The sequence below is a fragment of the Nothobranchius furzeri genome, chromosome 6 (assembly GCF_043380555.1).
Source record: "Nothobranchius furzeri strain GRZ-AD chromosome 6, NfurGRZ-RIMD1, whole genome shotgun sequence".
Lineage (NCBI taxonomy): Eukaryota > Metazoa > Chordata > Actinopteri > Cyprinodontiformes > Nothobranchiidae > Nothobranchius > Nothobranchius furzeri.
Genome location: NC_091746.1, coordinates 37,139,139 through 37,211,227, shown reverse-complemented (window position 1 = coordinate 37,211,227; position 72,089 = coordinate 37,139,139).

Sequence of the window (72,089 nt, the reverse complement as noted above, 5' to 3'; positions counted from 1 at the left end):
AGGAAGGAAGAAGCACGCTCGTGAAGATGAGGGACATTTGGGAATGATGGAGAAGCACGCCCATGAAGAGAACACCACGAGGAAAATTTGGGAGAGACACAGATACATGCCCGTGAATCAAGGATGTGGTTGTATGGTGACTATTTCTTAAAGCAGTGGTTCCCAAACTTATTTAGCCGCGCACCCCCTTCTATGTCCCGACCATGTCGACGCCCCCCCCCCCCCCCCAGCCCCCACATCGGGGCATGGCTCTCTCTATATATATATATATATGTATATATATATCAGATGTCAAGCTAAACAGAAAGGGTTAAAAGAATTCCCCATCACTTTCATTTTTTAAATAGTAATTAATAATTATTTTTAATTAATTAATTAATTCGATACCATTACAATTTCCTTTGATTTCATTTTGAATATATATTTAGAGTGCCCAGGTAGCACATAAACAATGCAATTTGACGGTTTTCTTAAAGTAGGAACGTTTAACCTGTGCGGCCAGAGCGCTCTCCTTCCCTCTGCTCTGCGTAAACCTGAGCTGATCACCTACTTGTGCGTAATCAAATGTCAATAGGGGACAAGATATAGCCATGATGTTCACTTTTACCTCAGACCGACTTATTGCTGTTTTATGGTGTGGCTGAATCTGCGATCCGCTGTCATGCGGACTGGAATAACAAATGCTGCAGTGGACTTGTGGTCAGGTTCGGAGTCACTGGCTGGAGCGGACCCGACTCATCCCAGAAGCTAATATCTTAATTTGACCTTGAATGAAAAATAGCCTCTTAAAAGTTTTTATCACGGTGGAGGCAGAGTTCATTTCTGCCTTCAGTCTGACAGCGGGCCGGAGTTAAAGCAGCATGTGCACTTATTGAATCTGTGTGTGTGCGCGCGGCACAGCCGCTCAAGTTACCGCGTCTCGCGCTATTTAAACCAATGTTGTAAAATTCCTTCTGCCCAACCCAGATGTGCTCACTTGTGCACCCGTGAGCCGTGGTTCTGCCGGAACGCGTCTGACCTCTGACAGACGCACTCTGAACTTCAGATCTTCAGCGCGCTGTCAATAGCCTGAATGGGAATCATTTCTTGTTATTTAGTTACATCCACAATGTCCTGTGTGTGAGGTTTACAATGTCAGAACACCTGCATGAGACAGGTGTTAATTACAATCTGCCAGAATGACTCACCACCTTCAGATCCCTCCAACACCGTTAAAAATGATCAAATACGGAACATATCGGCGTGCGCAGGCCAGAGTGCTGAAGCTCGGCGCATTGTTATTATGAAGCTAGGGCACATGCGGAGGATACGCGCGCACGCAAAAATATACTTGTTTTCAATTACATTTATTGTGCCCACTTACTTTTTCTTTGGCCCACCCACAAATGAGTTTCTACGCTAATGGTGACATATGACAGACTTCTCTGAGCTCCGCAGCCATTACACTTCTCACCTCGCGCACCCCCTAGCGGCAGCTCGCGCACCCCCAGGGGTGCGCGCACCACAGTTTGGGAATCCCTGTCTTAAAGAAACCCTTTTTCTAAATGTGATGAAGTGAAATGAAGATGACAAAAAATCATGAAGAAATCTATTCATTGAGATACCCAAACTGTAATGAGATTCCTACCACCAAGGCCACCTTGCTGCAAGGCAACAGTGCTTCTAACTCTGCAGTCCCAGTCATTAACTCATTCACTGCTATTGACGACTAAAGTCGTCATTTTAGATCCAACCGTTCACTGCCAATGACGAGTCGTCATTGGCTTTTTTTTTTACTGTATGAGCATCAGAACGAGCCCCCGCGCTGACAGAACAAACATCTCAGCCCTGAAGCCGATCTTCATCCGTATACGTTACATGTCACGTGATCAGGAAGCAGACCATCCATGTGTTAGGAGATCGTTTTGGGCCGTTCCTGTAAAAAAAAGTGAGGCGCGAACCGGAAAAGCGTCTGCCGATCACAATTCGACAACAGATTATGAAAGAACGGATAACGCTCGAAACACACGGATTCTTCCTGATGTGAGAGGTGAGTCTCCTCTTTGTTTTGGTTGTTTTGGCGTCGACATCATCCTAGCGCGCAACGTTCTGTGACTCTTAAAAAAACAGTAAAAACGGTTAAAAAAAACGCTGGCAGCGAAGGCCGTTAGTGATCAGGAAATGGCTGGCAGTGAATGAGAACAAGTAGTCCACACAAAGTTTTTTGCTGAGTACTATTCATGTTGCAATCTTATGTTTAAGCTGTATACTGTTATACTGTATTACTTACACTGTAGTAATCAATAATAATTGAAGACAAATTTTATATTAAGTACATTTATTTTATAAAGTGGCTGAACGTTTAACCCTGACTTCCTGTTTATTCACATCCAGACTTCTTTATGTGGTTCATGAACCTGAAAGAGGCGGCAGTGGAAACTATTATGGGTTCTTTTTCGTGGTAAAATGTGTTTATTTATTTATTTTTGTGTTTGTTTCTTTGTTTATTGTCAGTAATGCTTTACACTTGAAATATATGTTCTAAATGGAAGAAAGATGAATGAATAGACGTTGTTGTCCCCTGGCAGCCAGAAATATCCCTGCCAATTTAAAGTACACTCCAGTCTCCAGATGGGAAATGGGTATAGGCTGCAGTGTGCTTTACAAGTGCTCTTTATTAGGGGGGCTAGAGCCATTTGCATTGTTTACTCCTCATCAGTGGAAGGCCAAAATTATTAGCAGAGTGGTGGATTAGCTGCAGACACTTTATTTATTACATGCTATATGCACAGTGTGTGTATTCATTATAACTGGCAGATGTATATCAGGGCGAGCTTGGTGCTAAAACACACCACCTGACAAAATTTGCATGACATCCTACTCCAACTGTTGCCAATTATCCTGAAACACAACCTGCTGTGGAGATTCTGCTCCATCTGTTCACTAGTTTGCATCTCACTCGATACATTTGCTCCAAGTACTGAGAGCCTGCTTACTACTCACTTCCCATTTACAAATACTATAAGACCATTTGCTGATGTAATTTTTTCCATCTTCAGTGTTTGGCTTGCAAGGACCCACAAATTGTTCACATATATCATCAAACTGAAATCAAGATCTGCACATTGTATTTGTGAGTCAAGAATTGTAAGTCCAAACAGCACAGTGGGAACAAACATGGCAGTCAAGAAAAACCCAGACACAATAACACAAAATTATCAAACTTTTAAACGATAAATAAATATATTGAATAAAAACAATGAATTAAAATAGTTAATTAAAATATATCATAAAAGGCCAAGACCACAGAAAACATAACTGCCCCCAAAAAACTAGATGAATGCCTGAACAAATAAATGAGTCGAGTTCGCTCTCAAACTTGTCAAAAGAGTCAATGAAACCCAGAGCAGAGGGTAGATCATTCCAGAGTTTAGGAGCTACAGCTTCGAAGGAACGGTCACCTGTAGTGCAAAAGTAAGTGTGAGGAACGTTAATCAAATGAAGATTCATACATCTCAGAACCCACGCAGGTGTGTAGGGTTTGATCAGATCTCTAATGTAAGAGGGAGCCTATCCATGCAGGGCTCTGAAAACCAGAATATTAAACTTAAACCTAAAAGACACAGGCAGCCAATGAAGATCCTTTAGGATGGGGGATATGTGAGACCCCCTATTAGTGTGCATCAGGGTTCTCACTGCCAAGTTCTGCACTAATTTCAGACATTGGTGCTCCTATTTATTTTGTAGGGAGACGTGGCAGCAAGATGGCTATTTTGTACATTTCAATGAAATATGTCCACTAAACTGCTCTGTGTTTACCACACCATGCCCTGCACGTCATGGTGGAGGTCTTGCTGTGGTCTTTAAGGACAAACATGTCTGTAATCTGGTGAAAAATGGCCCTTTTACAACTTTTGAATGTCAGGTCATCAAAGCAGGGTTACAAAATGTATTTCACTGTATTTTAATCTACCGACCTCCCGGTCCAGCTGGCCCTTTTCTTTCTGAATTTGGAGAATTTCTATCATCAATGATCAAACTAGAAAAAGTTTTAATCCTTGGTGATTTTTAACTTACACATTAATTATCCTAATTGTAGCACAGCAGTGGAGTTCATGTCTACTATGGAGTATTTTAACTTTGAGCAGCACGTTTCCGTCCCCACACACAAAATGGGCCACACTCTAGATCTTGTTTTCTCTTTGGGACTAAAAATCAATCATTTACATATTGAAGAGTTTCATGTGAGTGACCACAGCTGCATTTTCTTTAATGTCCTATCTAATGTTGAATCTGTCCCTCACAACCTAAAATCAAAGAGACGTATCATTAATCAGTCAGACTCGGACCAAAGTTTTTGAGTGACCTTCAAGAGACACTGATTGGTCAAAAATAACACACAAATTCCTTTAGTTTGTCTTGATGGCAGAGGATAAATGACCACGTTTTTGACTAATCAGGGGAACCATGCTCTCAGGGGCAATGACCAGACATTCAGTCTTTTCAGAGTTTAACTGAAGGAAGTTATCTTCTAGCCAGCTGGTGATAGCTGAAAGACACTAGTAATTCAGACAGTTTATAGAACTCAGAATCCTTAAAAGAGCAGTACAGCTGAATGTCATCTGCATATAGGTGATGAGAGACATTTTGAAAAGAATCAAGTATCTGTCCAAGAGGGTGTATGTACAGCAGAAACAACAGTGGACCCAAAACAGAGCCTTGGAGTACCCCACAGAACAGATCAGTAGAATCTGACATGATTTGGTTTATACAGACACTGTAACTTCTGTTAGAAAGGCACAATCGAAACCAGTCTAGAACAAGCCCCCACAATATGGGACAGAAATTGAGGCCAATGTGGAAGTGAAATAAATTGCAGTTCCACCCTCATCCGCTGGGGGCTGATGTCAGAAGCGAGCAAATCCTCGTTGACTCCCATGTTAAAAATACCAATTTCACAGCAGAAATAAACATGTTTACAGCCTGGTACCAAAACATGTTTTTGGTTTAAACAATCTAGTTTGCACTCATGACAACTCTGAGGGGGGGGACTTTTTTTCTCACTCTTCTGTTTAAGTGTATTAAAAGCCTAACATTCTGTATAATTAATGAGCATCACACCCACGTGACCACAGAGCTTGCTCCGGGGAAAGGCCTCAGTCTGAGCCTCGTTATCGACTGAAAACTGTTCTGTCATTTTCAGTCTCTCAACTTAGACCATTAGTTGTAGCGTTTGTGCATTCGTTTTTGGATATTATTTGTGCAATTGTTGGACAAAATGACTTGCTGTGGTATTGATTGCACGAATAGAGCATCCAAGGAGTCTCCACTTCATTTTTTTCAGTAAGTAAAATTATATTTATGTATTTTAGGTCACTGCCGGGCTGAGCTTAGATTTTAACATGTACTATTTAACCATGGAATTTAAATGTAATAGGGTAAAACCCAGTGCATTTAACATAATGCTGCACTTTAGAAAATGGGTTGAAATATAACACGTTGGTGGAGCTGGATTCCGACTATCGGCTTGTGGAGACCTCTGTTTTCCACCCGTTTCTCCCCTCCCCACAGCTCGGCGCATCTCTGATCGCCGCGGCTCCTGTCTGCTGCGCAGGCTGCCGGCTTGTGGAGCTCTCGGATGGAAACCGATGTTTTCCACCCGGTTCTCCCCAGCGGCAGCTCTGCGCATCTCAGATCACAGCGGCGCTTGTCTGTTGCACGGCTGCCGGCTTGTGAAGCTCTCGGGAGACTTCTGTGTTCCACCCGGTTTTGCCCAGCGGTCAGCCCGGCATATCTCAGACTCAGAAGCTCTGGTGTTGTGCACAGTTATCTTCGGTTGTAGCTAGGTTGCTACCTCCGTTAGCTTAGCTCCCACCTCCGCGTTAGCTTTGGGTTAGCTTCAGGTTAGCTTGTAGCTAGTTTGACCGGGTATCGTCAGTTGATCCCAGCCTTACAGCTCCACCCTCAGCTCCACCTCTCTTCCCCTTTGTGGAATTGTCTGGGCTTGATGGAACCTGTGACACGGTCAAAATGGTGGTTGTGGCCACCTCCCATTTCCTCTCAAAAATGTGGTATTGGAGCCTATGGAAATGAATTGTCCAGTATATATGTCGATGGTCTAGAACAGTTCCAGAGACACCCACTGAGTCACCAAGTCTGTTAAGGTGCTGTGATCAACAGTGTCAAACCCAGCAGAAAGATCCAACAAATCTAACACTGTGAATTCCCCATTGTCTGCAGCCATCATGATGTCACTGGAAACTTTAAGCAAAGCTTTTTCTGTTGAATGCTTTTTCCAAAAACCAGACTGGAATTCATCAAAACCGTTGTGTAGTTCCAGAAAAGTAATCAGTTGATCTGCAACAACCTTTTCCAGTATTTTATAGATAAAGGGTAATTTAGAAATGGGTCTGTAATTTTTAGGCTGAGATGAGTCCAAACTTGTTTTTTTAAGCATAGGTTCAATAACTGCATGTTTTAATACAGATGGTACAGAGCCAGATTGTAGAGATAAATTAATAAAATCTACAATGGATGGGCCAGTTTGGTCAAACATCCTGATTAATAAGATAGTAGAAATGAAATCAGCAGGGCATGAGGTTGGTTTCATGTGTTTCTGAATGAGGCAAATTTATTGACACCATAGTTTTAATCTTCAGTTGAAAAAAGCAGTTTGTCATTAGCTGCTTACAGTGCTGCACGAATGACATTTCACTGTCGAAGATGACTCCTAAGTTTCTAAGGCTGGACTTCAAAGACTGGCCTAAATCCTCCAGGTACTCTGTAATACCTGGGATAGTATCAACAGGGGAAACAACCAGAGTTTCTGTTTTGTTAACATTTAGCTGCAGGGAATTTCCATTAAGCCATTTCTTTATCTCCTTTATTTAGCAAAATTTTTAACTTGTTCAGCTCAGACTGCTTAAAGGAGCAAGCAAGCAAGCAAGAAGCAAGAAAGCAAGAAAGAAGCAAGAAGCAAGAAGAAAGAAGCAAGGAGCAAGAAGCTAAGAAGAAAGCAAGAAGCAAGAAAGCAAGAAGCAAAAAAGGAGCAAGAAGCAAGCAAGAATCAAGAAAGAAGCAAGAAAGAAGAAAGAAGCAAGCAAGAAGCAAGAAGCAAGCAAGAAGCAAGAAAGCAAGAAGCAAGAAAGAAGCAAGAAGAAAGCAAGAAGCAAGAAAGCAGCAAGAAGCAAGAAAGAAGCAAGAAGCAAGAAAGAAGCAAGAAAGCAAGAAAGCAGCAAGACGCAAGAAAGCAAGGAAGCAGCAAGAAGCAAAAAGCAAGAAGCAAGAAAGAAGCAAGAAGCGAGAAAGCAAGAAGCAAGAAAGCAAGATGCAAGAAGCAAGACAGCAAGAAAGCAAGAAGCAAGAAAGCAAGAAGCAAGAAGCAAGAAAGCAGCAAGAAAGAAGCAAGAAAGAAGCAAGAAAGCAGCAAGAAAGAAGCAAGGAAGCAAGAAGGAAGAAAGCAAGCAAGAAAGGAAACAAGAAGCAAGAATGCAAGAATGCAAGCTATAAGCAAGAAGCAAGAAAGAAGCAAGAAGCAAGAGAGCAGCAAGAAAGCAAAAAAGAAGCCAGAAGCAAGGAAGCAAGAAGGAAGAAAGCAAGCAAGAAAGGAAGCAAGAAGCAAGAAAGCAAGCTATAAGCAAGTAGCAAGAAAGAAGCAAAAACAATAAAGCAAGAAGCTAGAAAGAAACAAGAAGCAAAAAGCAAGAGAGAAGCAAGAAGCAAAAAGAAAGAAGCAAGAAAGCAAGAAAGAAGCAAGAAGAAAGAAAGAAGCAAGAAGCAAGAAAGAAGAGAGAAGCAAGAAACAAAAAGCAAGAACAAAGAAGCAAGAAGCAAAAAGAAAGAATGAAGCAAGAAAGAAGCAAGAAGCAAAAAGCAAGAAAGAAGCAAGAAGCAAGAAGAAAGAAGCAAGAAAGCAAGAAAGAATCAAGAAGAAAGAAGCAAGAAAGAAGCAAGAAGCAAGAAACAAAAAGCAAGAACAAAGAAGCAAGAAGCAAGAAGCAAAAAGCAAGAATGAAGCAAGAAAGAAGAAAGAAGCAAGAAGCAAGAAAGAAGCGACAAGCAAGAAGCAAAAAGCAAGAAGAAAGAAGCAAGAAAGAAGCAAGAAGCATGAAGCAAGAAAGAAGCAATAAGCAAAAAGCAAGAAAGAAGCAAGAAGCAAAAATAAAGAAGCAAGAAAGAATCAAGGAAGAAGCAAGAAAGAAGCGAGAAGCAAGAAACAAAAAGCAAGAACAAAGAAGCAAGAAGCAAAAAGCAAGAATGAAGCAAGAAAGAAGCTAGAAGCAAGACAGAAGAAAGAAGCAAGAAGCAAGAAAGAAGCAAGAAGCAAGGAGCAAGAAAGAAGCGAGAAGAAAGCAAGAAGCAAGAAGAAAGAAAGAAGCAAGAAGTAAGAAAGAAGCAAGAAGCATGAAAGAAGCTAGAAGAAAGAAAGAAGCGAGAAGCAAGAAAGAAGCAAGAAGCAAGGAGCAAGAAAGAAGCGAGAAGAAAGCAAGAAGCAAGAAGAAAGAAAGAAGCAAGAAGTAAGAAAGAAGCAAGAAGCATGAAAGAAGCTAGAAGAAAGAAAGAAGCAAAAAGCAAGAAAGAAGCAAAAAGCAAGAAAGAAGCAAGAAGCAAAAAAGAAGCAAGAAGCAAGAATGAAGCAAGCAAGAAGCAAGAAAGAAGCAAGAAGCAAAAAAGAAGCAAGAAGGAAGCAAGAAAGAAGCAAGAAGCAAGAATGAAGCAAGCAAGAAGCAAGAAGAAAGAAGCAAGAAAGCAAGAAAGAAGTAAGAAAGCAAGAAGAAAGAAGCAAGAAAGAAGCAAGAAAGCAAGGAAGAAGCAAGAAAGAAGCAAGAAGAAAGAAAGAAGCAAGAAAGCAAGAAGCAAGATGCAAGAAAGAAGCAAGAAGCAAGAAAGAAGCAAGAAAGCAAGAAGCAAGAAAGAAGCAAGAAGAAAGAAAGAAACAAGAAGCAAGAAAGAAGCAAGAAACAAGAAAGAAGCAAGAAGCAAGAAAGAAGCAAACCTCCACCTAAACTTTGTGTGTGCTTCAGGTCGATGGGTATTCCACAGAGTTAGCTCTGGTTGAAGCTTGGTAGCTACATCCGTTAGCTTAGCTCCCACCTCCGCGTTAGCTTTGGGTTAGCCAGGGTTAGCTTCAGGTTAGCTTGTAGCTAGTTCGACCGGGTGTCGTCATTTGATCCCGGCCTTACAGCCCCACCCTCAGCTCCTCCTCTCTTCCCTTTTGTGGAATTGTCTGGGCTTGACGGAACCTGTGACACGGTCAAAATAGCGGTGGTGGCCACCTCCCATTTGGCCTCAAAAACGTGTTATTGGAGCCTATGGAAATGAATTGTCCAGTATATATGTCGATGGTCTCACCAGACGCCAATAAACGTGTCGTGTGCCCGGAAGTAACTCAAGACGGGTTTGATCGGAACCGCGGCTTTTCCTACCAGCTCGGTTCCAGAGGGGGTTCACTGGGCCTCGATATTCCTGATCTACAGAGGACTTCCACCGAAGGCAAGGTAGACCAGCATGATGGTGTCTCATATGTTTCTGAAGCTAACAAAAGCTTAATGCGAAAACAACATATTCAATTCCCGTCAGAACAATCGCTTCTTCGGATTTGCTGGTTCTGATTTAACATCACGGGTCATCCATCCACCATCTCATCCATTTTTAGTTACACTGTACATTTAGTTTTATAGTCAGTCTAGTTTAATTTGTTAGTAATCTTTCACCATGAAGTGAGTGGTATCTCAAGTTTTATTCATTTTAGATTTTGCACTTCTGACTTGGAGAACATCTATTGAGCTAAACCTACCACCACTAATGCTCCTTACCTCATGACCATGCTTCAGAAATATCCATCTATGTACCTGTCAGAGTAAACAGAGGTGACTGCTCCTCTGTGGCTCACTCTACTCTAATGCTTTGCATTAATGTGCTGTATTGACCCAGGTTTGATGGCATGCTTTGCATTTACAGATCCTAACATCATGTGTTTTACCAAGTAAGTAGAATGAAAAATTGCTTCTATGTTTGGAAGCAGTGCTCATGAACTGTATAGGTCCGCCTGTGCTTTTCCCATCTCGATAAATAAATTTTCATTGCTTGATTGGTTACCATCACTGTAGCATTTCACCAGAAATAAAAGATTATATTAATATTTATGTACTGGTCTTCCCCAAAGAATTAAACTTGTTAACGTTGTGTCTTAATAACTTATTTCCTTCAATGAGCACCAAACAGAAACAAAAATGGAAGTCACCAGCTGGAGTAAATGATTGACAGTTCAATTTTCACTCCTCACTTTGACCTTCTGCAGCTTTCTGCTCAGCCACTTCTGACTATCCCAGTACTTATCCCATCAATCAGCTGATACACAGTCATTAAGGTGGACAGATTGATTTACTTCCTTAAATGCATTTTGACACAGCTGAAGATGAAGATGGAGGAAGCTTCAGTAACAGAAAAGAGATGAGAGAAAACTTCTGGGAAGATAAGAGAGAAATGATAAGAGCAGGCAAAAGGTTTCTAAAGGAAACAAACGACCAGAGAAAGAAAGAGATTGAAAAAAGCAAAGTGTGAAACAAGAAGAGAGAAGATAAAAAGAAGATAAGAGAAAATAAAATATTTTCTGAATGTTTATTATGTCAAAGTGAAATTTGTGATGAAGGGAGATGAAGATATAAAATAAAATCTAAAAACATCACACAGGAGGGGAAAGTGTCTGAAAAATCAAAAAAGCAAAAGTTATAAATCATATTTACAGCCTCAAAATGTTTTGGTTGTTCCAGACACAATCATATATTCATAACATTTTATTTACTGATATAAGTAAAGTGGTGACAGTTCATCACAACCTTACACTCAGGAATTTTTCCTTTAGGGGTCTACTTTCAATCACCTCCACATTCTGACAGCAACCTGCAGCTACATGCACACTGAGACCAACTCATCATCACCATTACTGAAAAACTGTCACAGCCAATCAATGGCAGCTTTTGGTGTTTTACTAAAAAACCAGAATACTTCACACCCTCACACACAGATTGGCGTGGCATGTCGCCACACTGATGAATGACTCTGTCGCTTCATGTTCCAATAACAAAGCTTTGCTCTTTCCCCGTGCCTCACAGCATGATGGCAAATTGAAAGTCTGAGATTAAAGGCACAAAAGTGGTACAAAAAAGGGCCTTTTTTGATAATGTCAGACAATTTGAAAAGGTCCATATGTGATAATGTCACAGCTGTCACAGGTAAAAGCCCCCAGTGAGAGACAATAATGAGCCTGAGAGTGGGGGACGATGGCAGAGTAACTGCTGTGGTTTAATTGTCTGTTGACCCAAATAGAACACTCTGCAAATGCACCACGCTCTGAAAACTGCCTTTGGATATTCCAAAGGAATTTTAACATTAAACCAAAACTCTGTTTTAGACATTTATTTTTGACTTATCGGCTTTTCAATTAAGAAGTGATGAGCAGGAAATGATTTAATCAAATCTGATCTTTGTTAGACTTGCTCAGAAGAAATTCGCTCTTAGACAAAACCTGTTAACACTTTAAGGTCTGCCTTTCTCCCTTTTAAACCCAGTGTGAGATGAACATTCAATATGACAAAGAAACAAGGTCTGATTTATTTTTTACAAATCAAACAAAGCAGTAATTTGCATTGAAAATGTCATGTCACATAGCTCTTAAAGCATACAAAAGATCTTATTACTTATGATTTAAAAATTAAATGTAACAAATTATTTGTTTATGCTTATGTTTATGTACTTAGCAGACACTTTTGTCCAAAGCAACTTACAGGTGATAATCAAGCCATCAGGTTTCCCTTGAGGCTAACAACAAATTGTTTTAACTTGTAATAAATTTGATCCAGGAAAAGGAACCCACAAATCTGCAAGACGTGAGAGACGTTAGCATTTCACTTTCCTTTATGATGCTATCTCATAGCAGGATTGCAGCCAAGGTTGAATATGAAGCACATGGCCCCTCCACTAGACATGCTCCACTGAACCTCTGCAGCCCTGGCCAGTCTGGTGGCATGCCAGTCACAGCGCTCTGTCAGTTTGGTGGACCATTCATAGCACTCTGTTAGTTTGGTGGGCAGGATGTTACTGCAACAGCGAAATGAAGCTGGCGACAGCTTGTTTGAAACAGCTTGGGCATCAACTTTGGACTATTTATACTTGGGCTTTCCCTTGAGTCAAAAGCAGAGTTTATTTAGAAAAAGGATACTCTTTGACAATGTATGACAGACTTCCCCATTGACTGACATTCTTACGTGGGAATACGTCACGTTATTTGTTATCCGATAGCATGCAGAGACTGTAGACCATATATCCCATCCCACCACTAAGATTCATCAATGGGTCGTGGCCAGGCTTTATATTCACATGTATAGAATGGCTTGCCAGGCTAGCATTTCCACATTTTAGAAACCAATGTAATCCCTAAATAAATAATAATTGTTGGTGCATGACATCTTGCATGCAAAATCACTGAACCATTTTGGTGTAAAGTTGCACCAATATATCACAAAAGGTCTTATATAAATATACTTGAGATTTCCTAAATGTATTTGTATTTATGATACTTGCTCATTCCACAATACTTAAAACTAGCAAGTAAATAAAGGAAGTGAAAAAGAGACTCTTAGGTCGCACCCTGGTGTAAACATTTTGATTAATATCACAAAGCTGTAGTGACCTGCTTTCAGGAAGCACCATTCACTCACCACTCTGTGCCTCTAATGACACCCTCATCTCTCTTGGCAAATGGCAGTGACTCACTCTAAACTTTTAAGAGTGATTCCTTACTCTCAATAAATTGGTCATTTACAAGAGACCAGCAGTGCAGTGTGTCTGAACACAGAGACTCAGAAAACAACTAGAGTCTCAGAGAGCCAATTTCAGAGGGAACTGGACAGTAACACTGAATGTCAAGCATTCAGCCTACAAAAAAGCCTTAAAAAACATCTTTCAGTGGTAGGCACGATTTTCAAGTGTTACGATTAACCTAAACTATTAGTTATTATATAAACATTCAATGTGTGGTTATGACTGTTAATGTCAGTCTGAAAAGAAACATTCCAATAGAAGGTAGATGGTTCAAAGTGGTCATGTAAACAAATGGAAAATTACACAAAAAATAAACAGATGAAAGAAAGAATGGAAAGATTAGGTACCTTATTTAAATAAAGCTTGTGCAAGCTTGGTTTACTTTCTTGTGATGTAGAAGCATCCAATCATTTCTAGTAGCTCCCTGCAGCTACGAGTGCTCCTTTTCTTTTTTATTTTTATTTTTTATTTTTTTGCAAAGTTTGACTTCAATCACTTCTTGCATTAGAAAAATTTTCCATTCTGGCATGCAGCTACTGTATTATTGCTTTGCCTGTGGGTTTCATTACTGGCTGGAATAATAAATGACAGTAAAGTAGATGGAATAGGCAGATAGCAAAGCCAGATATTAAAAATGAAATGAGATATGCAATCTCTACATAAATGTGCAGTAAAACACCACACAGGGCAAAGGTCTGAGCAGAAAAAGCCTGGTCTCAGACATACCTAACCTGATTGAAAGTTGTGGACATCCCAGTGCACACTGGTTCAAACAGTGAAGTGAACCATAAGCTTCTTAATTGTGTTCAAACTCAAGAGGTCAAACTCGTTAAATAAACAGGGGCTTCGTGTTACTTTATAATTTAACAACGGACTTAGAAAATAGGAGATTGTAATTGAATGACCACTTTAGTTTAACTTGGTTTGCACTGGATGAGACCTGGATCTTAATCTGTGTGAGAAGCATTTTAATATTTCATAGTTTTATATCTAGAACAAGCAAACCTTTTTTCTTAATGCCAGTAGAGACTCTGAACTATCAGAGTTTCTCAAAGACTGTGATTTTGAATGACAAAAATTGATAAACATGATGTTAGGTCAGACTGGGACTCAGCAGACAAGACATGCAGTTCAGCTGTATTGTGTAAGCGTGGAGTAACTAGTGTTGGGCGGGACAGACACAAGGTGCATATAGGAATTGTAGTGTGCAACTCAAAAGGAAATGAGAGCGTACCGCAATTCCAGAAAAAGAAAGGGAAAACTGGTTGCTCTGGAAATTCTGGACAAGGTTCTAGTGGAACGATCACTGTTCGGTGAGAGGAAGTAAGGCACTTCCATAGGCTAGAGTGGTCATGTGAGCAGTGATGTCCGGTGAGTGACCTGCTGGGTAATGAAGTCTTAGGGGTTGGTGTGGTGGGAGGTAAGGTGCTGGGGAGAGGGAATTTTGACATTAACCACCCCCTCAGGGGCAGCTCCAGAATGCCCAGGGAGGTGTGACCCGTAGTCGGTGATGAGTGATGGATTCAAGATGGAGCAGGCAGGCTCACTGGAGTGCTCCTCCGAGCCGTACCACACCCAGTCCACCAGGTATTGCCAGCCGGGTGTCCAAGATGCAACAAATTGTGTAAACATCATTGCCATCCATGAAGCAAGGAAGATATTCCAGAGTGGCTGGAGGAGCCAGGGGAGATAAGACTAAAGGCTTGAATTAGGAGACGTCGAATATGGGATGGATTCATATAGCGGCGTGCCGGTGAAGGCAGTAAGCCATTGGATTAGCAATCCTTTATACAGGGTAGGAGCCTAGGAAGGGGGCTTGGTCCTCAAATGCCTTGAATCGGCCCTGGGTGTGGGACTGAGCTTTGAAGATGATCTGAATTGTATCAAATTTATAAATATGACATGCTTATAAATAATTGCTTTAGAAAGTTTAAACGTGTAGTGGGATAAATCGACCGACATTTAAAGGGACTTTACGGAGTTTTGAATTTTTATGCTCGCGATTGCCCCCTCAGGCCAAAAGCGTAACGGCAGCTTCAATGGTAGGCTCGTGCACGAGGAGCGCACGTGCACACTCCTTAACGAAAATACCGTGTGTGTGTGTGTGTGTGTGTGGCCCGGAGGACAGAGGACAGGAGAACGCGCAGCTAATTAATTAAATAATTTGGTTCTGTACCTTTCTCTTCAGTACAGCCGACAAAGGTTTATGATGGGTCAGTCCTCCTGCATGCTCAGATCATGCCCTTCCGTTGCTTGAAAAATTGTTCCAAAATGAAAGTTGAACCCACATCTTTTTTATCTGTGAATTCAATGCCGTTCGGCGAGTCTCAAAAAAAAATTTGCGCATCTTACTGTAAAAAAATACCATTTATGTAAAAAAGAAACTTTAAATAATCTTTGTTCACACCCAGAATCAAACCCAGGTCTCCTGCATGAGAGCCCGACGTTTAACTAGGTGAGCTACAGTACCAATAACTTCTCTGGCATCTGTAATTTTTATATCCTTGATTACAACTAAAACAACGTTCAAAGAAAGGTTCGGAGTGAAAATGGCTATTTTGTTGCTAATTTGCAGTAAATATCTAGAAGAAAGTAGCTAAGGGTCCTCAGAAATGTAGCTAGGTTCATCACTAGGCGTTAGGAACAGCGACAAAGTCGCTGAGTTGGCACTACCTCACTCTCTGCTGCTAAAGCTACTGATAGCAAATACTACGGCGATGCCTGAGCGTGAACGCGCATGAAGCAGCCTGCTCGACCCGAGCAGCTCTCTTTTTCTGTGATTTTACAGAAAAACAGGCAATCACAGTAAAAACGCCAGGGCTCATTCTACAGGACCAGGGCATTGCAGGAGAATGTATGAAGAAGAAATTTATTATGTCTATACATGTTTTGGCTGTCAAATTTCCATAATGCCCCTTTAACGATCATGTGTTAATTTTATATTTTTTGGGGTGGCGACATTTTCAGGTGAGCCGGGCTCCCCTCAGCTCCCCCATAATTTGAACCCTGAATATCTTTCTTTTGCAGCCAAACAACCGTTTAAAATATCCTAATTTGACATGGTTACAGTCAAGCAGCTTTGATAAAATAAATCATCACCCAGGAATCTGAGGGTGGTAATATGTCAGAGATATAACTTGTTGACATTTATTCAATGTGAATAAACAAGGAAAAACACCCTTTTGTTCTTCACAGAACAGCGCCTCTGATTGTGTTTCTTACACCTCCTACATGTTCATACTAAACTGTGAGGAGGGGGTGACTAAGAACAGGCTGAGCCTTAGCTTAAATCATCTTTGTTTCAGCTTTTGTTTCTCACTGCTCCAGAAATTCAAAACAGCATTTGTTTTCAGACTTTAGTTCCACATTCATAAATCCCAAGCAGGAAATGTAAAATCATTATGCATCCTCCTCCATTTCACTTTCAGTATTTTGACCATAAAACTGATTCTTTTGTGCCAACAAACCTAACGGGAATGTGCCAGAAACGGAGTTTCACACAAGAGATGTAGATAGAAATTGTTCCCATCGTCTCCAAGAACAAACATAATGTTAAACTAGGCTGTCTCTAAAACGCAGGTTGGTCTGCTACTGCACATGGTTTCCATAGCAACAGCTCGCTCCACCACAAACATCTCACCCCCGACAGGTCCCAACTTTGATGCAGTGATGATTGAGGCAACCTCATCTCAGCAACTAATGAGCCTTCAGCTGAAGTTTTAAAGTTTTTGTGTGGGGGGTGAGGGGACTGGGTGATGGGGGATGATTGAAGGTGAAATAGAGTAGGGAGGTGCGGATTTACAGCTAGCAACAACGTTTCTCTCTGCTTTTACTCTCAATTGCTCAACCACAGATGGAAAAGGATTTTAAAAAATCATCTGACTGCTGATTAAACGGTATCAACAGAAAAGGTCTCAGGAAAAATGCAATCAGATCAAACCTTACCAGATAGAGGTAGCTTAGAGAGAAGACCTGCAGGTGGCGCTGTTGTCAGGTTATGGCCATTATCCGAGAATGTCATAAACAATGGCAGGGGCAGAACTAGAGCCCTGCACGGGCCTAAAATCTGAGCCCGTGTCCGGCCCGGCCCGAGGGGGTGGAGCCCCAGCCCGACCCGGTCCGAAAAGGTTTCAGGATTCTCTGGCCCGACCCGAGCCCAACTTTTTTTAACCAACTAAATGAAAACAAAGTGCGTCAATCCTGACCAATGTGTTAAAAGACGTGCAGGATCCGATCAATTTGTTTTTCCCTCATTTACCGTCACGGAGATAACGGCGCAGGCTCTGGTGGTAATCAAGTAAAATTTTATCTCTTTCCAACAATTTTCACAAGAAAACAAAACAGTTAAAAGCAGGGCTTGTGTTGACCGATAGTTCCCGTATTTGACCATTTATTTTGACGGAGAAAGAATAGAAAGAATTACCCCGACGCATGCAGACGAACTGACATTTTATTCCACGCACATTGCAGATGTAGCTAAATCACTCAAGAAAAGATTCCCATCTGAACATCTGAGCTGGACACTGCTCAGCGCAGCTCGCTGTCAGCGCATATGTGCACAGCGAGCTGAAGTTGTGGAGAGGGGCTTGGAGCGTGTTGCAGAACCAGAGTGCATGCGGGAAGGTTCCTCCCACTGAAGCGAGAGTTTTCCAAACCCTGCCTCTCAGAGAGACTTGTCACTTAGAAAATGTTCCCTGATTATGAAACTTTGGCTGAATAGTGCTTGTTCCTGTCTCCAATGTGGCAACGCATCCAGGAGCCGTCTGAGGAGAAGCCCAGAATCTCACATCCTCTTCAGCTCAGGAAGTGCCTATGATTTCGCACAAGCGTGACCCGTCAACCCGGTCTCACAGTAAGACTGGGTTGGGCCTGTTCAGGTTTACACAGACAATCTTTTCATAGAATTGACTTACAGATATAAAATTAATTCAGTAAAATATAAAGCTTTTTATTTAAATATCCATTCATTATTTTACAAGCACAGAGAGCCGCATCAGATGGATGGAAGAGCCGCGGGTTGCAGACCCCTGGTATAGCCTATAAAATGACATGTTTTCTCCAGGACCAGAGAGGACGCAAACTCAATACATCTCTTTTATTGTGAGGTAATAATTTCTCCGAGTTTTGCGGTTGCGGCCGGGAGTGTAACACGCACGTTGCGGTGTCGGGCGGTAATGGTCAGAAATTCAGCGGGAGCGGGCAGGAGCGGGATGAAGAAAACAGTCCCGCGCAGGGCTCTACTGCTGCGTTTAAGTGTTTCAATTTTTTTTATGAATTCGATTTTAAAAAAGGCGCCCGGCCCATGTACGAGGTAATTACACAGTCGTTGGCCTGAAGCCCTAGGCCCTCGGGCCGTCGGGCTGCGCCGACCCAAGGGCCTAGGGCTTCAGTGCAGGGCTCTAGGCAGAACGTAAGATTCACACTTCTAACAACACACGTTTAATTGGTTTTCCCTGTTTGCTGTCTTTTGTTGCAGTTATATTATTTTAAGTTGCAGTTAGGTTGTGAAACGTACATGTAGCGATATGAATGGCCTCATTTGTGACCCAAAGGTCACACTTCCTCAGCTGGATCAAGCTGTCCTGGCTGCCCTTCATTTTTCATATAAAGGCACCAGAATGCATTACCTGCACTTCTAATATTTACCTCTCAACGTAGGACTCTTTCAGAAGGGTACAGTACATGCACACCAGTAGTTTTTACGGTTATTCATGGGGCAAAATCTCCAACATTTTTTAATGTGCATCACAGCCGCTAGGCACGCCATCAGCTACGTCAGCCCAGACAAGAGCAGAGCAAATAGAGAAAGAATAGAGGATAATTCTATCTGGATGTGGATGGAAATTACATTTTACAGCAGCCTGATCATCATTTAAATACGTAAACCATCACCTGGCTTCTAGTCCACGCTATCAGCATTACTTTAATGTATGTGCGTGCGTGCGTGCGTGTGTGCGTGTGTGCGTGTGTGTGTGTGTGCGTGTGTGTGTGTGTGTGTGTGTGTTTTCCACTTCAAACACTGGTCTAACCAACCAGGCCAGCGTGTCCAGTAACATATTAATGTTACAATTAAACAGTTTCACCGACCGCTTCTGCTCCACATAAACTTTGTGCATGATCAAATGTCTCTACAGGTGCTTTCTGAGCTGAAGAGGCTATTCTGCCTCAGACTGGATGCGTCAAGCGTCTCCATATTAGAGATGGGAACAAGCATTGTTCAGCCAAAGTTTCATAATCAGCGAACATTTTTCCAGGTGACACATCCCTCAGAGAGACCAGGTTTCCAGACCGTTTCAGTGGGAGGAAATCTTACCGCATCACTGTGGTTCTGCACTGTGGTCCAAACCCCTAAACAGATCTTCAGCTCACTGTCCATCATATGCGCTGCAAGCTGTGCTGAGCACAGTGTCCAGTATAAAGCTCTGATGTTCTGATGGGAATCATTTCTTGATTGATTTAGTTACATCCGCGATGTGCATAATGATTAAAATGTCAGCTCATCCATGCGCAGGCATCAGTGTGCGTCGGGGTAATTCTTTCAAAACAACCAACATCCTTGAGTTTATCTGTCAAAATAAACAGTCAAATGGAAATATCTGTAACCTGCCATTTAACTATTTTGCCTTCTTGTGAAGATTGTTGCAAAGAGAAACAATTAAACTTGATTAACCCCAGAGCCACGCACACTGCACTGTACTGACTGTAAATGAGGGGGAAACAATTTAATCTGATCCTTTTCTCTTCAACATGGTTTCATGTAAAGTTTCATTCAGTACAAACTTTAGTTACACCAATCTAACGAGACAGAGCCTGGATTTGTATTCTGAACAGTTTAAACATATTTTAAACAGAGACATGCATGACGCGTCTAAAATCTGCACCTGCTCCGCCATTATGGAAATTAAACTAACAAGATGAATAACATTAAATTATTTTAGGCACAGACAACATCCCCCACACTTTTGAAAATCTTGCAACGCACCTGCTCCGCTCAACAATATCACAGATGGAGAAACAGTTGGCTGCTGCCACTTCAACTTTAGAACAAATTACCAGAGTGCCAAAAAGAAAAACACCGTTTGAAGTCACTGACAACAAGACATTTAGACGTACAAAACAATGACTGGTGTTAAGCGCTCCCTCGTTTCCTCTCGCATAGCGGGTGTCCAGTTCTGGTGGACGCAGATGCGGGGAAGATACCTGAGGGGAGCGGTGAGTGTTCCTTGACCGCATTGTGTTCAAAACGTAGATTGTTTTATTTTGATTTGTTTAAAGCAAAATTGTCAAAACAACAGAAGGTTGTGTAAAACCCTGATCCTGAATGTAAATCAAAGGCAACACACACATAGGTATACCTCCATCCGTCCATACCCCGCTTATCCGTGCGGGGGTGGGGGTGGGGGTGGGGGGGCCTGTCTTCGGGCAAACAGACAGGGAACGCCCTGCAAAGATTTCCGTCCATCGCAGAGCCACACATGTACCTATGTATTCAAAATGTTTTCTGAATAATGTTTCACATCCCAGAGATCCTTCTTTCAAACTGTGACTCTGAGCTGCAGTGTGAATTTACTTTCTATGATGACACATGACAAGAGAATAAAGCCTCTTTAATTACTTCATTGTATCTGGAGACAATTAATTAGGCAGCTGAAAAACAGCAATGACATTCAACACAAAACAAATTTCTTTGCTTGGTTAGTGACAAAGAAACCAATTAAAGCTTTAAAGTCAAATTTTATCAGTGATTTAAATAGATGAAAGGAGAACAAATAAAGAAAATGTGCAAGAACATTAACAAAATTCTTTCACAGCATAGCTATCACTGAAACTCTACAAGTTTTACTAAAATGTCAAGTTTCTTGCTCTTTTTCTGCTTCTGCCCCCCCCCCCCCCCCCCCCCCCCCAAACCCCCAAGAAAAATTCATTAAATAAGAATTCTAAATGAATAAGTCCTTGCATTTATTTTCTGAACAATTGAGCAGGGTTGCAAGGATCTCTGACCACGGCCACGCAGGTCTGATCGCTTTGGTGCAACTCTGTAGCTGAGCTGGCTTTCTGTGGAGCTGTCTCAGGAGCTTTCTGAAGAAAGCCACAGAAACACGCTGAGATGATTCATGCTTCATGTTAGATAGGGGTGGCGTAAAGGTTGGTTTATGCTCGACGCGTCCGCGAGGTTCGCACGGCTCCGCGCGGCGAAATTGCGTAATTTTAACAACCACACCCCTCCACCGCGTCTCCGCACGGCTCCGCAACGCACACCTCGGAAAATTTCTAACCACACGGACGGACGGACGCGGAAAAACATGGCGGACCGGCAAGAACTAGTATGGCAGAGGTTCGTAAATACAGACATTTCTATGATTCAGTTCTCAGAGATCACCGTGATCAACATGTTGTTAATAATTCTTGGAGAGAAATAGCTCGCACTGTCGGAAAAGACGAGGATGCTGTTAAAAATGCTGAAATGCCATGTTGTAAACAGTAATTTCTACTTCTACTATGGTGTAGTGTTGAGCCCCCTTCAGACAGGCCATGAAAAACGGAAATGTTCCAGACTCTGTCCGTACGACCTTTGTGTCTGAATACAAACATCCGGATAACATGTTCCGGAATTTAACCGGACGAAGCCCCTAGTAACAGGTCCGGACTTGTTACGGACAAGGTGGCTGCTTCAGACTGGTGAGGTAGAGTTCCGGACAAGGGGGAGGGGGAGGAGGAGGGGACCGGGGGAAGCTGTGCGCACCTAGATAGCTCGCTGCTGTAGCATGCGGCGAACCACGGCAGCTCGCCTCCTACGGTACCGCCTAGACACGCGACGGAGCGCTTCACACCGCTTCAGTGATTCCTTTAACCATTGAGCTTCATCATCCAGGTCTCTTATGAGTCTTCGTGTGCGCAGAATTATGCTTAAGCGCCTCGTGATTTTTATCTTGAGAGGCGCTATAGAAATGATATTTTCTTCTTCTTCTTAGCATAAGTCCGATTCTCCCTCCCACCCCCCACCCCCGCCGCCGTCAGACATCTGGAACTTTTCCCTGCTGTGTGAACGCAGCCGAAAGGACAAGTTCAGGTACAAAAGTGGTGTGTCTGAAAACACAGTACCGGTTAAAACCCGGATTGAATTGTCCGCAAATGTTCCAGAATGTCTATCTGAAAAGGGCTTTGGATGCATGCCGTAGAGCTCCATGCTGCCCCGTTCAGTTTGGGAGAATATTGGCTCACCGCAGAGACGAGCCGCACGAACCATAAATGCTGCGAGTTGTGAAGCGCGTTCCAGCCGCGAGCCGCATCACCGCGCGGACAGTGAATGCGTCAAGCATACACCAAGCTTTAGGCCTGGCTACTTGGGCTCAAGCCCCGAATGTTTTATGAAAAGCCCCGGATCTAAAACGTGGTAGTAACATGCAGTACCAAAGTCCAACAGAGAGGGAGCAGCTGGCAGTAGTTTGTATACAGCCTGCCTGAGCCTCCACCACTGAAGAAGAAGCCCTTCAGCAGCCGGCTTCTTCTACACTCTGCCTGAAACGCATGTGTGAAGATGGACATAAGGACGTTTTTTAGACAAAAAGTACGACAGAAACCCAGCTTTGATGAGACTAGGGTTGACTCAGGTTTGTGAGTCTTATTTGAAAATATTTGTTGTGCTGCTGGTTTGCCTAAAGTTAGCTTACTATCAGGTAAAGTTGTTGAAGAGAGAAAGGGAACATTTACTATCATCTCTCACTAAACACTAACAGGAACAGCATTCTGCCCTGAATATCCTTAATATGTAGCTGCAGATTAAAAATTATGTGGTACAAGACAAATATATATGATGTTGACTAGTGCGTGTCACGAGTCACGTGTGCGCGCGCGTGTGTGTGTGTGTGTGTGTGTGTGTGTGTGTGTGTGTGTGTGTGTGTGTGTGTGTGTGTGTGTGTGTGTGTTAAGCCCCGGATCTTCTTCAGTCCTAAATCTGCCCCTGGTGTTAGAGTCGCTTAACCGTGTTTTACTGGCTAAAAGCGCACACAAAGCTCCATCAGCTTTGGTTAGCTCAGTTAGCTTGTATGTACATTGGGTCTGAGTTTAATGGCTGCCTAGATCATGACAGCCCACTCTTAGCTCCAACTCTTTGCCCACTTTTGCATTGTCTGGGAATACCAAGATGGTGGTGCGTTGAACTGTCCATTCGGCTTCAATTGGGCTCTTCTGAGACCCACGGGTGTTGTCACAGAGGGTTTATCCTGGATTTTTGAAAATTATTGGTCATGACCATACTGAAAATTGCCAAGGATCTCATTGTTTTCAAATGAGCTCAATCCACTTCAAGTACAAAAAGTTGTTGTGGAACATGTGGTTCAAAATAAGGCAGTGAGTTCCAAAACATCACTTTGTCTCCAAGCTTTCTCTGGGGGATTTTCAAAGTCAAACAGTGAAGCAGGTTATGAATCATAGTGCTCACAAGTTACATTACTGCTTGCAGACCCCAGCTTGTTTGCAGACCCCAGCTTGTTGGCCTAAATGTCACAAGAGAAACTGTAGAAATTATAGCGTGTTATCACCAGTTGTTGATTTGGTGAAAGGTCTGGGACCAGATGAGCTGCCTACTGTCTTGTTAAAGGTTCTTCACTCCAATTATGGAATGATTCAAGATGTGGTAGAATTGTTTGCTCACTATTTGAGTATTCTTCAAAATCTGTTTATCTTCAAAGGTTGGAACTCACCCTCAGCACCGATGTGAAACAGGGGAGTATCACAGCTGAGGCCATTGATAAACATCTGCTAAAACAGCTGTGTAATGGATGTTGGGATAACCTATGAACAAGCTCCAGCTAAACCAGAGAGAGAATGATCCACCATTCCTTTCCTGACTTACTGCTCCTGCTACAGACAGAAGAAGACAGACAAGTTGCAAAAGAATGACTCATGAAAAGCTGAACAATTAAAAGTTGATGATAAACTATAAGACAGCTCCAACACCTCCAGCAGCAGGTGTTGCAACTGCTGTTCCATAAAGGTTCTGGTTTATCTCAGACACTGCTGTAGACCACTAAACCCAAACTGTCGTGTTATTTTTAACTGAGTGGAAGATGGCCACTTTACTTCTAACTGTACTACCAAAGTGAACCACCGTTTAGTGGAACAAAAATGGAAGAAATTGAAGAAAAAACAGAACGCATGGAAGGATGAACAAAGAAATCAGACATCACCATTAGGCAATTTTTATGTGTGCATGGGTATGTGATTTGTGTTTATACAGTGTGTTTACAGATAAGTTTATTGTCAGGTTCGTTGGCAGATCTGAAGCGTGACTGAGAGGATCTGTTGCCCAGACGCGGAGTGATGGAAATAACCAGCGTGGTTATCTCTTGAAGGTTTAGAGGGCTGGTAAGCCTGGAGACTCGGAACAAAGTCTGGTGAGAACGATGACTGAGCAATGAATGAAACGCCGGCACTTCCTTAAGTAGTGTCGGCATGATGACATCAGCCACCACGTTGGTGGCAGGAATGATTGGAATGAAGTCAGCGGGAGGAGTTCGTGACAGGAGCCCCCCCCCCCTTCCTCTAGGGACGGCTCCCAAAGTCCCAGGACGGCGGGCCCAGAAGTCAGTCAGCAGGGTAGGGTCGACAAACGTGCCCGTGGGCTCCCAAGAGCGTTCCTCAGGGCCGTACCCCTCCAAATCCACGAGGTACTGCCAACCTCGTCCCCGGCGGCGAGCGTCCAGAATCCTGCGGACCGTGTAGGTGCGATCCGCCTCAACCCCGCGGGGCGGAGGCACCCGGGCCGGCGGAGGGTGGAGAGGAAAGGAGATCACCGGCTTAAGCTGGGAGATGTGAAAGACCGGGTGGATCCGGAGAGCAGCCGGGAGGCGCAGACGGTAGGTGACTGGATTGATGATCCTGAGGACAGGGAACGGACCCAGAAAGCGAGGAGTGAGCTTCCGGGAGCCAGCCGGCATCCTCAGGTTAGCGGAGGATAGCCACACCTGGTCGCCAGACCGGAAGACGGGGCCAGACCGGTGGCGGCGGCGATGCTGACGGGCATACTCCGTGTTGGCCCGGGTGATGGCCGCACAGGCCCGGATCCAGGCGAGCCGACAGCGGCGGACCAGCGTCTGGGCAGCAGGGACCTCCACCTCGGGCACCTGATGGTCAAACAGAGGAGGCTGGTACCCGTAACAGGTCTCGAAGGGAGACAGACTCGTGGCAGAGGAGGTCTGGAGGTTGTGTGACAGCTCCGCCCACAGGAGAAAGCGGGGCCAGGTGGTCGGCTGGGACGAAGCGAAGCAGCGCAGGTAGAGTCCAAGCTGCTGGTTAGCTCTCTCTGTCTGACCATTTGTCTGCGGATGATACCCAGAGGACAGACTGGTGGAAGCACCGACCAGGCGACAGAACGCTTTCCAGAAGCGTGAGACGAACTGGGGTCCTCGGTCTGAAACCACGTCCTGAGGGAAACCATGGAGCTGCACCACTTGTTCCAGGAGCAGTTCGGCCGTCCTCTTGGCAGTGGGGAGGCCGGCCAGGGCCACTAAGTGCACGGCCTTGGAGAAACGTTCCGTGATATAGTCATTATAGTGCCCAGGTGGTCGACCGCCGGCAGTCCCGTGACAAAGTCCAGCCCAATGTGTGACCACGGTCGCTTGGGCACAAGGAGAGGCTGTAACTCTCCAGCGTCAGGTCGGTTGGAGGACTTGGAGCGAGCACACACATCACATGCAGCGGTGAACTCGCGGACGTCCTTCCTCATGGACGGCCACCAGAGAGCCCGGCGGAGGAACTGGAGGGTACGGGCTTGTCCTTGATGTCCCGCGAGCCGTGAACAATGCCCCCACGTGAGTGCCTCTTGTCGGCAGGAGGCGGGAACGTAGAGACGGTTCGGTGGAGTCTCCGGCGGCGCAGGATCGCCAGGAAGTGCTGCCCGTATGGACTGCTCCAACGGCCACTGGAGGGAGGCCAGGAAGCGTTGAGTTGGTAGAATGTTCCGAGGCTCCGGGGGGCCGGCATCTGGTGCGAAACGCAGAGAGAGAGCGTCCGCCTTGAGGTTCTTGGAGCCGGGTCGGTAGGCGATATGGAAGTGGTACGGCTCGAAAAAGAGGGCCCACCGAGCCTGACGAGGGTTGAGCTGGCGGGCAGTCTGTAAATGAATGAGATTCTGGTGGTCGGTCCAGATCAGAAAGGGATCAGTGGTCCCCAGGAGCCACTGCCTTCATACCTCCAGAGCCCATTTTATAGCCAGCAGCTCTCTGTCGCTGACCCCGTAGTTCTGCTGTGTGGGGGAAAACTTCCGGGAGAAGTAGGCACATGGGTGGAGCTTAGAGTCTGGGCCCCATTGCGAGAGAACGGCCCCCGCTCCCACATCAGAGGCGTCCACCTCAACGACGAAGGGCCGGGTCAGGTTCGGGTGGAGGAGGATGGGTTCTTTAGTGAAGCGTCCGACCAGCTCATGGAAAGCATGGACAGCCTCTGGAGTAAGGCGAAAAGGGCGAGGCTGATTGGTGGTTTTGGTGAGTGAGGTCAGAGGCACTGCGAGGGAACTGAAGTTGCGTATAAACCTCCGATAAAAGTTCAAGAAACCCAGGAAGCTCTGCAGCTGCTTCAGGGTCGTGGGTAGAGGCCATTGAGCTACTGCCTGAACCTTCTGGGGGTCCATCTTCAGGCCCCGGGAGGAGATGGTAAAACCCTGGAAGGAGGTGGACTCCTGGTGAAACGCACACTTCTCCAGTTTGCAGTACAGTCCATGATCCAGGAGGCGGGACAGAACAGCTCAAACATGCCAGATGTGCTCTTCGGCCGTGCGGGAGTAGATGAGGATGTCATCTAGATAAACAAAGACCCAACGACCCAACCTGTCTCTCAGCACATCTGTAATGAACCGCTGGAAAAGAAAGTACCAAAAGAAGGGCCAAAAACCCTTACCAAACTGAGTTTAAACGAATAACTAAAAATGTCCAGAGGACCAAACCTTGGTTAATTTAAGGGTGGGACTTTCCCCTTTTGCGTTTCATTCCCTTTTTAAATAAAGGAGATTAATTTTAAGAGTGGTTGGTCCTCTGGACATTTTTAGTTATTCGTTTAAACTCAGTTTGGTAAGGGTTTTTGGCCCTTCTTTTGGTACTTTCTTTTTGTAATAAAATCCTTGAAAGGAAACTTTGAGTTTGGTCTTGCTTGGACAAGCCTTTTTTCCCCAACGAGGGTCACTTTTTGTTAGACTGGTCCATCTTATGTTTATTCCCCTCACCTTCCTAGCTGAGCCCATAGAGGGGTGTAACATAAATGTGACTAAGTTGGACCTGTTAAAGGGATATTGGCAGGTACCTTTAACAGAAGAAGCTTCTCTTATGTCAGCTTTTGTTACCCCAGATGCCTTTTTACAGTACACTGTGTTACCCTTTGGCATGAAAAATGCACCTGCCACCTTCCAAAGGTTAATTAACACTGTTACTTCTGGCCTTTCACATTGTAGTGCTTACCTCGACGATATTGTTGTTTATGCAGACACCTGGGAAGAACACCTCAACACTCTCACTCAGTTATTTGATCGTCTGGTGCAGGCCAACCTGACCCTGAACTTGGCCAAATGTGACTTTGTTAAGGTTACCGTCACTTACTTAGGTAAAGAAGTTGGGCAGGGGAAAGTAAAGGTCCTGCATGAAAAGGTGAAGGCTATGATGTCGTTTCCTCCTCCCTCTACTCGCCGAGAACTGAGACGGTTCCTGGGCATGGTTGGATACTATAGGGGGTTTTGTCGAAACTTTTCTGCCGTTGTTCTTCCTCTCACAGATCAGCTAAGTCCCAAAAGGAAGTTTGAATGGACTTCGGAGTGCCAAGCCTCTTTTGAGGCTGCCAAGCTGCTGCTGTGCTCTGCTCCTGTCCTGGCTGCACCCGATCTGGCCAGGCCGTTCAAGCTGGAAGTTGATGCCAGCGCTATAGCCGCTGGAAGTGTGCTGATCCAGGAAGATTCAGCTGGTATTGATCATCCGGATGTATAACCAGAACCAGCGGCTCATGCGGTGGGCGCTCATCCTACAGGAATATGCCATCGAGGTTCGACACAAGAAGGGGACTAACAACATCATTGCTGATGGGTTGTCCAGAAGTTTTGGTAACCTGTAGCGTCCAATAACCACTACATATCACAGATGCATACAATTTGTTTTAACTCCTCCTTCCAGGGCCCCTTGTAGGCACAAGGGCTTCACCCTCTTTAGGGTGTTGCCGTTTGTTGTTTTCTCTAGGGTTGCGGCAAGAGGCTAGTGTTGTCTGTGTCCTGCAGACATCTCGGGAGCACCCCAGGGTGATGGGGGACGGGCTTGCCAATGGGCCACCCCTCGTCGTCGCTGGTTTGTATGTGTACACCCACACATGTGCTTAATCTGCCCGCCTTAACCCGCATGAAGAGCAAGGGTTGAGTTAGAGAAGCTCCCCCATAGGTAGTTAGCGGGATGCCCTGGTTGTGTGTAAATGGAGGATACTGTTGAGTTTTAAATGCATCTTGCGTTTTAAGAAAAAAGATGGTGGTGTCTTAGGTATGGTTTCAGATTCTTTATCTCACCCCCTCCTTTTTTCTTTTAAGGGTGGGGATGTTACGGCCGCAGCCGTTTTGAAGCCCAGAGGTGTGCTCCGCGCCGTTCCCTGTGCAGCAGCGCAGCACCACGGACAGCTACGCTCTGGGACGTTGTCCTTACTCCAGCACCATGGAGAGCGCCGGAGCGGCAGGCACAAGCAGCTGGGACTTTTTATCTCATCAGCCGGCCCTTCAAAAGCGGCCAGCTGGAGCTCATCAGGGGAGAGAAATGTTTGGAGTTGCAGAGGCAACGTTTGTTCTCTCCCCGTTGGTTGTTACCAAAGACTTTGTAGTTAATACCAGGTTGTTGTTGGCTTTTTATAAAGAAGCAGCTTTAGAACCTTTTGTGTTTTGGGATATTTGCAGTTAAGCGGTAATTTTGGTTTTGGTGTGTCTGCTAGACCATCTTGTGGTTTAAATTACCAGGTGGGGATTATTCCCCTTTTGAAGTCTCAGTTTCCTGAGCTATTTTTGTTGTTTGGGTAACCTAAGTTAATTCAGCATTTGGTTTTGTCTGTTAGACAAACCTTGGTTAATTTAAGGGTGGGACTTTCCCCTTTTGCGTTTCATTCCCTTTTTAAATAAAGGAGATTAATTTTAAGAGTGGTTGGTCCTCTGGACATTTTAGTTATTCGTTTAAACTCAGTTTGGTAAGGGTTTTTGGCCCTTATTTTGGTACTTTCTTTTTGTAATAAAATCCTTGAAAGGAAACTTTGAGTTTTGGTCTTGCTTGGACAAGCCTTTTTCTCCCCAACGAGGGTCACTTTTTGTTAGACTGGTCCATCTTATGTTTATTCCCCTCACCTTCCTAGCTGAGCCCATAGAGGGGTGTAACAACCAGATATTCACAGTGGCCGGTGGGTGTGATAAAAGCGGTCTTCCACTCCTCACCTTCCTTAATACGGATGAGGTTGTAAGTGCTGCGCAGGTCCAGTTTCATAAATACAGCAGCTTGTGTGATGGCGTCCAGGGCGGTGCCCATGAGAGGGAGAGGGTGACGGTCCCAGATCGTTATTTTGTTTAACCCTCGATAGTCAATACAGGGCCAGAGATCCCCCTCCTTCTTCTTTACAAATAAAAACCCCGCGGACCCGGGGGATGTTGAGGGACGGATGAATCCCTTCTGGAGGGCATCAGTTATATAATTGTCCATAGCCCGGGTCTCTGCCGGACAGAGGGAGAACAGGCGACCCCGGGGGGGGGGGGGCCTGCCGGGCTGGGGCTTGATCTCCAGGTCGTAGGGTCGATGAGGAGGTAACCTGGTAGTGGGTTCTTTGGAGAAGACCTGAGCGAGGTTGTGGTAATGAGGAGGGACGAGCCTCAGGTCTACGTCTGTGGGAGGGGCTGCTCCAGTCCGAGGTGCAGGGGAGTCCCGGTGGTTATGGCAATCCGTGCCCCAGGCCAGGACCTTACTGGTGGACCAGGAGATGTGAGGCTCATGACGGCAGAACCAGGAATGACCCAGGATGAGTGGCGTAGTCGGAGCCTGGATGACCAGGAAGTGGAGGGTCTCCAGGTGTTGGTCAATAGTCATGTGGAGACCCTGGGTTCGGTGGCTGAGGGGGTACGGCATGATGGGCCGTCGGTCCACAGAGGTCACGGGAATAGGTCGGTCGAGGGTGGTGAGGGGTATCTTGAGCCGAGTAACCAGTCCGTGATCGATAAAACACTCCGCAGCCCCAGTGTCTAAATGTGCCTCCAGTCTGGTCGGGCCTTGGTCCAGTTGGAGGGAGACCGGGAGAGTGGTTCGGTGTGGAGCCAGAAAAGTGGAGACTTCGGGCGGGACAGCCCCTACTCCGACCCGGAGGGACCATTTCCCGGTCGTTTTGGGCACGTGCCATGATGGTGACCCAAATCCCCACAGTAAGCGCATCTTCCCTCCTGATAGCGCTGTGCCCGTTCCTCAGGGGGAAGATGTCCGAGCTGCATCGGCTCCTCCGTCGGTTGGTGAGCCGGCCGGCGGGGTGACGTCCTGGTGTGTACGGGAGCTGACATGGTGCTCGGCTGGTTCAGGATGCAGCGGTCCAGCTGGAGAGCCAGATCTACTGCCAGGTCCAAGGAGGTTGGGGCCTCATGCCTGATCATGCCCTCCCGGATTCTCGGTGACAATCCCTCCAGGTAAACGGCCTTTAGAGCGGCGTCATCCCACCTCAACCGAGCGGCTGTCGTCCGGAAGCGAGAGGTGTAATGAGCCACCGTCTGGGAGCCCTGGCGGAGCTGAAGCAGCCGAGTCTCATCCGAGACCTTGCTGTTGGGGTGCACAAAAGTCTTTCATCTCCTTTACAAAAGTCTCATAGTCATTGCAGGCAGGAGATTTCTGATTGTAGAGAGCCGCCGCCCATTCACCTGCTCGACCTGTCAGCAGTGAGGTCAGCAGGTCGACACGAGAGCAGGATGTGGGGTAGCGAGCCGGCTGGCACTCAAAAGTCATGGCCAGGGTCGCCAGCATGCCCTCCGGGGATCCCCTGGTTCCGTCCCACTTCTCTGGAAGGCTGAGGCGTGGTTCCATCCTGTCGGTGACGGCTGTGGTTTGTCGTTGCAGAGCGGTGGTCAGCTGGAGAACTAGCTCGGTGAGCGACTCAATCTTAGTGGCTTGGCGATCAGCTACGGCACGGAGCTGGTTCATCTCTGCCGTATGCTGATCCAAGGTTGCGCGCTGTTGAGCCACTTCAACACGCAGACGCGCAAACTCCGCTGGGTCAACTAGTGGCTCAGTCATCCTGTCAGGTTCGTTGGCAGATCTGAAGCGTGACTGAGAGGATCTGTTGCCCAGACGCGGAGTGATGGAAATAACCAGCGTGGTTATCTCCTGAAGGTTTAGGTTGAAGGTTTAGAGGGCTGGTAAGCCTGGAGACTCGGAACAAAGTCTGGTGAGAACGATGACTGAACAATGAATGAAACACCGGCACTTCCTTAAGTAGTGTCGGCGTGATGACGTCAGCCGCCACATTGGTGGCAGGAATGATTGGAATGAAGTCAGCGGGAGGAGTTTGTGACATTTATTATGTTCTAATGACTATTTTTGACCTTAAAGTGACAATGGCAACAGGGGGCAGCATATGAAGATAATCATTGCAAGTAAGCGGTATTTTATTGTTCGAGTAAGACCTCAACCTCCAGCAAAATAACAAGCACATCAAATCGCCTTTCATCACTGGCAACGAGTGAAGAGGAAAATGTGTAAAACAACAACTTTTATGATTGGTGAAAGTTTTCTAACAGTTTGTTACATATCAGTAAATGTGTTTTGTCCTTATAGGCTCCTGTAGATGAAAATATGGCATCTAATATGGCGTTGCCCAGAGACTCAGACCCACTCCCATGTATTTTAGACCAGATTTGTATGGTTATATGTTACAAAGCTGCCAATATTTTTCAACACCTCCTTTAATTAATTTTCAACAAGTTTTCAAACAAGATATTTATATAAAAAGATATTTCCAGGGATTAATGGGGAAAACTACACATTGTCTCTTTAAGCTGACTTATAGGATGGCGAGCCACCTGGTAACCACCACTCTGCAGTAAGGAACGCTTTGTTGGCTGGTTGTGTCCGTGGCTCCATGGCCCGTTGGGAGCAAAATGAACTGAATCATGTTTTTGTAGATCAGCTTATATGAAGTGCAGTAGCTGGGTTTTGGTTAGAATGCATCTTTGAGGAGGATTTGGTGTAGAATGTATGAGACTGTTTTTTTTTTACTCAAAACTAAAACTGACTATTTTTTGTACTTAACACATCCCAATGTGCATTCTGTCCCACATTTTGCTGAGCTGGATCTGGTCACCCTAATCTAATTTACACCGAGTACAGAACCGATGCAGTCCGGTTTCTGTATGGCTTCCGCAACGACCCAAACATATTTCGTTCATTAAGAGCATCCACACCAGATGTGGTGTGGTGTGGATCTAGATCTGGAGGGTTCCCCATGGGGTCTATTTTTTTCCAGACGCTGCGTGTGGATTGTCTTGAAGTTAAAGAAAAGACATGAGCCAAACAAGAAATTAGATGTTTGCCATTATGGTGCATCAGGTATATTTAAAAATAAAACCAGTGTTTCTTTTTCTGGTTTGTTTTTATTATTAATGACAGGGATATCAGGTCACAGTGTATGATAGTTCACATTATTTGTACAAGTATATCTCCCACATATTATAATTTGTGGGAGCAAAATTCAGATGTTCAGCACACGATCAGCGGTCCTTACGGAAACCAGACCACATCCGTTCTGTACTCGTTGTAAATGATGCTGAATCCTTTGGATAAACTTCATGCTTGCAGACTTAAACTTTAACTTACTGCTTAGCAGATGGTTCTGTAACACAGCTTTAATGCAAATTAGCTAACAGGTTGTTAGCAGCAGGCTCACTGCTTATTAGCCCAGTGGCAGTTTTACTCTGGAAGATGTGATGATAATTTAGTTCTGACATGGCTCTGCATGATCATTAAAATTGTAACAGTCTCAGTGGATTTCTGCAGGAGATTCTGAGAATAACATGGTGCGGCTATCCATGTGGAACTTCAGCAGGGCCAGATGTCCAAGTGGAGCTGAAACACTTTTGGAAAGTTTTTGAAGCATGATGTGTAGATTTAAAAAAAAAAAGACTTCAGCAGTTATTTCAATGCCAGAGGCACATTTCCCAGTTCCAACCAAGGTCTCACCATGGTGCTTTACAGCTCTCAGAATCCAGCGTGTAATTGAGATTTCCATGGGCGAGATTAGTTTTACAGTTGCAACTGTGTACCACCAAATAGTTATCCAACAGCAAATCTGGATATCAGGTGGTCAAATAAGACAAGGCTTTAACCATCTCAGTGATTTATTGGTTTCACGCTCAACACATGGCCGATTAAATTAGTGCCCTGCTGTAAGGCTGCACCACAAGGTGATGTGTAAATAATGAGCTATTGGAAAAGTGGGATGAAATATGCTTCCTCAGCTCTCCCTCCTCCCTGAAGCCTCAGGATAAGTAGTGGTAATGACTGCAAATCAATTCTCTGAACACTTGTCCTGTTTTATAACAGAATAGTCCGAGAACATTTTGGATGAAAAACAATAAAAACAAGAAGCCATGGGATTTTTATTTACAATTTTATCCCCAAAAACCCCAGATATAATAGGAAAAACTAGATGAAGGGATTAAAAGCACATTGCTTTCTATGTTTCTTTATCTCACTGTTAAATTGCAAATCCTTCTTAGCATGAAAATAATGGCTAACAATGTTTTTAATAGTCTTTGTATTAAGTTTAATTTTTTTTAAGAACAATAACAAACCCAAGGTCAAGATTTTAGACTGTCTGTCTTTGGACAGACGGGGCACCACTTTGAACTGGATGACACTGTGTCTCACAAAATTCAAGGACTTATGAATGTTTTTTTTTATTCTTTATTTAAGCAGGAAAGACCCACAGATTCAAAATCAAATTTCCAAGGGAATCCTGGCCAAGAGACACCAAATTATACAGTCTTAACATTTCTCTGTTATACAGTTATGACCAAAATATAGAAGGCAGTTACAACACAGGGAATCTGTCTCGAGTGTTCCGTAGAACTTTGTGCCAGACCTCCACCGACAATTCAACACGCAGGTCCAGTTCCCGTTTCTGCTTTAAAACATCCACATCCAGAATGTTTCACTGTTGTGAGCTAAGCTATACATCTTATTCAAAACTTTCTTAGCAAATATCTGACAATCAAACATTCAGGAGTTGGATTTGAGAAAGTGTCTCAGTTGTAAGTTACCTAAAGATCTGTGACACGAGATTTGGCCACTAGTTGTTCAAAGGAGGCCAGTGTACCATCAACATATAAGCAATAGCGAGAATGTATGCCATTAGTAGCCCACCCATTAAAGCTTCTTTCCTAAGCATTTCTCTTATCCAATGGCACCATCTAGTGGCTGACAAGCATATCACATAAAACCACTGTTCCTCTGTGTTTTTTTAAGATGGCAACTTCATGTTTCTGTTTATTAATGTGCTTCTGTAGCCGACAAACAGAGCGAAAAAAGTTGTTTTACGAGTATTATTCTCATGGCATGTTGTGTTTCCATATATTTGTATTTTAGAGACTTTCTTGTCTGTGAAAAGTTCATCAGCTCTGCATCAGCCAAGGTATTCCTTAAATGTCTAATGCTATTGGTTTGTTCTGGTCAGCGCTCAGTTTCCTATTGCACGGAGCTCTGCCAGGCAGGGGGCGTGCTTAGCAAAATAAATAAATAATAAAAAAGCCGTATTGCTTATATTATATCACAGTACATGATAAGATAATCACTTTTATGGATTTCTGACAAATCAAACATAATTTCTGAAAGAGGAAAACTCAGGAAAGCAGCTTTAAATGCCTCATCAGACACAGAAGGAATAAACATGTAGTTCTTCGTCACTGGTGCAGCTAATTATAATTTAGTGAAACCAAAAGACTGTCTACAATAATTCCAGATCTTAATTGTCTCAACAAAAATTGGGATTGGCCGAGTATGAAGATATCGAGTGAGAACATAGCGACAAACGAATCTCTATGTTCACCTAACCTTGCACATCAAAAGCCTCCCTCAGTCAAAACAGCAATGCACTGATATCAGAAGCCCAGATAGATCCATAAGATTAGGAAACGCCATACCCCCCACATTGCTACACAGGGTAATTGCAACACCTTTTTACTGGCTCTCGGGTACCATAAAACAAGCCTTCTAAATTTGAAAAAGGGATTTAAATAGAAAAATCGACAAACATTGAAACAAACACAGGAATTTTGGTAGAATAGTCGTTTTAATTGTGTTAATTTTGTCACACCATGTCCTGTCTCCCTGTTTAATTCAGCTCTGTCTCGTTAATTACCCCCACCTGCCTCTTGTTTCCCAATCACCTTAGCTCCCGGTCCTCCTGTATTTAAACCCCGTCTGTTTTGTGTCCTGTGTGGAGTCATTGTTTCATTGTCCAGCGTGCATCCTAATAAACCCGTTAAGTAAATCTTACCTGTCTGCCTGCTTCCTCCCCGGTCTGGATCCTCGCCTTTCCTCGGCTCACTTCACCGGCACGCGTGACAAATTTGTCTACCCAAGGACAAGGATTCCCATGGGGAATTATCTCGTTCAAAGGGATATTCCACCCAAAATGTTTTGTTTGTTTGTTGACATGTTTCCCAGCGTTAGATAAGTGGGAAAAAAAATTAATCAGCCCAGTCATTTTTCTGACCCAGCATAACTCCTTTAGCTTTAGCTTAAAACTCAGTAAGGGAATGGATCCAACTAGCACTGTGAGTAAAGGCGTCCTTAAAATCACTCAGTAGTGATCACAATTCTGCTTGGTGACCTAAATAATCAGACTGACTGCAAGGGAAAATAATAAGTAACATTAAGGAATCAGGTGCCATTTTAGACACTTGGGACTACTTGACGGCAAAGCACAGCTGTAAGCCTCTGCTGAAAGGTGCAAGTAGCTCCAAAATCTTGCATAAAACACACAAACACACACACACACACACACACACACACACACACACACACACCAAAATGACAGTAAAAGAAAAAAATAAGCACATCATATTTGCGGTGGGGAGATTGGTGTGTGTGTGTGTGTGTGTGTGTGTGTGTGTGTGTGTGTGTGTGCGTGCGTGTGTGTGTGTGTGTGTGTGTGTGTGTGTGTGTGCTGCAGGACAGAGATGCGGTATTTTATTTATGCGCAGAATCGGTGTGCTGAGCGACCCGTGAGCAGCATTCTGCACGAATGAGACCTGACTGTGATTGATGATCAATAAAAACAATCTTCCCCTAATACCATGCTCTTCCTGTCTGGTAATCCAAAATTAATTGCTTTGAATGACCCGCTTTCCCTCCTGCAGTCATGAACGAAGGAAATCATTCCATCTGCAGCTGACGGACGGGAGGACAGCAGGAATTTGGCTTAAATGTGTTCAGATTTTTAAAAAGTTGGGAAACTCTTCACACAGCTCTGCAGAGGGCATATAACATGTTACTCTTGAATTATTATGAGATGGAAAAAAACACGGACGGGCTCCGCTGCTCGGCGAGCGTGTGCTCATGTGAGTGTTATGCTGGATCGGTAACAACGTGTGCCTCTGTGTTCTGTGTTTACAAAAGCAGACTTTAGAGATGCCTTGAACCATTCAGCAGAGGCTTGCAGCCATGCATTGTCATAAAGTAGTCTCTAGTCTCGATGATTGACTTTGTTGTTGTTTCATTTTATTTGCGGCTGCATGTCTTGGACACTCGAAAGAAGGGCATTGTCATGACTCCCAGGCTTACACCCTCCTCTGCCTCTGCTGCCTCCTCAAATCAAGCCCTCAGCCACGTAATTGCCTTCACCTGCACCTTGTCATCAGTTCATTACACACACCTGCTCCCCCTGCTATATATTCACCAGCCAGCCACCAGTTCCCTGCCAGATTATTGAACGCTCTTTGTCAGTAGATCTTCCAACCTTTCACCTTGCCTGATCACAGCCTCCGGACCTCGTTTTCACGCCTGACCCCTGCCTAGGACTCTGCCTACCATTCCGACCCTCGCCTGTCTTTGACCTCTTCTCTAGCCTGCTCCATTTACCCGCTTCACCTCGTTCTGGTTTTTGACCCACGCCTCCTCTCCAACTCTATCTCCAGCCTCGCCTTCCTTGGGTAACGCCACTTCTAATAAAGACTTTTAAAGGAGCTTCACTGTGTTTGGCATCATCACGGGTCCTTCTAGTTCAGCTCATGACAGACGTAGCTGTCAACTGACCACCACCTGGTGGTGAAGCTACGATGGTGGGGTAGGATGCCGGTCAGACCTGACAGTAGGGCTGCAACAAACGATTATTTGGATAATCGATTAATCGGATGGGGTCTCGACACGATTAATCGGATTACATGGGGAAATTTTTAAAAACTGCTAGGGAAACGTTATTTCTCTCCTTCCTTCACTTTATTTAACACAACATTATTAGAAAACACTTCAATAGCAGAAAAACAACATGCCATCACCTAAATTGTCTTATAAGGTGTATAGACAGAGACCCTAAGCTACATCTATCTGTGACCTAAAATGCTTGGTCCAAGTTAAACAGCTTAAGGGCAATTCTCATCTGTTTTGTTTGATCTCATCTGTTAACATTTATTTTAAATGTAATTAAACATAGGCTGTGAATTAATCAAAATTGATCACTATTTCCAAAACTGACTGAAAAAATACCAAATAAAACAAAAGTAAATGAATGCCATCCTCCTTGCGATGATGCCCTGGGCAACTGCCATAAAGTCACATCAAGAAATGCTGCTGATCATTCCAATGATCCCAAATAGACTCACATTAGGCCACATGAAAGCAACTGAACCCAAAAATATATTAACCAGTATATAACGGCGCTCTCACACAACACGCCTGCAGCAACAGTTAGGACTCCTCCCTCCCTTTTAAAAGCGTTTTTGCTTCTGAGGACATTGTGGTTGTAAAACCACATGCTAGTAGTCTGGCCCCGGTGTGATCAACCAGTTTCTGCGGGAATGTGACGGCGGAACCAGGGCCAGATTAACACTTTGTTGTACCCTGGGCAACAATATTCAAGGGCTCCATCATCACGACCCAAGGATCACCATAATGTGGTCACATACAGAATATTTTACTGTGATATGCAGTAAATATACTCAATACTTGAATGCCTGACAACACGTAACCCGCCCAGAGTAACCTTTGACCCACCTCGTGTGGACTGACCAATGAGGAGAGGGTCTTAACTTGAGGCCCTCTCTTCATTGGTCAGTCTGCATGAGACTGACTCTCAACTGACATTCAGTCGTAGGCAGCGAAGCGTCTCTGTGCAGCGCAAAAGCCCGGGTGGACAGTTTGTTTAATGTAGGGTGACCATATTTCCATTTCCAAACAAGAGGACAGGGGATCTGTGCCTATGACGTCACACTATGGCAACGCCACACAAACCATGTTGGGACCCATTTTTTGTAAGAACTAAATTAATATCAGATTCTGCCAATTAAAGGGCTCTAAAACAATTCATATGTAAATATTTTGCATATTTAATGCAAAATCTAATTTTTCTGCTTTAGTGCTGCAACAAGGTTTTATTAATAATAAATTATTATACCTTTTGTTTTACTACAGCATCGGTAAGCTTCCTGTGCACAGATGATTAAGGATGCTTGTTTCAGCTGTGAGATTAGACGATAGGATCAATGAAAAAATAAGTTGTCACACACTCCATGGAAACTTTCAGAGAATCCACAAATAGTGGCTTTCAAATGGTTTTGTTACTTTTAGCAGGTTTAGAAAAGCAGCAGATGAGACAGCATGTCTGATAATTTAGTTTTTCATCTGATAATATTAGAACATGTCAGTAATGTCTGAGGGGCTTTTATAAACACCATATAACTAACACTACTGGAGAGGGCATGAATTACACAGAGGCTTCTGGGGAGCCCAGTTATGGGGGGGGGGGGGGGCGGGGGGGGGGGGGGCATTTTGCCTTGGCCCCCAAAATGTCTTGAAACGGCCCTGGGTGTGTGACTGAGTTTTGAAGGTGATCTGAATTGTATCAGATGTATAATTATGACATGTGTATAACTTATTGTTTTTTACTGGTAAAAACGTGTCGTGGAGATAAATCTACCTACATTTGACTTTTCAACACTTTGTTTTGTTTTCTTGTTTTTATTTAACTATTTTCCTGTCCTGTCTGTCTCTCATCTTCCTGCATCTCCTCATAATTCTCCAGAAAATCTGTTGCCTGGATTCTTACCTTTTCACCTCATCAGTTACTTTTGAGCAGATCAAAGGGATCTCCTGACCGAAAAGCGCAGAGCGCGTTTTCGATGCTGCGTGAGGTGACATCACCACAGCAGAGGTGATGAGCTCCACAGTAGCGAGCTTCAGGCACAAATAAGACAGAAAATAGAGAACATGTGCGGACATGAACGATCGTGTGCTAATTATAGTTTTTTGGTTGCGCCACTTTGAGAATGGACCGTGCGCTGGAAGCAGCTGCCTGGATCGCTGCGCGACAATGCAGAACCGGTTCGCAGCAGCGCAAGTCTGCCGGCTCTCCATCGCGCTGATCTGCCGGTACCGGCTCTCCCTCACGCTGATCTGCGGCTCTCCCTCGCGCTGATCTGCGGCTCTCCCTCGCGCTGATCTGCCGGCTCTCCCTCGCGCTGATCTGCTGCTCTCCCTCGCGCTGATCTGCCGGTACCGGCTCTCCCTCACGCTGATCTGCGGCTCTCCCTCGCGCTGATCTGCCGGCTCTCCCTCGCGCTGATCTGACTTGCTCTGGTCTGCGCGCAACGGCGGGCAGGAAAGGGGGGGGGGGGGGGCGCTTTTGGAAGAGTTGTGCGACACAACGAATCGATGACGCAATTCGTTGCCAACGCTTTTAGTAATCGATTTTCATCGAATTTATCGATTCGTTGTTGCAGCCCTACCTGACAGGCCCAAATGTATTGTGAGGGTCTGCTAGGAACATCTGGCAGAGTCTCCAGTCGGAAGGACCTTCAAAACTTACGTCCGACAGATATTCCTAAACATTGCTTGGGAGGCAGGGGACATTGAGTCAGAGTGGGCTTTGTTCCATTTCTCCATTGCTGAGGTGGCCGACAAGAGCTGGGGCCTGTCGTGGCGGCAACCCCTAAACTTGCTGATGGACACCAGTGGATAGGGATGCTGTCAAGCTGAAGACAGAGTCCAATCAGGTCTTTTTGGCCTGTGGTACTCCAGAGGCAGCTGATAGGTACCGACAGTCCAAGTGGAATGTGGCTCAGGTGATCGCGGTGGCAAAAACCTAGGCATGGGAGGTTCTGTGAGACCATGAAGCAAGACTTCCGCATGGCTCAGAGAAGATTCTGGTCCACCATCTGGTGCCCCATGAGGGGAAATCAGTAAGCTACCAACATTGTTTATAGTGGGGATGGTGTGCTGCTAATCTCGACTCAGGATGTTTGTTTATGTTTATTCACTTAGCAGACACTTTTATCCAAAGCAACTTACAATTTCTAACCTGTAGGGCATGTTGTGAACTGTGGAGGAAACCAGAGTACCCGGAGGAAACCCACGCATGCATGGGGAGAACACGCAACTCTACGCAGAAAGGCCGCAGCCGAGTTTCGAACCTGCGACCTTCGTGCTGCGAGGCAACAGTGCTAACCACTGTGCCACCATGCAGCCCCGTTGAGAACATTGAGAATTGGTGTGTGGAGTACTTCGAAGACCTCCTCAATCCCACCGGCACGTCTTCCAGTAAGGAAGCAGAATCTGGGGACTGGGGGTTGGACTCTCCAATCTCTGGAGCTGAGGTCACTGAGGTTGTCAAAAAGTTTAGAATGTTCATACAAACGGTCAAAAACCTTATTTATGAAACATGCGGTGGCCTCTCATACGCAAAAAAGAAAACTTGTGAGGTTGAGACACTGTCTGCCGAAGTGCAAAATAACCAAACAAGTTGCAAAGGTTATAAATGTGGTCGGGACAGACGAGAGGTTTGGGATGGCAATATCTGATTTAAGCTGCTTCAAATGTGTCACAAATTTCCTGTATTTTAAAGCAATATTGAGGAAGTTAACATTCCAACTAACAAATGTAATTGGGTGTACAGACATTTGTCCATCAGTGATCTTATCAGTCATAACAAATATGTAAGAAACAAGAAACATGAACATAACATAAGGAGCATCACACCTGAAACCCAAACCACAACATGGGTCTAGTGTAGCCCCCCCTCGTCAAAAGAACCCACCCCCAAAAATTAGAAACAACATCCCCCTTCAACCCCAGCTAAATCTATTTCCTCCAACAAAAAAATCCTCGCATCTCTAATGAAGAGACTATGTCTAAACCACGCCCAACCAGGCTCCTGACCAGCCTCCCAAAACAAAACAAAAAGACCCTCAGCACAACAGCAAGTGCAGCTCAGTCACAGTCCCAACGCCATCTGCTACAATCAAAGAAGCAAAAAAATAACAGAACAGAATCAAATCTGACTTGCAGCCATTTCACCAGCAAAAATCGGCCCAGTGTCCGGCAAAGACATCACCCAGAACACAACCACCACAAAAGTTTTCTTAAACAAAAATGATGCGTCTTGAAATTATCTCACCTGCAAATCCTCTGTTCCAAAGAAGCCTCTCGTCTCGTCTCGTCTTCCTCCGCTTATCCGGGTCCGGGTCGCGGGGGCAGCATCCCAACTAGGGAGCTCCAGGCCGTCCTCTCCCCGGCCTTGTCCACCAGCTCCTCCGGCAGGACCCCAAGGCGTTCCCGGACCAGATTGGAGATGTAACTTCTCCAACGTGTCCTGGGTCGACCCGGGGGCCTTCTGCCGGCAGGACATGCCCGAAACACCTCCCCAGGGAGGCGTCCAGGAGGCATCCTGACCAGATGCCCAAACCACCTCAACTGGCTCCTTTCGATCCGGAGGAGCAGCGGTTCTACTCCGAGTCCCTCCCGAATGTCCGAGCTCCTCACCCTATCTCTAAGGCTGAGCCCGGCCACCCTACGGAGGAAACTCATTTCGGCCGCTTGTATCCGCGATCTCGTTCTTTCGGTCATTACCCAAAGCTCATGACCATAGGTGAGGATTGGGACGTAGATCGACCGGTAAATCGAGAGCCTGGCTTTCTGGCTCAGCTCCCTCTTCCCCACGACAGATCGGCTCAGCGTCCGCATCACTGCAGATGCCGAACCAATCCGCCTGTCGATCTCCCGATCCCTCCTACCCTCACTCGTGAACAAGACCCCGAGATACTTAAACTCCTCCACTTGAGGTAGGACCTCTCCCCCGACCCGGAGGTGGCAAGCCACCCTTTTCCGGTCGAGAACCATGGTCTCAGATTTGGAGGTGCTGATCCTCATCCCAGCCGCTTCACATTCGGCCGCGAACCTACCCAGCAAGAGCTGAAGGTCAGAGCTGGATGAAGCTAGGAGGACCACATCATCCGCAAAAAGCAGAGACGAGATTCTCCTGCCACCAAACTCGACACACTCCACACCACGGCTGCGTCTAGAAATTCTGTCCATAAAAGTGATGAACAGAACCGGTGACAAAGGGCAGCCCTGGCGGAGTCCAACCCTCACTGGGAACAGGTCCGACTTACTACCGGCTATGCGGACCAAACTCACGCTCCTCTGGTAAAGGGACTGAATGGCCCTTAACAGAAAGCCACCCACCCCATACTCCTGGAGCGTCCCCCACAGGGTGCCCCTGGGGACACGGTCATAAGCCTTCTCCAAATCCACAAAGCACATGTGGATTGGTTGGGCAAACTCCCATGCCCCCTCCATCACCCTTGCAAGGGTATAGAGCTGGTCCACAGTTCCACGGCCAGGACGAAAACCACATTGCTCCTCCTCTATCTGAGATTCAACTATCGATCGGACCCTCCTCTCCAGTACCTTGGAGTAGACCTTTCCAGGGAGGCTGAGGAGTGTGATCCCCCTATAGTTGGAACACACCCTCAGGTCACCCTTCTTAAAGATGGGGACCACCACCCCGGTCTGCCACTCCCTAGGAACTGCCCCCGATGACCACGCAATGTTGTAGAGGCGTGTCAACCATGACAGCCCTACAACATCCATAGCCTTGAGATACCCAGGACGAACCTCATCCGCCCCCGGGGCTCCGCCGCTGTGTAGTTGTTTGACTACCTCAGCAACTTCTGCCCCCGAGATCGGACAGTCCATCCCCAGGCCTCCCAGCTCTGGTTCCTCCTCGGAATGCGCATTGGTGGGATTGAGGAGCTCCTCAAAGTATTCCTTCCACCGTCCGACTATAGCCTCAGTTGACGTCAGCAGCTCCCCATCCCCACTGTAAACAGTGTGAGCGAGTTGCTGCCTTCCTCTCCTGAGGCGCCGGACAGTTTGCCAGAACCTCTTTGGAGCCGATCGATAGTCTTTCTCCATGGCCTCACCAAACTCCTCCCACGCCCGAGATTTTGCCTCGGCAACTGCCACTGCTGCACCCCGCTTGGCTATCCGGTACCTGTCTGCTGCCTCCGGAGACCCACAGACCAGCCACGCCCTGTAGGCCTCCTTCTTCAGCCTGATGGCTCCCCGAACCTCTGGTGTCCACCAGCGGGTACGGGGGTTGCCACCACGACTGGCACCGGCCACCTTACGGCCACAGCTAGCAACAGCCGCCTCGACAATCGCAGAGTGGAACAAGGCCCACTCGGACTCAATGTCCCCCACTGCTCTCGGGACGTGGTCAAAGCTCTGCCGGAGGTGGGAGTTGAAGACCGTTTTGACAGGTTCTTCTGCCAGGCGTTCCCAGCAGACCCTCACTATGCGTTTGGGTCTGCCAGGTCTACGCGGCATGTTCCCTTGCCATCTGATCCAACTCACCACCAGGTGGTGATCAGTTGACAGCTCCGCCCCTCTCTTCACTCGGGTGTCCAAAACATACGGTCGCAGGTCAGATGATACGACTACAAAATCTATCATCGACCTGTGACCTAGGCTGCCCTGGTACCAAGTGTACCGGTGGGCATCCTTATGTTCGAACATGGTGTTCGTTATGGCCAAACTGTGGCTTGCACAGAAGTCCAATAACAAAACACCGCTCGAGTTCTGATCAGGTGGGCCGTTCCTCCCAATCACACCCCTCCAGGTCAAGCTGTCATTGCCCACGTGAGCATTGAAGTCCCCCAGCAGGACAATGGAGTCCCCTGATGGAGTACTATCTAGCACTCGTCCCAGGGACTCCAAAAAGGGTGGGTACTCTGAACTGATATTTGGCCCATAAGCACAAACAACAGTCAGGACCCGTTCCCCGACCCGAAGGCGCAAGGAAGCTACCCTCTTGTCCCCCGGGGTAAACCCCAACACACAGGCAGAGAGTCTCGGGGCTAACAAAAAGCCAACCCCAGCCCTCCGCCTCTCACCCGGAGCAACTCCAGCAAAGTAGAGTGTCCAACCCCTCTCCAGGTCTCGGGTTCCAGAGCCAATGCAATGTGCCGAGGTGAGTCCGACTATATCAAGCCGGTACCGCTCAACCTCTGCCACAAGCTCCGGCTCCTTCCCCGCCAGCGAGGTGACGTTCCATGTCCCAAAAACTAGTTTCCTTGTCCGGGGATTGGACCGCCAAGGCTCCCGCCTTGGTCTGCCACCCGATCCACACTGCACCGGACCCTTCATGTTCCTCCTGCGGGTGGTGGGTCCACAGTTGGACGAGCCCATGTATCCGGTTCGGGCTGGGCCCGGCCGGGCCCCATGGGCGAAAGCCCGGCCACCAGGCGCTCGCTCACGGGCCCCAACCCCAGGCCTGGCTCCAGGGTGGGACCCCGGTAACCCTCCGGGCCGGGTACTCCGACTCTTCGTTTTCACCGCCATGAAAGATCCTTCGAACCGTTCTTTGTCTCACCCTTCACCTAAGACCAATTTGTCATGGGAGACCCTACCAGGGGCACTAAGTGCCCCAGACAACATAGCTCCTAGGATCATTAGGGCACTCAAACTCCTCCACCACGATAAGGTGACGGTTCAAGGAGGAGTCCAAAGAAGCCACAGCTCAAAAATAAAAACATTTAGTTGTCCGATCCAGAGATGATTCTGCTCTTCACGTAGACCTTAGCTGCCTCCAGGCTGGTGATTATTTTATCCTTCTCATCTGGGGTGACACAGAGCTTCGCCAGGAAAAGCAGGCCATAACGTACCTCCTGTCAACCTTGAAGAAGCTTCCTCATGACAGTAAAGGGAGCCCTGGCTTTGGCGACTCTTGCCATGATATCAGGGAAGATTGCAACCATTGCCCCGTTGTAACATGGCGAGTCAGAATCTCCATGCAGTCTTAAAAATCAAGCTTAGCCACAATAACTTGAGGTTTTGTACTCTTCAGCTTTAAAGCTGTATGGAATCGGTCTATCATTGGCTCGTTCTTCAAGCGCAGCACTTTCTTCAGCATTCTCGACACTGCTGTGGTTTAGCTAACTCAAGGTCCTCTGGAACTCCAAAAATACAAATGTTGCATCTTCTCGACCAACCTTCATGTTCCTCATATTTACCTTGGAGTTCCAAAATGTCTGACTTTAGCTTCACTTCTGTAGAGATAACCTCGGTAGACCAGGTGGACGATCTGCCCCTTTACTTCCATCTCACTCTTCCTGACCTGCTCAATGTCTAAACGGAGCTCCTGTGTTAGAAAGAAGCTCTCCCTTAACAAAGCTGAAATCCTCTATCACAGCATCTTTGAGAGTAACCCCAGACATCTCAGAGAATTCAGACTTCAGTGCTCTGATTATGTCACCTTTCAGCTTCACCATATCAGATTTATTAGGGCTACAATTCGGTGTCCCGAGATTCGATGAAGTTGAGACTGCTGCGGTTGCAAACCGTGCCGAAGATGCATCTACTTCCTGGACAGCAGGGCGAGGGCTCTTGCTCTTCTTAGTATTTGTCGCCATTCCACTAAGCAGTCGAGGGACCACAATGCATGTCAGATCTAAAACTGCGCATTAGGAGTCAAGTATCATATAATATTTGGGCAATAAGCCACTATTTAAAAGAAGACCACTCAGGAGCATCAAACATGCTTCCTAAACGCCCACCGCCATCTTGGATTCTTTGGTTACCATTGACTAATGTTGTTCATTTCACCTATTTGTGGCTTTTTTGTTCTACTGCTAGTCAGTTTTTGTTTTGCATCTGCTGTTCATTTATTAAGCTCTACTAGTTCATGGTATCCAGTAGAGAGACAGAGCTCATATTTTCATTATTTGCACAGATTTGGAGTCAGAAAGACTTAAGTAATCTCTGAGAATAAAGTATTCTCATTCTGATAAGGGCTCCAGAAAAATCCGAAATGTGTCTGGAGTTATCTTCATCTGCTAAGGCATGACTCAACCTCCTTATGGTATGTCCAGCTGTTTGTGGAGTCTGTTTACAAGGCACAGCCTTAAGTAGATGAAATCCCCAGGGTGGCTATAGAGGTGGCAAATCATTTGGAGGTGCGTGTGAATAGACATGTAGCTCCTTTTCATTTCAAGACAAAATTGGAATACAAATAAACCCAAACTGCAATCTTCTCTCTTTGGTCAAAGGATAATTTCACTTGGAGCCAGTGAACATATTTATATTCTACAGGAGTGGTGGGCCTCAGAAAATCTAAACCTTAAGCAAAGGATTTATAATTAAAAATGTAATTAAAAAAATTGTTGTATAGGAAATTCAATACAACAAATCAAGGACTTGCATAAAACACATAAGAGCTTTAAGACACCTTGTCACCTCAGCCAAATACCACAGCAATAAGTTTAAGAACGTGATGTCTTTTCCTCACTGAAGCGCTTTTTCTGTTCAGTGGGTTGTGAAATAAGTGGGGAGGCTTCAGTCCTGCTGACACTCAGATTTCAAGACGTTCTCTTCTGTTCTGCTTGTTCTCATCCCATCTCTCTCTATTTCAAGACTGATTGATGTCCTTTCCAAGGAGCTTTGAGATGTGATTCACACTAACACCCTCTAAAATGACATCCCAAAAATCAATACTCCTCATAAGACAGTCTCAGTTTGCAATAAAACCCAGGTTATGTTTGCCATTTAACAATGGCAGGTTCTTTGAATCTCCAAGATTAATGTATCTTTCTTGGCTGATGACATTTTCAGAGTTATCTTATTTATTTTATGGTTATGATGCTATTTGGTGGCTAAATGCTGCAACAAATTAGTTTTTGTGTGCTCTATTAACGATACATTTTTGAAAGCCACATCTCTTGAATAAGTGTTTATATACAGCACATATGCTCAAAGTCTTAACACTGGTTCTTTATATATATATATATATATATATATATATATATATATATATATATATATATATATATATGTTTTTTTTTTTTACTAGTTGAGCAACTGGAAATCAGCATATGACCTTTATTTTGAAAGTTTCCAGATGCTTTACACCGCTTTCCTGTCTGGCCCAGTTTGAACTGAGGAATTTGACCTCTTGAAGGGTAAACAATGCACAGAAGCATAATAAAAGCATCCTTATGCTTCTGGGATGCACACATCCACTATAACGACGGCTAATTACTGCGTGCTATGTTTCTCAGACATTAAGATGCCTACGCGTTCATAATACAACCATCTGTTTTCTAATCTGACTGAATCCTGTTCAGGGTCACAGTGAGCTGGTTTCAATTCCCAGCAGCCATTTGACAAAAGGAGAGGGGTTACACCTGCAGACATCACCTGTCCATCACACTGCCTTATAAACAAACAACCATTTAAACTCAGTCTCACACCTAGAACATGTTTTAAGTAGCTAATTAACCTTTAGGCCATTTTGTGATCTGTAGAGGTAACTAGAGTAACCCTGTAAATTTAAAACTTTCAGGGGCAGTTTTCTAACTCCACACAGAATGACACCTGCTGGGATCAAACCAGGATGGCGTTCCTGCAAGGAGATAGTGATAACCAACTGTGTGGTCATGCACTAATCGATTTAACCTTAATTCAAATCTCTGCAGCAGGTACAGTTGGCTGCAGGACTGACAAGCTAACAAAATACATATTTTAACTATTTTTGGATATTGCTTGCTGGTCAAAAGGAAAATGACTCAGCATGACACGTCATCCTTTCACACTGAAAAAATAAAAATAAAAACAGCATTACAATATTTATGGTTTCTTAGTATGAGTTGTGTGCATGATATTTTTGATTGTGTTGAATATATTAATATGTGTTCTGCTTCATTAGTTTCAAAGACAGAGGACAGAGAATAAGAAGCAAAAGTGGAAATGAATAAATTGTTAACAGCCTGAAGGCTGGATGCAACAAAATTCACAGAAACGTCACAAAAGAACCAAAGGCTGCACAGCGAAAGATAAAAAAAAATTCAGCTCTAAAACAAACAATTAGAACCTTTTGAAAAGCATGAATTTAGGGATTAAACACATTAACCACAAAAGACATTAACATTTTTGTCTTCTTGTTCAGTGGGTTACAAGACGTTGTAGGATTTCCAGTTTTGGAAACCCAGAACCCCAGAGAGAGAGAGATACAACAGTTTAATATGAGCTTGGTGTAAGGACTGATGTGTTTGATCTTGTGAAATCACTGGCACACAGTAATTTAAACAAGACTGTGTGGATAAAATAGTTGTTACGTCTATTGCTGAGTTGTATGCTAACTAGGAAACTGGAGGTGTGAGTTTATCAGGTCACAGAGAAGCAGCAAAGCATGCATTTTGGCTGGAAACAACCAGGTGGGAGCAACCATTAAAACAACAGCTAGTAATTACTAAACTTCGCATGTTGCCTCCCCTGTGTCAGGTTATCAAAGCACCAGCAAAACATTTCGCCGATCGCAGTCGTTTGTCACCTCCCGTGTGTCGGGCCCATTAATAGGTATATAACCTTTGAAGCTATCCATCACTTCTTGAGGTTTACTTTAAAGATGGACACAACAGGGAATGTCTCCCGCTGTTATTGTTTTTTGTTCATTGGCTGTTTGTGTTTTTATGCAAGAACATTTCAGCCTACTTGAATTTTAGATTTTACCTGTCACATTGTTGCTCCCCTTGCCCCTGTGCCTTGGTGTCCACCTGCCTCTTGTTACCTGATTACCCATCCCATAAACCTTGTGTGTTGCTAGCGTGCTTGTCGGTTCGTACTCGTTACATGTCAGTTTGTGTTTACACCTGTCTACCCTGTCGTGTTTACCATGGGCGTCGCACCCGTGGGGAATGTGGGGGTTTCAACACCCACACTTTTCTTATTGAGATCGTTCAACACCCACACTTTTACAGACGTTTTACAAAAGGAATAATTGACCGCTCCTTCTACGGAATATTTTTGTTGTCCAACTTTAAAGCCAGCTTTGTTAACATTCAGTGACAAATAAAGTTTGTCGAAAACGCCCCACCTCTACCTGAGTACGCCTGTGCGCTGGTGGACTGGGCTGGAACTACAGTTTATTGAGGAGAGTTTCTCTGGACCCCGCCTTTGGATTATTGAAGCCATTCAAGTTAGTTAAGTGTTATGGAAAAATTTATGTTTATTCATTCTTGATCATGGACTCAATCAACTAAATGTAAATGTATTGCTCTATGCCTCTTTGCATGCTCACTTATTCAGACACACCCACACAAGACACACACATTCTTGACTTCCCACACACACACACACACACACACACACACACACACACACAATCTTTCTCTCTCTCTCTCTCTCTCTCTCTCTCTCTCTCTCTCTCTCTCTCTCTTTTATCTCTTGGTATAAATAAACTCTGTGAACAGATGTTCGGGGCATTTTGCCTCGTGCATTATGTCACAGTTATAACTTTTAGACTTGTCTGCTCATTGTCTCCTTCTCTCTTCACTATAGGAAATGTGTTATTGATAAACATATTGATAAAATCCATGACATTATTTGGTCCTTCGAAAGCCGGGATACCATCACCTCGCGGCGCCAAGAACCGACGCCGGAGGACTGTCGACAACCTAAATCTCCTCCAGCGCTGAGTTTTGCTGGGGGGTCGGTGAGGTCTTGACGTCGCTAGGAGGAATGCGGATCCACGAACTCAAGCCCTGAGTGGAGAGATTTAGTGAGACAAGTTTGTTGTTTGTTTTGTGGTACAGAGAGAAAATCCTAGGTGACCAGAGGTCAAATTTAGCTGTCGTCTGCCTGGAATGGGATAGTTTTGACGGGTTCTTTTGAATGCTGTCTGTACTGGCTTGGTTTTCTGCATTTTAGCCGAAATTAGAAATGCAACTCTGGTGTAAGAAATAGAAGTAAACTAATAACTATTGAGATTCAAATTATGGTGACGTCTGCCTTGACTAGGATGGTTTTGACAGATTATTTTCATGCTGTCTGTATTTGGCTTGGTTTTAAGCATTTTGCCGGACAATTAGAAACGTGCTCTAGTTATCTGCGTTTTTGTTGGTTGTCTTAGATGTTGCCTGCCTTAATTGTTGTTTGGATAAATGAGAGAGTCTATTTATATGCTTTGTTCATGTGGTATCTATGTATGGGGGGAATAAGAACTCACAAACAACTTTTGAATGAAGATGGTACATTGATGGAAATGTAAATCCAGCAAATGGGGAAATTATCTGAAAATCATCAGAAGATTGGTACATTGGTAACCACTGACATGTTGTACTTGCAGAGTAACCTTAAAGTGAGATAGCACAAGGGAGAAAAATAAGAAAATTACGAATGAACTATCAGTATTATGGTTAGGAGGATGCACAGAGCGGTGGCGAGAAAGAAAAAGGTTGAACATGTGAAGCAGAGAGGAGGAAGAGCCTGCCCGAAGAATCAGAACAATCGCAACTGTGCTCTGAGTCTAAGCCACCAAGGTCAATTGCGGCCTGAAGGTTACAACCAGAAAATAAAGATGAAAAATATCATTTGAACAGATTCTCATAATTGTTATTTATTTGTTTTTGCTGTTAAGCACAGCTGCTGAAGACCTTATTGCATTTGAGCACCTCCATTTTTACTTCAGTAAGTTAAGCCCATATTTCATGTTCAGAATGCACGCTGTCCACAGTGTTGGACATGTAGTAAAATTATTTGCAAATTATTAAGTGTTACAAACAAAATTTGTCAAAATTTGTTACAATCACACCCAAAGATGAATGAAAATAACTGTTGAAAATCATGGTTGAAGATTTCATAATTCATGCATATAATATAATTTGAACTATAAACTGTGTCACTTTTAGTGGCTGAAAGTGAAGGGGTTTAGTGGAATCCCTCAATTTGAGACATTGATTGTCTTGGCGGTACTTGGTAGTAAATGAGTGCCCAGATAAAAGCTAAGAGTGAATATTTTGGTCAAAACAGTAACCTCAGACATACTTGACTGACTATTGTCAACTTGCATTTTATCTCCTTATTTTATTTATTTATTTATTTTCATCTTTGTCTATGAATTTTTAAAATGAGACAAGGGAGTTCTCAGCGAATGACAGTCGAGCCCGGGCAACAACAGATTTTGTGTGCAGCACCTGTTGAAGTCGAAAACTGCATTTTGAGCACTCTAAAAATATCGGTTGTGATGAACTGAATCTCCTGGTGTCTGTCAAATGTAGGAACTTGTTCAGATCTCCGATTAGCAGACATTGTTATCAGAACAAGGGAAGAAACTGTCTGGAAGTAAAATTGAAATGAGACAGCAGATTAAAGCTGTTGTAGGGAATTTGCATTTAATAAGTTTTAATTCTTTTAATTCTTCATGCATTCTCAGCTTGGGAACTTTTAAATGCTTAACATAAAATTTCACTCTCCTCTGTGTCTGGGTTAAACAACAAGGTTGTATCAGAATGTAAACACGCATTCTAATAGACCTTGGGCACAAGTGAGAAAATATTCTATCAGCCATGTGATTCTTAAGCAGAAATCAGAAAAGCTTCTAATATAGTACCTAAAAGATAAAAATACTGAGAAGGAAGAGTAACTCCGAGTTGTCAATTTAACTTCAAAGTTGGTTTTGGTTAAGTAAATGTTTTGATTTAAATATGGGCTTTGCACACTTTTAAAGTTAGAATGAAGTAGCTGGACAGTTGATTAGAATTCATCTTTCCTCGTTGGAATGTTAACGTTGGCCCATGTTTCCTAAATCAGTAGAGATTACGTAAATGTTGACACAGCTGCTTGGCCTTGCTCACTTTGGAATTAGGAGAACTCACTTTAGATTCTGGAGAAATAAAGTTATGGAGTTCTGACTGAAACACTTAATATTGGTAAAATTTAAACCAATTAACGAACAGATTTATTGCTGAACACATCAAATAGTAAATTTTGTACATGACCACATATTTCATTTATTGTAGGACAGGCAGTATGACATTGCCTACATTTCATAACTTGGATTTCATAAAACATGATAAAGTTTAAAAATCTTTGTTGCACGCCTAAATTTATTTTATAAATAGGATTTAGATGATGAATGGGTGATTCGGCTGTTTCTTAGTAAGATTCAATTGTTTTTTTTTTTCTTTTAACATGACTGAGTGTAATTATGCCACTTCTCAGGGCCACATGCCCTGAAAATGAAAATCCCACTGTTTCCTTATCGTAAGCCAAGCAAAGGAGATTGCTGAGCCACGCTGACCTATTCAGACAAGAGGGATCAGGCGTCCTTCGAGTGAGGTAGTTAGCTGATTCCGTTTGACAATCTGCTATCTGACGCTTGTGCGTCTGTTGAATACCAATAAAACTTGATTGTGAGAAGAAACAAAATAACATTAAGCAGAGTGTGACCCCTGATAGAAGGTTAAATGAACAGAAGGGAAATGTCAAATTTAAGAGTGATGATAAATGTTTTGTTTTGAATCAAAACTAAACAAACTCTCAAAAGTACTGATTGTGCCGTTTAAAATTATCATCTATGAATGACCTGGCTCGCTCCCTCAAGCAGATTCTTAAATACTATCGTTAAACAATATCTTTAGAGATTACCCAATATCTTCAAAAACATTATCTATTGTAGATAGATGGATTTTTAAGTTACCATGGGTTATTTCTTTTACATTATGTTATCATCTGACATTAGACCTCTTACAGGCAAGACCATTACTCGAACCATGGGTCAAGTCCATTTATATCCTTGAAACTTTCCTAACAAAGGAATCTTCTAAACACATCTGAACACTAATCCTTGATTTAATGTTCATGACTTCAGTAGCATTGATTTATGATCAGTTACTTCTATATGAGGATGCTAAATTAACTGCATATTTGAAGACTCTAGTTCTTTACTAGTTATGTAGAGTATAGAACAAGGGTGTCAAACTCAAACTCACACGGGGCCGAAATGAAACTCTGGGACGGAGTCGAGGGCCAAACTTAATATTTTTTGAAAAAGTGACGGCAAATTTGCACATTTTCTTTATCAACATATATGCAATTTTGAACCTTTAAATTTGGAAACAAACACATTTCTGCATTAACACTGAATGTGGAATAACCAAATTACACACGAGCAAGTCAGTTTTAAATAAAAGGCATCAGTGGTATTCATTACTTGTGGTATATTCAGCATTTTTAAAATCTATTCAGGATTTATGTTTTCTTGTTCATTCATTTTTCTTATTTTTATTCTCCTTTTTTCTCCTGTAATACGTGTCATCACTGCTGTGACGTCTAGCTTTCCCCACTGAGGAACAATAAAGGGATTTTCTATTCTATTCATCTGCAGCCTTTCCACTTCCTGTTTACTGTAGGTTAAATCTTTTCTCACGGGCCAACAACAAAATAAAAATATCATTTTATCTTAAATGAAAATGCAACATCTCACCTGTTAACTTTCATGTTTTGGAGCAGAAAAAGAGCATAAAACCAACATATTTAAAGCTCAGTTTGCTCCACTGGTTTACTGTGATGCTCACCTGTTCCAGCCAGATACCTGCATCATGGGGTTGATCTGAGCTGAGGAGACTCCTGTTGTTTTATTCATCTTCATCATAATAATGACAACATTAGATGACAACAGGTGCTCACATAGGTTTGTGCTGATGAACATGTCTGAGCAGCTTGACCGCGTTGTTGTGTGTCGGGGAGGAAACACAACCACAGAGCCGTGCTGGTTTGAGCGTGTCGCTGCTCGCTGGAGTTATATCAGCTCTGTCTGGAAGTTAGTTGGAAAACTTTCTCTTTCAGTCGTGAACACATTACTAAGCGGTTAAAATCTCCATTTCTGAGCTTCAACATCAGAAAACAGCTGAGTGAACTCGGCGCTGAGTGAGAGGAGTGTAGTTTGTCCGAGACAGCGGAGCTGCAGACACCCGGCAGCAGGCGCTGGAAAAAACACAAAGGAGGGGGCGCATTGGCTCCGCGCTGACGCCGCAAAGCATCATGGGAGTTGAAGTATTTTGCGGTAAAATGGGCCAGCAGGCCAGTTTTAATATTTTTTTTATATTTATCTCGCGGGCCACATAAAAATGCTCCGCGGGCTGCATCTGACCTGCGGGCCTTGAGTCTGACATATGTGGTATATAAGTTATGTAAATACCTCTACCTTGTTTTAACCACTCTATCTCGTTCCTAAATTGACTGTTTATGTAATTAATACTGAACTCTTCTGTGTAGGTTAGAGAACATTTTCTGTTATTTTTGCTAATTCCTTATTTTGCCCCTACTTTGGACCTGATCAGCTCCCACTTTATTACTGTTTTGTTATTGCTAGAAAAGCATTATAAGATGGCACTTGTCCTACATTGCCCTTAGATGTGACCAGTAGTATGATGACCTGACAAATGTTCTTTGATGGTCACATAAATTTGAGAATGACCTGATTACATATGTATCTAGTGGTTTTTACGTTTGTCGTTCTTTTATTTTGTTTATTTTTTGTTGTTTTCTGGGTATAAATACTTTAGTTGTTCATAATCACACTTAGTTATACTCCTCTGCTTGACCTCTAAACTAATTAGGGTTCCTCCTCAAGTACTTCCTTGTTTCCTGTGGTATAACCATTTTATACAGAGTACACTTTTATAAATTATGAATTGGTTTTTTTTTTTGTTTAGAATGTCTTTTCCCTTCCTGAAGCGATTATCATCTTTTCAAACACCTTTAGGGTTGTGTGTATCTAAGAACACTATCAGATTTATTTTTGATCGTTCACTGTCTCTATGTGACAGATGAGTTTTATTTTCCTTAGATAATTCTGTTGCCCAGTTGCACTTACGGAGCTTTAATTTAGCAGTATTTATCTCCTGTTGACAAATTATACACATTATTTGAGTAGCATTGTTGAGTGACATTGCACATTGTTGATGTACTCTGAAGCAACCTTACCCTACTGAATCTATGTGGAGTTGAAATATTATTTTTTTAACTAGGACTGGTTTCATTGTTAATTCCAGTGTTAGAAGCAAATAGATTAAATTAAGAAGTCACTAGAGGTGAAAGTTTCTGGCATAATGAAAGCGAACACATAGAGTCTATGATATTTTTATTTTTTGATATAGCTTGGGGATGCTGACAAGCTCACCCTTTTTGCCTGATGGGTTGATTCCCTTTGATTTTATTAGATTATTATTTTGCTACAGTTCTTTAATTACAATTTATCCTGTTACTCCTAGGTTATGTAAATAATTTTTTGTGTTTATTTTCTTCTTTTTTTGTTACAAGGATTATGGCTTTTTTTGTTAGTTGTTGGTTTGTTTTGGGTTGTTTTGTTGTTTTATGCACACTGTGTTGCACGACTCTGCCCCTTGCTGATGTGAACTAGTATTTGCAAGTTCCTTGGGATGGGTGTTTTTCACACGTATGTGAGGTTCAATTTTAACATCGGGATGGTGCAATGCTTGCTGGTATCGGACTTGTTTATGTTTCGTTTCTGGTGAGCCCTGAGTTGCCTCATGCCTCCAGAGGAGGGAAGGCTGATAACGATTTCCTCACATTATTACACTGCCTGGATGGAATTACCTTAAATATTAGATGATAAGGATTTTTGCTGAAAACAATTCAAAATCAACAGTGATCTCCCAGAATTTTCTTGTGCTTTTTCGCCACAGGTCGTGAAACCAGGAAATTGGGTTCTGATGAAGGTGCTGAAGCGAAACAGATGGGGCAGCCAGAGGTCCATTCGAAGTACTCCTCATTACTCCCACTGCTGTGAAGATTGCTGAGAGGTCATCTTGGACTCATCTATCCCACTTCAAGCTTATCAACCAACCGCTTTAGCGCGGCAACGAAGTCCGGCTACAAAAGAGTGGGCCACTACTAGGGTGCCATCTCTCAAACCCGGTGAAGATAAGATCAAGATAAGATAAGATAAAAATCTGCTTCGAGCTTGCTGGGTTCACCACATTGTTGATGTCGGTGGTCGCACTCATGGCCCTGCACTTGGGCCGCCTCTCAGCACCTGATGGAACAACTGAGACGGCAGCATTTGAGGGGGTACTAGAACTGGAACTGAAACAACGGATTAGGGCTCCTCCCTGACCGCACACCTACAGGACATTGTAACCTACGTCCACCTCGGCTGAAGACCCCCTGGACGCAACTACAACAGGACACAGCGAAGAAGAGACGCTGGAAAAGGATAACTACTTCAAGCACCTGCACCCAAATCTCCAGACTGGTTTCACGGTCCAGGACCTGAAGGACCTTTCGGGGACAAGATCAGCTCCCTGACAATTGAACAACCGCCTCGACGCACCATAGAAGGACCCTGGTGTCTTCCTATTGAGAAGTTGAACTTTGCGTTTCATGTTCAGAACTACGTTATTACGCTCCGGACCTGGACTTCAAGGTACTCATCAATGTAAGACTGAAACCATCCTGATCAATGGAAGAGGACCCTGACTTACAAACCTATTCCCCAACCGGGACTCTCAGTCCATGGACGAGCCCTTTGATGAAGAACGCCTGGTTTGCCTCAGCTCTGCCATAATTAGAGCTGCCTAAATTAATATTACACCTTCATTTTTCCTCCTTCACAGAAAGATTCGTCTGCAACTTGGAGCTTTAACCTAAATTCACCTGATGTTTCAATACACCGAACTGATGGTTTCTGTGTATTATATGGTTTTGCGAACCCTTCTCAATCTCCTTATAGGAACTGCCATGAAATTGTAGAGTTGTGCACCACAGTAAATTCATTTCAATATGTATGAAATAGCTTTTCCTGAGGTGATAATTGTGTTGATTTAGCTGATTTCATTTTCTATCTCTGTGAACTGCTGTAAGATATTATTGTCAGTTGTGTTTGCTTTATCGTGTTTATTACCTTATTTGTTCTTATTATTTTGCAGATTTTTGTATTACACTTTGTATGGAATGATTCTTTGGACAACTTTATCAGGATTGAGATTGTGATCCGCAATAGACAAATGATTGCAGCACCTCATGCTGTGTTCCTACCTCACCGTGTTGATTCTGAACCTTTTCATATCTGATCGTAGTGTTTATTACTTTACTTATTATTTTTCTTGTTTTGATGCTTATCATTTTTTGTCTTGAGTTACTTGATTTGTACCCTAATAGTCCTCATGACTACGGAGATGATCACCTTTCCTGGTTTTACCCGTTCCTTATTTCTTGAGTCGTGATTGATGTAGCTTTCATAGATGATGGTGACTAGTTACGGAAGTGGATAAAATTCCCTGTTTTTGTACTTATTTTTATTTTCTTTATTTGGTTCTGTTTTGTTTTGTTTTGTTGCTTCCTTTTGTTTGGTTATCCTATTCAGATAAACAGGAGGGAATGTTATGGAAAAATTTATGTTTAGTAATTCTAGATCATGGACTCAATCAACTGAATGTAAATGTATTGCTCCAAGCCTCTTTGCATGCTCACACTTATTCAGACACACCCACACAAGACACACTCTCTCTCTCTCTCTCTCTCTCTCTCTCTCTCTCTCTCTCTCTTATCTCTTGGTATAAATAAACTCTGTGACCAGATGTTTGGGGTATTTTGCCTTTTTGCCTCATGCATTATGTCACAGTTATAACTGTTTGACTTGTCTGCTCATTGTCTCCTTCTCTCTTCACTATAGGAAATGGGTTATTGATAAACAGATTGATAAAATCCATGACATTAGGAAACCTCTGAGCCAATAGAATCGCTTGCTTTTGATTTTTTTTTTTTGGCTAGTTTTTGGGATTTGGCGCCATTGCATATCCAGGGAGAACCCAAAAAAGATCTTGTTTTTACCTATACTATATTATTTATATGAACTCTCAGCATACTGGGGATTCTTTTGAGCAGAGAGCATGGACAGCAGCAGAACGCTGATTGTTGATGCGCTCAAGGCAGCTACGTCCTAATTCCATTTTTGTTTCTTTTGAAAACACAAGAAAGGTTTTTCTTTACCTTGCTAACGTTTCGTTTGCCGACTGCAAAACATTCTCAGAGCTGACGCTGATGGTGGCGTCACTTCCTACTCCGTTTACCCTCCGTTTATAAGCTACATCCTGCACACGGTACATTGTCAAAGTGTTGCAACCAAAAAATTATAATTAACACACAAACTTTCATGTTTGCTCATATTCTCTGGTACTTTCTATCTATTATTCATGCCTGCGGAGGTCATATTCCTTGCGCGGTGATGTCACCTCTGACGCGGCTGCACTCTTGGCTGTTTTGTGGTCAGTAGTTCACTTTGTTGTGCTTGGTTCAAACATAACTCATGAAGTGAAAAAGTAAGAAGCCAGGGAGCAGTTCTTCTGGATAATTGAGAGGAGTTATATCATCTCTATCAGTTCCATACAGCCAAGAACAGAAAACTAATGTGCACTGTCATTCATCTCAATACTCTGTCCCCCTACGACATTAATCCTATTAGAGGGCAGAGACCTGTTACAGCTGCTCTCTGTCCACTCAGCCACCCCAGTAGAGACATCCATCTTCATCTGTCCTGGTCCACAGAGGCAGATGAAGACAGACCACAAGGAAGGAAGGACTAAAGTTAAAATAACTTCCTCTGTGCTCTGTTCTGTGGTCTTCTGTTAATTAATTCAGAAAACCTGCAGCACTTTGGAATCCTGCCAAATCAGTGTCTGCCACTTTACCGGCACTCGTTTCCAAAAAAAGGACCAATTTAAATTTTTTAAGACCACATCTGAGAATAATACAGCAAACACCAAGACTGTCTCCTAAAGGCAATTTAGCTACTTCACAATTTTATCTGCACCAGACACATTCTTCACAGAATAAAATGTGCACAAAACAGCACAAATGCTTACTATAATGTGGTGAAAAAATAGGTTTTTCTCTTTGAACCAAAGCATTGCAGCTTGAAGTGTGTTATCAGTTACTGTCGACTCTGTAAGACCACAAAGATAAACGACACAAAGCTGCCACCTGAGCATAAATAAGAAGGATGCCATGTTTCCTATCAGATGATCTCTGGATAAGAGGTTTTCTTAACAAAGCTGCTGTCTGGAGCTGATGGTCCTGGTATTGTATCATTCATGTGAGGCCACCTGTCTGACCTCGTGGTAAAGGATGATTTTCTTCTTCATTAAAAAGAGAAACACAGCGTTTCTCACTCAGATTTCCTTCAGCTTACCATGAATTCTCAATCAAAACACTAGAACAGATCCTCAGCTCTTAGTGAACAGTCTTATTTTTGCCATTACATCCTTGTACTATTTAATGTGTGTTAGCATAGAAACTGATGAAAATGACTGAAGAAAGCATTATGTTTTATGTTTATTTATTTGGCAGACGCTTTTATCCAAAGCGACTTACAAATTATAACCTGTAGGGCATGTTGTGATCTGTGGGGGAAACCGGAGTACCCGGAGGAAACCCACGCATGCATGGGGAGAACACACAACTCCACGCAGAAAGGCCGCAGCCGAGTTTCGAACCTGCAACCTTCGTGCTGCGAGGCAACAGTGCTAACAACTGTACCACCATGCAGCATTAGATTATGATTTGGAAGGCTCAGGTGCAGGTTTTATTTTATTTATTTTTTAACTTTGTAGCTGTAGTTGTACATGTCTGTAATTAAAAACAAATAATTAATGAGCTTGTTGTTTTATGGATATATTCACCACATGTTGATTTGTAAAGATTTCTGACCGCTACGTTACCGTTACGGCCGGGAAACGAAGGCACCCACTGAGTATCGGGGTAGCTCAGTCTGGGTCATCCTCTGCCCCTGTCTCTCCCCACCAACTCCTCCTTCCCGTCACCCTCCTTCATGGCAAGACCTCACACCAGATGCACACTCTGGTGGACTCGGGGGCCGCCGACAACTTCATTGATGCGGATCTGGCCAAACGCCTACAGATCCCCCGACCCGCCTGGAGAGGGTTATTCCGGTGACCTCGGTGGATGGCAGGCCTCTCCAGCCCTATCCTGTCCAAGACCGAACCCAGTCACTCCAGATGATCATCCAAGGCCACCAGGAGACCCTCCATTTCCTGATAATCTCCGCTACCTCCTCTTCTCTTATCCTGGGGTTACCCTGGCTCCGCCTTCACGACCCCCAAATTTCCTGGTCCCAGAACCGCCTGTTAGGCTGGGGGACCCAGTGCCAGGCCCACCTCTCTTCTCCCCCACCCACGGCAGACTGCCCGGCTGGTGTATTCGGACCTTCACCGCCCAATCTGCCGCTGCCCTATCAAGACCCTGCCGCAGTCTTCGATAAGCAGCGTGCTACCACGCTGCCACCTCACCGCCCTTATGATATGGAAATCAAGCTGCAACCAGGAACCAGCCCATCCAGAGGGCGCCTTTTCTCTCTCTCTCCCTCCAAATCTAGAGCTGTGGATGAGTACTTAAACCAGGCCCTCCAGCAGGGCTTCATCCGACCCTCCTCTTCCCCTGGTGCCGTGGGCTTCTTCTTTGAGAAGAAGAAGGAGGGTGACCTTCATCCCTGCATATATTACCGGGGTCTTAATAAGATCACCATCCGGGACCGTCACCCCGTGCCACTCCTCACGACTGCTCTGGACTCCATATACCAAGCGCGGATCTTCACCAAACTGGACCTTCGGAGTGCCTACAACCTGGTCCGCATCAAAGCAGGGGATGAATGGAAGACCGCGTTCATCACACCCACCGGCCATTGGGAGTACCAGGTCATGCCCTTCAGGCTGTGTAACAGCCCTGCCGTTTTTCAACGCCTCATTAATGATGTCCTCCGCGACATGCTGGGTCGGTGGGTGCTTGCCGACCTGGATGACATCCTAATTTATTCCAAGACTGAGGCCGAACACCTCCACCATGTTAGTGCCTCCCTGACCCGGCTCCTGGACAATAACGTGTTCTGTAAGCCCGAGAAATGCTCCTTCCACCAGCGGACCATCTCATTCCTGGGCTTCATGAGTTCGGATCAGGGTTTAACCATGGAGCCTCAGAAGGTCCAGGCGGTTGCTGACTGGCCCCTTCCGATGAGCCAGAAACAACTACAGAGTTTTCTGGGTTTCTGCAACTTTTACCGCCGTTTTATACGGAACTTCAGCACCACAGTTGCGCCTCTCACCTCTCTCACCCGACCAATTCCACCCGGCCAGCCGTTCCGTCTAACGCCAGACCCCATTCAGGCCTTCCGCCATCTGGTCACCACTACTGTACCCTTTGTGGTCAAGGTTGATGCCTCAGACGTCAGCGCCGGAGCAATCCTGTCCCAAGGTGGACCCGACTACAGACTCCATCCCTGCGCCTACTTCTCTAGGAAGTTTTCCACGACTCACGGTGATCGTGAACTGCTGGCCATAAAATGGGCGCTGGAAGAATGGAGACAGTGGCTTCTGGGCACCACCCAGCCTTTCACGATCTGGACGGGCCACCAGAACCTTACTCACATCCGCTCCGCCAAGCAGCTTAATCCTCGCCAGGCCCGCTGGGCCCTCTTCTTCGAGCCCTATGATTTCCATCTCGCCTACTGCCCCGGAACAAAGAATCAGAAGGCTGACGCCCTCTCGCGCCAGTTCTCACACCCCACGCCCACATCCGAGCCCGCACCGATTCTACCAGAACACCGATTCCTGGCCCCTCTGAGCTGGCCATTGCAAGAGACTGTCCAGCACGCCCTCCGGGACGACCCCGCACCTCCAGAAACCCCCGCGAATCGTCTCTATGTCCCTACATCCTGCCGCAGCGAGGCGCTTTCCTGGGCCCACTCGTCACGCATGTCTGGCCTTGTGGGGTTCTCTTGGACTCTGAAGTTCCTCCAGCAGGCCCTTTGGTGGCCGCGCATGGCAAAGGACGTTGAGGAATACACTAGCACCTGTGACATCTGCACCCGCTCCAAGACACCCAGCTAGGCCCCTGTTGGGGCCCTCAGACCACTCCCGGTGCCCAGCCGTCCCTGGTCCCATGTGGGCCTGGATTTCGTCACAGGATTCCCGCCGGTCAACAACCTCAACACGGTCTTCACGGTCACAGACCGGTTTTCAAAAGCGGTCCACTTCATCACCCTTCCGGGTCTCCCTTCGGCCCGACGCACTGCGGAACTTTTCCTGGAAAAAGTGGTGCGCCTCCACGGCTTTCCTGTCGATGTGGTTTCCGACCGGGGCCCCCAGTTTACGGCCCGGTTCTGGAAGGCCTTTTGTCGCCTAATGGGAGCCTCGGTCAGCTTGTCCTCAGGCTATCACCCGCAGACCAATGGACAGACAGAGAGGGTTAACCAACAGATGGGTTCTGTACCTCCGGTGCTTTGTCTCGGCTCAACTCTCGCAGTGGCCAAAATGCCTCCTTTGGGCGGAATTGTCCCACAATCTACACACCTCCTCGACCACTCACATGTCCCCTTTCGAGGTCTGCTATGGCTATCAGCCCCCAGTCTTCACCCACCAGGAGCCCAAGGTTGCCGTTCCTGCTGCGCAGTTCCTGGTGCGGCGCTGCAAGAATGCCTGGATCAAGGCACGAGCTTCCATCACCCGGGCAAATGCCCGCTACGCCCACTAACATCTCCGCCGACACTGTCCTGGTCCCTCCTATGCGCCTGGGGATAAGGTCTGGGTGTCCACCGCGGATCTTCGCCTCCATGCCAGATCCAAAAAGCTCGCTCCCCGGTTCCTCGGGCCTTATACTGTACAGAAGGTGATCAACCCAGTCTCGTACCGGCTGTGGTTGCCGACAGGTCTCCGTATCCATCCCACTTTCCACACCTCCCTGCTCAAGCCCTATGTGGATTCTCCCCTCTCACTGCCTCTGGCGCCTCTGCCTACCCGCTTCCTCGACGGTGAGCCCATCTACAACGTCCGACGCGTCCTGGACGCTCGTCGCCGGGGTCCGGGATGGCAATACCTTGTCGACTGGGCGGACTACAGCCCCGAGGAAAGCTCCTGGGAACCTACCCGCTCCATCCTGGACCCTTCCCTTATCTTGGACTTTTGGGACCGCCAGGGTCACCCTGGGACTTCGGGAGCCGTCCCTGGATGGGGGGGGGGGGGGGGGGGGGGGGGGTCCTGTCAGAGCCCAAGTCCCCAAACCATCCTCTTCCAGCTAGCCGGTCTCCACCCAGGACCACAATTCCCAGCATGCTCCTCGCGGGGATTCCCTCCACGTCATACCTATGTCACTAATAGCGACTATATACGGAAGTCGCCTCTCCAGCTCACCACTCAGTCATCGTTTGTTCAGATCCATGATCAGAGTATCCAATCAACCTATCCATCTGACGAACTGTCTACTCAATCAACCTGTCCATCTGACGAACTGTCTACTCAATCAACCTGTCCATCTGACGAACTGTCTACTCACAGTAAGCGCTCTTACTTACCTCTGGAAAAACCCAGCATCTCCGTGTCACTTCATTGACGCTCGGGGATTCCTAGATCAAACCGCGAGCTGGCGTATCACCGACGCTAGCACTTCCGCATCTGTAAAGCCACGCTTGCTACAGCTCAACTCCCTGTATCCAGCCAGCCAGTCTGACAATTAGGTCTAATGGTACATGAGTTTGGCCTATGGCAGTTGGGACAAGGACACATTATAGTCGCAACTAATTAATGCTCCTGTTTGTGTTTTATTAAACTGTGTTTTACTAACATCCATGACAGAAGCAAGCAAAGGAAGTAAAGGCTCTGTACCTAAACCACAACAAAAGCTACTTCAGATTAAGCAGTTCTAAACTCTCGTGTGTGTGTGTGTGTGTGTGTGTGTGTGTGTGTGTGTGTGTGTGTGTGTGTGTGTGTGTGTGTGTGTGTGTGTGTGTGTGTGTGTGTGTGTGTGTGTGTGTGTGTGTGTCTTATATTTAATTAAAATTACAAATTAATGTTTTCACCTTGGAGGTTTTTATGCGGTGTTGTGTTACCTTTCTTTTCAAATAATTGCACCAAGTCCAGTTTTTGGTTTCTGTGTTTTTGTTGGTTTGCGTTAGGTTCTCGGGTGGGTGGGGGGGGGGCCTTTCTAACTTGTGTGTGAGAGAGAGAGAGAGAGAGAGAGAGAGAGAGAGAGAGAGAGAGAGAGAGAGAGAGAGAGAGAGAGAGACCTTTCGGTGTTGGTCATTTTTTCTGTCTGACACACCTAATTCAGAGTAAACAGAATAGCATGACATTACTGTATAATTGTGAAGATACCAGCAGACAGATGCTGTCTGGCTGTACATGACCTGACATTAATATGTTGTTTGTGGCAGTTTTCTTTCTTAACTTCTCATAGAAACTTGGCCTGTGTGACCTCTTCATTTCACAGCCTGAACTTCAATCATCACAGCTAGTTGACATGTTCCACATTTTACCTGAACACTAAATTCAGTGAGTCACCACTCTGCAGAGCTGCCGTACCATCCGAACGGTGTAAACATTCAGTGTTTATTTATTTAGACATTTCTTCTACAAACACTACTCTCTCCTAATTTATACAGAGTGAGCTGCACATATTTCTTACATTTTTATCTTGTGTCACCTGTTTCTCCTCCTCTGATCAGCCGGGTACCATATTAGTGCATTACACTGTTCCTGACCTGTTGTTAACCCCAGATCTGCTTGTCTTTCTAATCTGCACACCAAACCCTGATTGTAGCCTGCCTGATCCAACTCTTCTCTTGTAAAGATGCTAAACGCCTACTGTAAATTATTGATCACACGTCCTGGTGCTGTGTGGGCCTGGATGTGATGTGATGGATCTATTTGTGTTCTGCTGAACTGACAGTGTCAGCCAAATATGTTTGTTGTACATCAGTTGCTCTGGAATGCTCTGACCCAGAGCCTGAGTGGTGTGGCCTGATGCCTCAGCGGCTGGCTCTCCAGACGGTGATACTGCGTCAGCCGTCTCAGCCCGCAGGCAGGAAAGTTCACACTCCATTAAGGAGACAAGACGACATTCAGGAGTGAACGCTGGTGGTGATGAGGCCAGGAAAAGTAACAACTTGGAGCTGCTGAAACATTTTAAGACCCTCAAACCTCTGGAGCTAAGAGTTTCAGTATTTTTGTACCTGTCTAACATGAACACCCTTCACCTCAATAACACACTCCTGATGTGTGTGGGATGTTTTATATCAGTCTGGTAACCACTGGAGAGATTTAGCAGAAATCTGATTGGATAGCCTGAAGGATGTACTATGATGCATCATTTCCTGTTATTTAAATCACCATATTTAACCACAAAGAACAGATTTTAAGTGATGCTGGTAAAACTGCTGTTTAGCACAGTGGTAACAGAGTAAACTCTTGTCAGCTGCCTGTATTCGTAATCCTGTTCTTTTTGGTCCAGTTTATGGCGATCGGTGAGGAGTCAGAATAGAGCTGCTGCTACTTCATGTCTGAGGAGCCAGTTTATAGGTTTGGGCCTTTGATTATGGTGTCATTTTAGGGTTTCTCCTTCTAGAAGGAGACAGTCTGACCCTGGACATGATGGAGGACTGGTGGGACCCTCATTCAACACTTAAGTTCTCAGTCCGTCACAACTGGTAAAACTGGTAAAATAAGTGATTTCAAACAATCAAAACAACACAAAGTCTAATCTAAATATATAAATTATTGTAACATCCAACCAGTCATAGATATGGAGGCTGACAAAAGTTTACCTGTACAAAATTGACTTTTACATAATGTAAAAAATTGTGTTGACCTCAATCTGCATGCAGACACATGTTAGAAAACGCCCTGGCTCCAGCAAAGAGGTCCTTCACTGAGAAACCCATTTTTACATATTATTATTGAAAATGATCAGTCACTTTGAGGTTTTCATGCAGGCTGAACATGAAAATAGTCTCCTACAACTATCTCCTGTATTAGCATCTGATAGAAAATACACGGTGAAACTCTAGGATAAGAAAATCCTGACAGATATACGTCACACTGTCACTTAACATTCATGGACTCACCCATCTTGACTTGCAATGGCGAAGGCTGTTGTTGGTTCAGCATTCAGGAAACTGCAGAGAACATCTTGGCTAGTAAAAGCTAACCATTAGCATTATTAGCCCCACAACTTAGCAGAACTCCCACAGGTTTGCGTTATTTGTGGAGATAAAACATCCAATCAGAGGCGAGATATTTGAATATCAGGAAATAAGACGGCAAATGATGTCCTCTGAACAGGGGCGGTTCTAGACCAAATTTTCCAGGGGGGCCACAGTGGGGCCAGTATTTTTTAATGGGGGCGCAAGACAAAAAAAGGGAAAAATTAGGGCAATATCAAAATTCTTTTTTGTCTCTGCCATATGCCTAATTTTGTGCTTGTGCACAATTTTGCCAAAGGAAATTCCTAGTACTGTGAAACTACTCACTATTTTATTCTCTTCTTTTTCATATCTATCTTTACTATGTTTTGGGGATCAAATTTTTCAAAAAATTTCCTTTACTTTTTTCATCTATGATCTTTTACAGCTGTATTTTACTAAAATAAGATTCAAATAAATTCATAAGTAAAGACAATGAACAAGTAAACTTACAGCGAATGCAGTAATGGTTTACTTGTGAAAGTAAAACTGGCATGTTTTTATGGTACTCAGATAACAATTCTGAATGCTTCACCACAACATGAGACTTGAGTAAAAAAATAATTCTACTTGATTATTATAGTTTGTGACTTTATTTGAAAATTACATGTACTGTACATTCAAACAAATTAAATATGGGCACAATACAATTTCAGACAATTTTCAGACAATTTCAATTTTTGCCTTTCAGACTTTGCATGTACCAAAAAAAAACTAGTCCTCTCTCAGTTGCTTTTTTCCAGTTCCTAAATCCACATGGTGAGTCAAACACACTTCCTGCGCTACTTGGTGAGCTAAAATGTCTGCATGCATGACAATAAGTAGAGTCCATAGTAACAGAATATTCAGCCCAAGGATGACTTGCATACCAACTTAGCTGAAAGCTGCATCTTCTGTCTCCTATTAATGTCACTGGAAATGTCCTCAAATGAGGCTGAGTAGGTGGGTCATCCTTACAATTGCTGATATCTGAAAGAAAATAAATGTTAGCATGAGGATAAGTCAAAATTAGTTAATTCAAAGTCTTATTTTATCTATTTATTAAATATAAACAACAGATTCCAGAGTCAGCATGCCTCAAATGCATTTTACATACAATATGAGCTGCAATCACAGAGGGGTTGTTCAACACCCACAAACCTGACGGTAGTGTACACGGTGCACATGACAGAAGATGTCCCTCTTTTTGCTCCTCACTCTCTCCCTCACAGCCTACATCTTCCTCCTCCTCACTCTCAGGGTGGACAGTCTGACCTCTCTGGTTCCTCTCCAACCAACTCCTCCTTCTCTCTTTCATCCTGCTTCTCAGCTCCCTCGTGACTTTCATCCTCTCTCTGTATATGCTGTTCTTTATTAACAGTGGTAAAAAAGGACAAGATGTCCCTTTTTCTTTTCATGGCTGCTGATGCTTCCAGTCAGTGCTGCGAGAAAGTCATAGATAAATGAATACTGTGATCTAATCTCAACGTGTCTAAGGCTTAAAATGCAGCAACTTCATTTTTATTTTACAGTTAATGTTACAAAGGAAAAACAAATCATTGTTGACTGTGGATAGACTCAGTTAGGAACTTAAAAGTAAATGACAGAAACGCGCGACTACGATCAAAACACTGATGTCAGGAAAATAAACTGTACTGCTTACCTTCGTCTCTTAGCGTCTTTTCCGTTAGTCGTGCTCAAGAATTTCTTCGGGTCCCATTTAAACAATTTTTAATCTTTTATTCAAAAATCCACCAGGTAAACAGTTCTGTCCACAGAGTGTGCTACGCTCTAAAGGCTCCGTATGAAACGCTGCAGAGCATTAGTTCCTGTCTCCGAGGCAGCGTAGGAAAAAAAATCCGATCTCTTCAGCACAGGGGCCATAACAGGGGCCAGGGCCGGTCCTATAGGGGCCCAGGCCCCTGCGGGCCCCTGTTTAAAACCGTCAATGCCTCTGAATTTGTTATAACAGCTTTAAAAGAATGTGATAGCATAAATATGTTGGTGTGGTTTCATCTGAATGATGCACAAAAATACATATTTTTCGACAGATGGGACTAGAGATGGTTACCCAGAATGCACAGTAACCTCATTAGTATCAATAGAAATAGTTCAAACACAATTAGGGTCCCTGGCTGTCCACCATGAACTTTTCTATGAACCAAAGTATTCTAAACTCAACTAGACCATCTGTCTGATAGCTGATTGAGCCGAACTGAGTCCTGAAACTAAATAATGAACCTAAACAAAGCAGCACACCCTCAAAAACTCTGAAGAAACAAATCAAGGTGCTGCTAAATTAGGACCTGGACCTGAGTAAGATATAGATTTTAGTAATTTAACCTGTTAAAGACTAGATTGATTTTGTATTCCTGGTATATAAAACTCACATGGGGTTTTCATGACTGCATAGTTGCTGTCAAAGATGAAGTGTGTGTATTGAGTCAAAGACGTTCCTGATGTCAGTCCAGGTGGTTTGTTGATTATTACACATGAAAAACTGCAGGTCTCAGAGGGGAAGAGAAGTAAACTGTGATTCCTGTCTTCTCTTGTGTATACTCACACATGGCATCAGACAGAGCATCTGGTAATCTATTTCTCTGTAATAAATGTTGGTACCTTGGTCTGACAGGAGCTCAAATTAGCTGTAACAGCCTGCTGCGAACCTCCTGGGGGCCATTAGCAAGCCGTCTGCGCTGGCTGTCATGTTTTCTCACAGCACTGACCTACGCAACTCATTAACTCAAGGAGGGCCGTGTCTGCTGAAGTCCACATGCCGTGAGCTTCATGTGAGAATGCTGCTTACTCTTTACCCTTTACCTTCTGCTGATGCTCGTCTTCGTCTCCCACACGACAAAGATAGAAATCTAAAGTTTTACTAAAGTCATAGTTTGTTTGGTGGGTTGTTTTTCATTTGTCAAGAGGAACCACTGATACTTTTGTGATGTGTCCTGTACGTCAATTAGAAGCATGTGGCTTCTTCCTCCACAAGTACATACCCATAGCTGTTCTGAGCCTAGAGTCTGCATGTAGTAGAGCGTTTGTCCACATAAAGGCTATCAGGAGTAACTCAGCTGACAGATAGGGCAAATTTCAGCCCAGCAGAGATGGACTCTATCTCCAGCATCTTTAATGGCTTTCCCTGATCATGCAATGAGCCTCTGCAACTGAAGAGCTTTCTGAAACAACATAATCCTTGATAAGATGTGGTTTCTATGGCAACCAAAAGGAACGGGATGCTCAGTTATCTATGTCACCCACATCTCACTCTTGTTGTGTGTCTGTGTTTGTGTTTTTTGTGATGTTTGGCCCATTTAAATGTTTTCTTCACTATATCAAAGTTTCTTTTTTTATGATTATCCATTTATCATGTACTCACAAAGAGGGAGCCCTGGAGAGCCATGAAGAAGACAGTGCTCATCAGAAAACAGACACAAGACGATGAGGAGGAAAGGAACAACTGAGTATTTGAAGGTATTTAAAGAATGCTTGTGCACATCTTTTCTTTCTCGTGATGTGCTTTAGCACATCTTTCTGTGTGTTTGGAGTAAAAAAGAGGGATCAGATTTTAATGTCAGTTAGCTCAAGAACCCTTGGATGTAGTTTTCTGACAAATGTTCTTGCTGCAATATTGTTCTATTTCCTGACATTTTCAGCTGTATAGCGTTACCTGTGTTTGTCACTGAAACCATGTTTCTGTATTGTATGGATCTCAAAAAGTGTGTTTCGGTTTAAAAGTTATAAATAATTAGTGACTTACCTACTGTAGATAGCTTCCTGAAGTCCTATTTTTGGGAGAACAACTTTTAAATTGTTCAGTACTGATAAGATAACGGCAAGTCTGAGTGCATCCAAGACCAAAGTGTGTGGCTGGAATCTTAAAATGATGCCAGTCTTCTACATTTCATATCAATTCAGGTACCATTATTTTATAAACCTTAGTGTGTGAAGTTAGAGAGACATCGTGTGGTCAAATGCAGTCCATGTAAAATTAATAAATAAACAAGTCTGTTCTGGGCAACTGTATCGGCGCCAGGTTCTAAATGGTGAGCAAAGTCAAGTCGTGCACAGTAAGTTGATAAGAAGATACATACATTTTATTGTAATATCAAGGGGAGGGTGTGGTGTAATGCCAACCTTGATTTGGGATGTGTTGGATTGGTGGGTGGGAGTACTTTTATGACCTCCTCAATCCCACTGGCTCTCCATTCTCTAGTGCTGAGGCGACTGAGGTGATCAAAAAGTGTCTCAGAGGCAAGGCTAAGGGGTGAATGAGATCCGACCGGAGTTCCTAAAAGCTATGGATGTTGTGGGGCTGTGGTTGACACAGCTCTGCAAAATTGTGTGGACATCAGGGGCAGTTCTGTTGGATTGGCAGACGGGGCTGCTGGTCCTCCAATTTAAAAAGGGGGACCACAGGGTGTGTTTCAACTGCAAGGACATTGCACCCCATGGTAAGTTCTATTCAGGGGTTCTGGAGAGGAGGGTCTGCCAGAGAGTCGAACCTCTAATGTAGAAGGAGTAATGTGGTTTGCATTCTTTGAGCCTACCTGGCTGCTCTCTGGACATGACTTCACCTGTCTGCATTTGGGTTCTACAACAACACTATTCCATGGCATTAGCTGCATCAGCGCTGAAAAACAAAGTATCTGTCTGAATAGCTTAGCTTCAGGAACCCCTCTACAATAGGAAACACTGGTATTTTTAACCTTACACAGGAAAGCACTTAAATTGGCCCACGAGCTAGTGGATTAAAATGTATCTGCCTAAGCATCTTCAGTAGTACAAAACAACAATTTGCTGCATAAGAATATGAATACAGGGAGCTCTAAAACCAGCTCATCAAGTTGGAAACTTGCGGAATTAAGCAAAAAATAAATAAATAACTAAACAAATAAATGAATAGCCTCAAATGAAATTTCTTTAGGAAAAAAAAACAGAAAATAAAAGAGTGAAAACAAATAATGTAACATAAAATTGACCTTGACTTGTTTGTTTCATAACTCTGCAGCTTTCTGCATCAGGGTCAAACATGATGAACTCATCATACAGAAAAATCACAGCTATGCTATGAAAGATGAAGCGTTTTCTTCAGAAAGGTGAAATAGTTAGAACTCAAAGAAACACAACCAACATGCTGCCTCCATGCTGTACACCCTACTGACAGAGATGATTTCATAACAGAAATCTGACAGAACAGATGAGACTGCTGCTGCAGAACAAGTAATAGGTAAAGGGTTGACAGAAACAGCAGGATGTGGGAAGAGAGACGCATTACCCGTGAAATTAAACAAAGGAAACAGCTCAACAATTTAATAAGATGCTGATGATATTTGATTTGAATGGAAGAGAGAAAGAGTGAAGACACAAAAGAATGCCAAATAAAAGACATGACTACAATTCCAGCACACTAAAGCCTGGGGCACACAGAAGACAAATGTGCCGCGCCACGAAAGCGGTGCGGTTTTGGGAAGTCAAATGGTCTCACAGGACTCGCTACACCACTGAGCATTTCTTGGAAAGTCACGTGATGGTCACAGCATCACGCGGGACTTCAAAACAGGAAGTGGACAGTGACTCTTGTTTATACGTGATCAGACTCTGTCGTGTTTTGTGAGACTTTAATTCATTAAAAATGGGTTGGTACGCTATTATATTTATTAGAATATTTTAAGATCAATAGTTCACCTTGTCCATGTTGTGGCAGTAGGGTTTATGCCGTAAAGCCGTTCTGCTGTTGTAAAGTACTCCACAATGTTGTAAAGAGCTGCACCACGGCGCTCGAAATAGAACTGGTGCTTCTGGGATGTGTTGGATCCCCGTGTAGCCACTCTCAGTAACTATAACGGCTTATTTTCAAAATGATGGTGCGGGTGTGACATGGCGCAGCACATCTGTCTCTGAGTGCCGCAGGCTTTACCCTCCCAAGCAGGGGAAACCAAGTCACACCACACAAAGAAGCTTCCTGT